The sequence below is a fragment of the Callorhinus ursinus genome, unplaced genomic scaffold, assembly GCF_003265705.2.
Source record: "Callorhinus ursinus isolate GAN/ISIS: 27379988/994484 unplaced genomic scaffold, GSC_fseal_2.0 scaffold3, whole genome shotgun sequence".
NCBI lineage: Eukaryota > Metazoa > Chordata > Mammalia > Carnivora > Otariidae > Callorhinus > Callorhinus ursinus.
Genome location: NW_027397065.1, coordinates 20104707 through 20176795, shown reverse-complemented (window position 1 = coordinate 20176795; position 72089 = coordinate 20104707). Strand labels below are relative to the sequence as shown.

Below are 72089 nucleotides of genomic sequence, written 5' to 3'. Positions count from 1 at the left end.
AACCAATAAATACAGCCCATACAAGACGTTTTAAGTCACTTTCTAAAAACTAGACTTTTCAACTCTCTGGGTTTAAAATTGATGGCCTCAATTCTCCACTTGCCTTGTAACCCTGATGGAGCTGATACAAGCATGATGCTCCTTGAAAGTAGAAGTGCTATGCTTAAATTAAGCCCCGTGATGGTGCAGAACAAGTCATATATTTAGGTGAAACAGTTTCTCGGGTGAATAAGATATCTTGACATGTCAATGGAATATGAAACTCAATTTCACAAGATTTTTCTAGTGCCAAAAGAGACTTAAGTAGAGCTATCATTTTTAGTCTTAACAGAAAGGATAGGTCTTCCACTATAGACTTCTACATTCCTTGCCTCTAAAATTTAATTTTATCAATTCCTTATAAAGGCTATCATTCTTTAAGTCTTCATGAAACCAAAATTACATTTCATCGTTGGTCCATTTTCTGTTTTCACTTTTAGAAACTTCCTCTCATTTCGAATTATTCCATTGTTCTTCCCTCCACCCCACTTAAGAATCTCTGTATGAACCAGACAGTTTTCACAGGGCTGTTTCATTAGAATAGGGGCTTCAAACTTTCTTTAAACTCTAAACTATAAAATCAAATAGGGAAAATATGGGCTTAAAACTTCCTTTAAACTATATTAAGAGAGATAATAAATAATTACACAATCAGTGAAATATAGAAGAGCACACCCAGATGAGTTAAAATTTAAGACCATTTTCCCCCAAAGCAGCATCAAAATCCAAAAGCGTTCTAAATCCGAGAGAGAGAGAGAGAGAAAAGAAAGCAACCAAAAAGCAGCTAAAAATAGTACTAAGTTGGAAAGCTAAGAGTTATTCAGAAATAAGAATTTTAAAATGAATTATTTTTATTGTAATTATTATGGAATCAGTTTTATTCTAGAATCATTATTTATTTCCTAAATGTCTTTTCATGAGGCATCAGATGGTATTTCAAATTTTTAAGTAACTTTTATTCCTGATCTTCTGCAACTCTTAAGTTTCTTTAGCTAAGTCTCATTCTTCCACTCATTACACCCAGACATTGGCTCAGTTGCCCAAACCAAACCTCAGATGTTCTCTACATATTTTTAATCAGAACAGGAATCAAACATACCTTCCCCAAAAGTGCTCACTAATGAACTTGCTGGTAATCAAATAAACATGTATGCCAGCTATTAGATATTCCTTAAGTAGGAACAAACCGACTAAATGTTACTTGAAGGAAGTATTGTTAGAAGTCTACAATCAACATAAAAGGTAGATATCCAGTAAAAAAGAGTAGAAATAACATATTATTTTAAGAAAAAAACAGGATTCCATTCATAAATCAGCAGATAATAAAGAACTTCACAACACTTTAGGACATTAACATTTTCGGCAAGCAGGCTATGGGGTAATTCCAAGTCACTGTGCATCAATGCATTTCCTTTTCTTTTGCACTCCTTTGGAAAATAAGTTCTTACAGATTCACAACATTTTAATTATGGGATGTGAATACTGATAATGTGATAATGAGAAAGAATAATAAAGGTTCCAGGGAAATTAAGGCGAGAAAACTTGACGGAGGTGATCCCAGTGGTGGTGTAGGGAAGCATCAGGTAGAAGAGGTGGTATTGCACTTCCTATAGCGCAATTAAAATTTGCTTTCTCATTGTTTTAGATTGCTGTTGCCCCTTCTAGACTGTGTGTTTATGGAGGAAGTATTTTGAGAGAGGAAAAGAAAACATTGAATACTATTCCTCTGGAACCCTATGACTTTTCATTGCCTGCTCTTGCACTGTATCACCAAAGCCTTTAGATCAGACCACCAGGGTACCCTGCAGCAGATGACATGTGGTGTTCAGTTTGATATTCAAACTTCATTACTATTTGTGATACATGTTGAGAAAATAGAGGCATACAGAAGAAACTCAGGTTGACTACATTATTTATTTACACCCTCGTTTCCCGATAACTTGTCCTTTCACAGCAGATCTGAGGTCTACTTCACCCCTTTCACTCCAGGGAGCCCTCGATGTGCTGGAATTGGTTGCATGTCATTGCTGATAGTGTAAGCTGAGGAACCTGCTCTGGGAATGTATGTTCTGTGAGCACAACGCCATGTGATTTTGTTGCACAGTGTTCCTGACTATTGTATGGTTTCGACAGGATAATTGTAAAGGCTCGTTCCCCCCCCTTTAACATTTTAAACTCCCAGCACAGTCGAGTTCCATTCTGTTGGAAGGCTCAGCACACAGAAAGAGAAACAGATTTCGTGAGGACAGTGAATATTGTCTTTATGATGAGAAATGATATCATCAAATTACTACTCTCAATTTACTGCTCATAGGGACTATGAACCCTTATGTTATCCTCCAATTGTCTATTTCGTTTATATGCTTTCCTTTTTTTATCATTCCTCAATAGATTATTATGTCATAAGCCTTAGTCACATTTTATAGATTATCTTTATAGCATCTAAAATGCTCAGCTTCCAAGGATAATGTCATATATCTCACAATGTGCATTTGTAAAGGTACAATGCTAAAGGCATATGCTAACATATTGGCAACTGTGCGTGCTACCACAAACTGCTGGGACTAGCTTGCACTTCCCCCTTGTACTTTGTCCTGTCTCAGTTATTTATGGCTAGTTCAGCACATCTTTACTTCTACCATCTGCTTAGTATCCCAGTTACAGAGCTCAGATTATTTTAATTAGACTTCTCATAGGTGATTCACTAGTTGCTTCAACAGTCAAAATTAATGCCAGAGCTAAACTCCGACAGATTTTGCCAACTTTGGTCCTCCATGACTGTTGCTTAGTTTTTTTCTGCTGCTTTTTAAAATAGAACATGTTTCTCCATTAAAGATAAATATGATCCCACTGCCATTCCTGGCATTATAGTATTCTGTCCTTTGGGTTGGATTATAATCATTATGTTATAAACTGTGCAAAATGACTAATGCTAAATAGCTATTCCCTGCCAACGATTTAAAGCCACGGATATGCTGAAAACAAACTGAAGCTTGTAGGTTTTTCCACAAAAAATATGCAAACTCAACATGAACTGCATTCATATGTAAACCACAGGAGAGTATAATCTTTATTTTAAATTTATGTGCACTACTTCTTATTTAAAATCAACTAATTAACATGGCCATACTTAAAAACAAAAGCAGATATTTATGTTGGATAGATCTCTGAGTTGTTAATTATAGTATTAGTGGAATTAATAGGGGCCAGGAAGAGAAAAGTGGTGAGGGTACAAGCAAAAATTAGAGGATTTAAACTAGATTATGCCATCAGTTGCAACAGGAGCTGTGTAAGATAGGAACATTTCAACCTGTGGTATTTTTTTCTTTCTTTTCTTTTTAATTGAGGTAGAACCCACAGAACATAAAATTAATTCTTTTAAAGTATACAATTAAGTGGCATTTATTACATTCACAACCTTGCACCATCTTCTCTGTCTAGTTCTAAAACATTTTAGTATCCACAAAAGAGTGCCCATACCCTTGAAGCAAGATATCATGCTTATCTTCCAGCAGCCCTGGCAATCATGAATCCATTTTCTTCCTCTTTGGATTTACCTATTCTCAATATTTCATACAAATGGAACCATAGCATGTGTAATCTTTGGTGTCTGGTGTTTTTCATTTAGCATAATGCTTTCAAGAGTCATCTTTATCCACATTGTAATATGCATCAGTATTTTTTCCATTTTTATGGCTGAGTAATATTCCACTGTACAGATACACTTCAGTTTGTTTACCTATTCATCTGTAAAGGGACATTTGTTCTACCTTTTGGCTATGAATATATATGTTGCTATGAATGTATGTGTATAAGTTTGTTTGAATACCTGTTTTCAGTTCTTTTGTGTATATTTCTAGGACTGGAATTGATGAGTTATATGGTAATTCTATGTTTAACCTTTTGAGGAACCAGAGTACTTCATTTTTTAAAATTCATTTATAAAACACACATTGTAATTCACAAGTCACTTTCACATATTTTATCTCAATCATCATAAAGATCAAAAGGCAGATATAGTTATCCATAACTTATAGAAACTAAGTCTTAAGTCCTAAGTAATTTAAGTAACATACATGGTGTTCAAAAATTTTAGCATGATTACTTCCAATGTTGACTCTATAATTCTGTTATTTTAAAATTTTAGGTGATCCACAAGATATATCTGGCATACCTCCTTTTAAATGTACACAGTAGCATCTCTAAGTTGTCTAGTCATAGCTCCAACAGCCCATCTCTTAACTGCTGTTTCCTATAATTTGGAAAAAAGGGAAAGGGCACCTAATATCTTCAGTCACCCATCTGTCTGGCTCACCCTTGGAGACCTTTCCACTTTGTAAATTCTTCTGACTCTTGCTGTGCTTTTTAAAATTCGTTTAATCTCAACCCATAAATTATGATTAGATGTTATGATTAAATTGGATGATGGGACAAAGGAAGGAGGTGGACAGACTTACATTATCCAAGTGATAAGAACTAGAATGGATTGAATCGATGGAAAACTAAAATTCTGAAACCTCACTATTAAGACAAGGTTTGTGGCAAGTTACATTTAGACATGTGAGTATTGAAAAGGGTGAGGATATAAAACGTGTGGCACAAAAACATGACTGAATAGAAAGTGTGAAGGGACACAGGGCAGATAATTCCTATAGCTGGCATGGTTTCTGTGTTTCTCTGTTTTTAACTCAAGTCATTTTCTGCTCTAACTGGATTTTTGGTCCTTCTCCCTGCTAAACACGTCACATTTCAGTTCTCCTCTGAGCCTTTAGGGGAGATTGAAAGTAGCAGTTAAAGTTGGTTATGCCCAATAGTCAAGGCAAATTTTGTTTACAAGATCTCCCTGTTATAGTGTTTGCATTGTCTAAATAACAGATAATAAAATCTATCAGCTGGAAACCTCCCCTTGTTGTAAATGAACAGACTATTTTAATCAGAACTTACTGCTGAACAGCCTTTCAAGGGCAATCCAGTTTTAATATTAAGAAAGCCATCCGGGGCGCTTGGGTGGCTCAGTTGTTAAGTGCCTGCCTTTGGCTCAGGTCATGATCCCAGGGTCCTGGGATCGAGCCCCACATCGGGCTCCCTGCTCCGCAGGAAGTCTGCTTCTCCCTCTCCCACTCCCCTTGCTTGTGTTCACTCTCTCGCTGTGTCTCTCTCTGTCAGATAAATAAATAAAAAATCTTAAAATAAAAAAGAAAGCCATCCAAAACCTTCAGATATAACCCATCTGTAAGTACTGAATTGATGATCATGCACTCAGAACTCTGGTAGCCTGGCTGTATAATGGATAAAAAAATTTAAAATCCATGTTTCTGGGAAATTAAAATCTATTTGTGGGGATAAGCTAACCCAAATTTTTAAAATGGGGAAATATTATTTTATGGTTTTGTAATAAGAGAGAAATTTGGAGGAAGTCATTTAGGCCTAGATACTCAAATACAGTTTCAATGAATAGCTAGACCTTGAATCGAGTCTCAGAAAGTTTTAAAAATGTGAAATTATTGAGGAGCTAGTAAAGACAACATGGATAACAGAGAAAGAGATGGCTGGGATTCATGTAAGTTAACAATTGGAAATAAAATGTTTGGGAATGTAGGAAACAAGTTTAAAGAAGGCTTTGCAAAATATATATATAGAGTAGTTGACTCACTGAGCAAGTCATTGTAGCTCAACGAAATGAGAATAAAATGAGATTGATTTTGCATATGCTGGTGATGAACACAGTTACAAAATTGTTTAGAAGAGATAACCAGGAAGCACTGAGATTATAACCTGCTGTAATCTAAGGGTAAAGAGATGAGAATCTAAATGAGGCAGTAGGAATAAAATGGAATACAAAGGGAAAGAAAGATACAGTTGACATTTAATATGAGTGATATTCTCCTTAGCTCTTTTCTATTCTTGACCTCATTAAGTGGTTTGTATGAGGATACATATTTCCATAGTAGAAATGAGGAAATTGAGAGGTTTTATGCTTTGCAGAAGTAGGATATAGAAGTGAGATTTTTACCTTGATCTATTTTACTCCAAGTTACATGCATTTCCTTCTGGGAGACTGAAAGTAGCTTTTCTTTCTATCGCTTACAGGAAAGCCAAACCATAAAATGAGGCTTGCACACTGATGATACCAGTGTTTGTCGTTATAATTGTAACCTCCTATCTGACCCAGGGAGGTACCATCTGTCACATATGTGTGTATCACAGACAACAGCCATAATTAAATTAACACAACTACATATTAACTTTGAAGCTGATAATGGCACTCCAGGTAATTTTGCTTTCTCTCTTTACATCGTACAATGTCTCCAACCTCCTATCATTGCCATCTTGCTTTTGTTGCCTTACAGAGAGTGGCCCCATTTTTCCACCAAGTGGAATGTATATCAATGCTCACAGCATCCTCAGCCCCTCTCCTGAGTTCTACAGCCCTACAGTGATCAACTTTCAAATGTTTTCAGTTGGTTCTCAAAATCCAAAGATAATATGCTAAATCTTCTCCAGTTTTGATATAACAAGAGAGTTTTTATTTCTTTGGTATCACCGTCTTCTTTCTCCCCTATACCAACCTTTCCTTTTTTGTTGTTGTTGCATTTGTGCATCATAAAAATGCACAAGAATACTTTCATTTTTTAGTGTTCAAGAATTTATCAGTTGCGTATAACACCCAGTGCTCATCATATCGTGTGCCCTCCTTAATGCCCATCACCCAGTTACCCCGTTCCCCCTCACCCACCTCCCCTACAGCAACCCTCAGTTTTTTTCCTATAGTTAAGTCTCCCATGGTTTTTCTCCCTCTCTGATGACTTCCCATTCAGCTTTCCCTCCCTTTCCCAATGGTCCTCTGCCCTGTTTCTTATATTCCACATGAGTGTAACCATATGATAATTGTCTTTTCCTGATTGACTTATTTCGTTCAGTTCTATCCATGTCGATGTAAATGGTAAGTATTCATCCAAAACTTTCATTTCTATCCAGAGTCACCTCTCTTCCATTTCAATATCTCTTCTTCCCATTCAGTCTTCTAAAAATATTTCCTTCAAGTCAGGCTGACTCCCATTGCATATTATTGTACTACAGTTTTATCACAGTATCAGTGATTTTTTAAAGGCTTCTGTTCTTAGAATACCCATATACACTTGCCTTTTTCTTGTAACAACTTAAAATATCTCTTTGAGGGAAAGACGGTATGCAAATGTGAAATGCTTTATGTAGTAATTTGAGATTAAGTGAGAAAAAAAGCCTCTAGCAGTATTGAACGTCATTTGAAAAAAAAACAACAAAACACATGTTTAACTAGCTCAAGCAATTTCAGTTTTCTTTAATTTTTTTCTTTGAGATCTTTTCTCCTCATATTAAACTATTCTGATAGACTCCAGCAATGAGAAGAAAAGAAAGATGTTAAATGCTATAGCCAATAGGATCTCCCCATTGTGGAAATGATTTTTGCTTTCAAGAATCAATACCAAAAATGTTCTTGTGAAAACCCTATGTTTTAGCTGTCACAAAGATGGTTTTCTCTGTTTTGTATTCTTTTTTGTTCAGATTTTTTCAGTGCTGTTCTAGTTGAAAGCTTGATATAATAGAGTTGCTTGTCATATAAAATTTGAGTGTAGAGCTAGAGAAAAACTAATTTTGTAGAAAAGCATCCTGAAAAGGTATACATTACTTAAATGAATATAGAAATACTGTAAGAAATTAATGCCTTTTTATCGGTATTTAAATCCTATCCTATATATTTTAAAGTTCAGAGTTCATTATCTAAAGTATTACCACTACTTTCTTGCAGATAATAATAACATTAGAATAAATTATAGTCACAGAATCTCAAGATCTAAAGGCAAATAAAAGTGAGATACAGAAGAATTTTTTTCAGAATTGAATTTCAGTGCTTTCTTGCGAGACACCATTAGTCAGAGTGATGCCATTTGAGAATCCTTATTAACTTCACAAAAATTATCAGAAAAAAAGGAATCATGCCAAATAGAAATGAATAAAAGATTTATATAAATTATTTTGGGCACTATTGTTGTTTTTAGGACTTAAGAGCATTCTTAGTCATTTTTCTCCATTGTACAGCCTCACCTATTGCCTTCCAGCCAGAAAACTTCATACACACTATTTCTTCCACAAGAAATGTTTTTAGTTTGACTTTTACTATTGCTTCAGACATCTGCTACTTCCTCCTTAGAGATGTCCTCACTCATTCTGCAGATTATTATTTGTCAATAGTTTTGTGCTCTGCTAGGCTATTAAAACACTGAGGACCAAGAGACTAAAAGTCAACTTCTAGTACCATATTGAACACACAGTACATTTTCAATAAACATTTGTTAAGAGAATTTAGGATATAACCAGCATATCACCATCATTGTCATCACCATTATTATCATCAGCAGCATTATTTGGCTTCATCTTGTCCCTATAATTATTCATGAATGGAAGGCTGTGGCTATCAATGCCCCATTGTTACCAATTTATATTAAGAATAGAGATTTTGGGGGGGCACCTGGGTGGCTCAGCCGATTAAGTGTCTGCCTTTGGCTCAGGTCATGATCCCAGGGTCCTGGGATTGAGCCCTGCATTGGGCTCCTTGCTCATCAGGGAGTCTGCTTCTCCCTCTCCCTGCCCCCCACTCCTGTTCTGTCTTGTGATCGCTCTCTCAAATAAATAAAAATCTTAAAAAAAAATAGAGATCTTTTTGTATTTGGCGTCTGAAGTGGGCCAAAGGAGGTGTCTTCATAGGTACCTTTCCCATGACCATCTTAATGTTCTTAACTTTTACAATCACAATTAAATGTGTTATGTTTTTAAAGACAGTACAAGCATTGAATATTGAATCTTCTAAGGGACACTGTTTCTAGATTGTCTGATCAATTTGTTTTATTATATTTTCCTATACAACAAGCCTGCATTTTTCCCTTCTCAGCATATATCTGCTTTCTCATTAGAATAAGAGACCAGTGGGGCACCTGGCTGGCTCAGTCAGTAGTGCATGCAATTCCTGATCCCAGGGTCCTGAATTCAAGCCCCAAGCTGGGCATAGAGAGAGGAAGAAGAAAGAAGAAGAAGAAGAAGAAGAAGGAGAAGGAGAAGGAGAAGGAGAAGAAGAAGAAGAAGAAGAAGAAGAAGAAGAAGAAGAAGAAGAAGAAGAAGAAGAAGAAGAAGAAGAAGAAGAAGAAGAAGGAAGAAGAAGAAGAAGAAAGAAGAAGAACAAAGAAGAAGAAGAAAAAGAAAGAAAGAAAATGAGTCGAGTGAGATTTTCAATGGAAACAATGAATAGTTTTTCTTTCATACAAAACAGAGGGAATGGGGTCAAAAAAGACCTGCTTGGAAAAATTTTTAAATATGCAGAGGATGCCATTTAGATCAGTCATCAAGCAGACATGCCTGCAAGAGGAAAGGCCAAGGACGCATTGAAGTGATTATCATGGAAGAAATGGCATTAGATTACTCTTGAAACTGTAGCCAAAGGTTGAAAGAGTTTGGGCCCTGAGGGTTCAGGAGTCTCCTTAGCAGAGGTCAATGTAGAGGAGATTATTCTTTCGTTCTATCATTCAGCAACTCTTTACTGACCATCTATCATTAGTCAGGTGTGGTTCTATTTGTGGGACACAGCTAATCATTACTGCTATAAGGATATAGGCTGTTCAAATATTCAATGCACAAGCCACTAAATACTACAAATTATAGTCATGAGCAACCCACTCACCTTCCAAAAAAAGATACCGATGCTGCTCTGGCTTGAATTCCTCATTTGGCCTACCCTGCACTGTTCTATTGAAGATGACATGAAAGCTACACCTCATGGGTCAGGGGCTTCCTCTTATTTAGCTTTCTATTCTCAGAGCTAAACACAAAGCTTGGCACATAAAGGGAGCTCAGTAAATGGGACATCATAAGAAATGAATTTTTCTAGCCCAGTTCAGTTAGTTTCTGTGTGACCTTGAAGAAATCACATCACTTTTTAGCCGCAGTTTCTCCATCTAACAGGTAGGAGTATGTCTATTTCATAGTGTTTTTTTTTTCTTTGAGGAATAAATAAATAAATAATAAATAAATAAAGGAAATCACTTAGTATAATTCTTGGAGTAGAGTAAGCACACAGAAAGAATTAACCATTTATTAGAAATAATTTTATTGCTACTTTCATAATTATTAATAGTTCTTATGTCAAAGGATGACTTTGAAGATAAAATTAAACTGTGAAAGTGATTCTTTTTTAACTCTAAATAATGATTGATTAAGAGGCAGTTTGACTCATGAATCACTGTTTTAGAACCTTTGCTTTGAAACATGTTGTTGGTACTTTAAAGGATATCATTCAATTGAATTCTTCTCATGGAATCTAAAACATCACTCGTAGTAAGTGAGGCCACTGAGCAGGCTCATTAATTCTGTCAGATGACTAAGAAACCATCTGGTGACTGCCACCTATAATTGACATGGCAGCAAATATAATCCACCATGATGATGGCCTCACAGGAGTTTCCAAGTTGATATATAATGTCTAATTTTAACTTGTATAGTAAAAAATTTAATCTCAACTTTTATCAATAGGTTTTACAACTGGGGAAAAAAAAAAGATGGACCAGCAATAGCAGATGGCACCTTTTATCATCTGTAAAGAGAGGAGAAATAATGTTGGCTACATGCTATTTAAGTACTTGTAGACCCCTTATGTAAATTTTGTCAGGATGGAAGCTGAGTCAATAACAATTTAATAAAATGTACAAAAATAGTAGTAACTACATTTTATATACCTTAATGTATGCCAGGCACACTATAAATCATTTAAACTATATTACATTGTTTAACTATTTAGGCAAGATTAGTCACCATAAATTATCATCTATATTACACAGATAAAGAAACTAAGAACTTTTGGCAAATTTGGGAAGGGGACTCCTCAAGGTCAAACACATGGTTAGTAAACCGGTGGATAAGATATTAAAAAAAAAAAAGGTATCAGTGATGTTCAAATCTCAGATCTTAATTATGACCCTGCATTAGCTCAAAATAGTAACTATACCTAAATATATGTTATTAAAAGACTACTTATAAGTAATCATTGAATTTTTTTCTTTTTAATAAATAATATTCCTAAAAATCTTGAGATATATTAACTACATAATGGCTATATAATCAACATATACCCTCTTTAATTTGTGACTTCAGTGATTTGTCAAATTTATCTGGTTTTCAATGTATTTTACTCTTTTATTGTCAAACTTTCTAACAAGATCAAACTCATGAAAACAACACGACAGTTCTGACAGGCATCTGTTTACTTCTCAGTTTGTTTCCTTGTTCTGATTCACTGGTCTGAAGAATTCTGGATTTAAGTAGCAAAGAGGGCAAATGTGAACAGCACACTAAACTCTCCATCTTATTAGAACTCTTAACATTACATACCCTCAGTGGCACTTTCTGGATGTAAATTAAAGTATTCCAGAATCATTGTCTTTTAAGACTCATTAATAGGGGAGGATGATTGTTACTCATGTTGAATATACCCAAGGGTAGATGAGCAATCAATGAGTTACCATCAGTGCACAATACTATCTCATTCATTAGTCCAATGAAATAGAGAAAAACAAAACAAAACAAAGATAGCTGATGGAGAAAAGAGATCAATGTCAGTTATGAAAAGTTATGTATGAGTAAAAATACTGACTTTTGTCAATTCAGAAGCATCTGAAAAGTAAGTTCATGTCTTCCATCATCACTATTTTTTTCTTTACATATTCCCAACACAGTGATAGACTTTGATTAAAACAATAAAAGTAACTGGATTTAAAGTTAAATGATTTTCCCTCAACTTTTAAGAAGAAAAAAATGGCATCAATATTGACTGGTACCATGGAATCTTATATAAAGAAAGTTGGTGAGATGTTCCAGAATTCGAGCCCATTCACCATCACTTGCATTTCATATAACTAAGTGGGTCCTATGTCATGAAAGCTGATGCTTAGAAAGAGTAAGCTTAAATTTATTTTACTCTACTATATTTATGGAAATTAAAAGCTGGATAAGTCCTTGGAAATTCTCCTTCCATGTACAGATCAGGGAACTGAGGCTCCAATAAGGTAAGATGACTTGCTTAAGTTAATAGAGGCAATACCTCTTCTTAAGTTCAGGTATTCTACTTCCTATGCTACCATTTCCCAAAGGGTGACCCCCCAAAAATTACCACACCAAGGGCTCTGAGAAGAAATGTTTCTAAGGAAATATAAATAAGGGTATTTCAATTCATGACTCACATTTGAAATTACCATGCACTATATATATAGACTACATATTTTTATATGTAGTTTTTAATAGGTAAAATGTTTCCATAGTGTATCAAAAATATATAAAATCATACAACCGTAAACATTTCCCTTTTATTCTTAACTCCATCTTCTTAGGTACTGACTTTCCCCTCCATGCCTGACCATAGGTGGTACTGCTGTTAGCTTCTTAGGTATTCTCTCAGAATGCCTTTATATCAGAGCAAATATGGACAGATATTTTTATTACAACCTTTTACACAATTGGTGGCACACAATTCAGATATTCTGTACTTTTCCCTTTTTCACTAAGCAATATGTATGACAGATTATATCAGTATACAAAGAGATTCCTCATTCTTTTGTAGAGCTATGTTACTTTTTCTATCATGGAAGTACTGGGTAATTATGTTATTTCCAGTCTTTGCTAGGACATACAATGGACCATAAATAACTTTATATACATTATCATTTGGTACATGTGTATGCCTAGATTAAACATCTAGAAGTAGACTATCTGAATTAAATGTATATGCACTTGTGATTCTTATTATCCACAGAGGTTGTACTAAAAATATAATGTGTGAAATTATCTGTCTTTCCACAGGTACAGAATTGACACAATTTAGAAACTTCTAATCATGTCATTTTTTTAAAAGAATTTATTCATTTATTTGAGAGAAAGAGACAGAGATAGTGAGAGAGAGCATGAGCTGGGAGGAGAGATAAAAGCAGGCCCCGTGCTGAGCAGGCAGCCCGATGTGGGCCTCAATCCCAGGATTTGGGATTGAGCTGAAGGTAGACGCTTAACTGACTGAGGTATCCAGGTGCCCATAATCATGTCATTTTTTAAAAAGGGTATTTGAGCATTATTTCAATATGCTTTTCTCTAATTAGAGTTAAGTTTAAGCAACCCCATATGTTTAAGAGTCATTTTGCTTTCCTTTTCTGTAAACTTACTAGTCAAATGTTACACTATTTCCAATTATTTTGTTATAAATTTGTAGTAGCTCTTTACATATTAGAGAGAATGGTACTTTGTATTTGATAGTAAATGAAATACTTTTCATAGTTTGTTATTTTTTTTAAAGATTTTATTTATTTATTTGACAGAGAGAGAGCACAAGCAGGGGGAGTGGGAGAGGGAGAAGCAGACTCCCCACTGAGCAGGGTACCCGATGTGGGGCTCAATCCCAGGACCCTGGGATCATGACCTGAGCTGAAGGCAGACGCTTAAATGACTGAGCCACCCAGGTGCCCCATAGTTTGTTATGTTTTGAATTTGCTTATAAATTTTTGTTATATGAACTTTTAAAATGTGGTCACACTGGGTGCCTGGGTGGCTCAGTTGGTTAAGCGACTGCCTTCGGCTCAGGTCATGATCCTGGAGTCCTGGGATTGAGTCCCACATCGGGCTCCCTGCTGAGCAGGGAGTCTGCTTCTCCCTCTGACCCTCTTCCCTCTTGTGCTCTCTATCTCTCATTCTCTCTCTCTCAAATAAATAAATAAAATCTTTTAAAAAAATGTGGTCACACTTATCATTTTTTAAATAGATGTGGGATTTAGAAACATAGAAAGAACTTCTTTATTAGATTAAATCCTTGATCCATTTGTAATTTGCCTTGGCCTAAAGTGTGAACCATATATTTATCTTGCTTTTTGTTCTTTTTTTTTTGTCTAGATGTCTATCCTCAATTTTTTTTGTCCAGATGTCTATCCTCAATTTCTTTCATTGATCTTTCATATAAATTTCTAATAATTAAATCAGTGTGGTACTAACACAGGGTTACAGAGACCAATGAAACAAAATAAACACCATGAATAAACCCAGTCACATAAGATAAGTTTGCATATGATTAACATGGCATCTCAGATCAGTAGGAAAAAAATGGCCTATTTATTATAGAGTGACAAATACAAATACAGCAAATTCCAAGTACTTGGAATTTTCCAAGTATACAATTTGACACCCTCAAATTTGATAGATTTAACAACTAGTTTACTTTTTTCTAAGTTTTTTTTTAAATTGTGTTGACTAGTACCTAAATAAAATACTTAATAATAGCAATGAGAGTGGGCACTTATCATTCATTTTTTTATAGTAATAGACATGTCTCCAGATGATTCCCCATCAAGCAAGATGGTGGCTTTGGGGTTGGGATTGATATATTTTATCAAGAAAGAAAGTATCTGTAGAACCATATTTTGCTCATTGTTTTTGTCCAAAATGTTGTTAAATTTTCAGTTACTATAGAAAATGATCTGTGATTTTTCTTATAAATATTAGTATTTTAGATTATACTTATATTGAAACATTCTTCAATTTTTGGAAAAAGTAACACCTACTCACGAAAACTACATTTTTAACAAACTGTCAGTTTCTGTATATTATTACATTAAGAATTTTCACATAACTAACCATAAATAAAATTGCTCTATAATTTTCTTTTTGATACGGTTATCATCAGGTATTTGTATTCAGGTTATAATCATTTTTACAGGATTTAGAAATATATCTTCTCTGTGATAGTTTAACTGTTTTGAGTAAGCTTTCAGTTGATATAGAAACTCAATTTGTTAAAATATTGTCTTTTTTGTTTTCTAATTAATAGCTGTTTACTGTAACAATTGGCGATCAGAATGCTTGAGCTTTTCAAAGTTCAAACCTATTTTGAAAGCATGGAATATATCTTTCTAAGTGGTATTATGAGAATATTCATGAGAACTCATTCCCTTTTACACATATTGTAAGTTAATTACTGAAGAAGAAGATGGGAGAAAAATATGTATTCACTTACTATTCATTATGATAGCAAAGGAAGAGGGAGTTTAAAAATTGCATGATAACATAAAAGAAAACAGTTCTGAACTTCATCTCTGAAAACAACTGAGTAGATATTTTTATCAAGTTGTCCAATCAGTGTGTTGAAAGTAAACTTATCATTAAAAAAAAAACCCGGTTTTTTTTTCCTTCAAGTTTTAACCAATCAGAGCATAAGTATATATGTCATATATGTCCCCTGCAGTTTGGGAACACAGTGAATGACTGACTTAACTTCTCATGAGAAATTTGTCACAGGCTGGCTAGCTGCTTTCACAGAGCATTCAGATCAGCCTTCCCTCTATGGTTTGGTCAAAGAATGAGTATGTTTCCTGTGAGAATGTTTTCCAGCTCTTCAGAAAGAGCTAGTATGGAATCTTCTTAAGAACAGAACAAGATGAGAGAAGCAGAAAACATACTCCCTTTCTCTATCTTCAGTCTTTCTGTATATGAGGGAAATGTGTGGCCTCAATTTCAAATATGTTCAGAGATTTGAGTAACAACTCACTATGTAGAAATTTTAATTTCTGGGTTGACACTCTGTTTTACCCGAGAATGATCAAAAATTTGGAAGCTGCACAAATTTTAATCCAAAAAGAGGGAAGTACTAGTTTCAATTAGCAAATTTAGAGGGAAAGTGAGTTTTATGATACTAAAAGAGACAGTGGATTATATGATTATACCCATAGATCCCAACTGTTTAATTTCCTGCTTACAATGTTTGACATCTTGCACAATTTTGTCCGTTTATCAGAAGCTGGACATTCAAAAACAAAATAAACATATAAAAAACAAAAACACCACATTTCATATATGTGATACTGTTTTTTTACATCACTGATGGGAATTTATTCTCCCATTAAGTAAGACCATGGGACTCTGAATTGTCTATTGACAAAAAAACACAAACCATTTAATATAAATATACATAAGTCTGACTTTTGGGTTTTACAAGTAGTCCTTCTAGAAGCAATTGACTAATATTTCCCTAGACATCAATCTCAAAGTATCCAAGTACTAGAAAATGCTATTGAATAATGTGTTCTTGCCCTCAAAATAGATTAATTTCCTGAACATGGTGTGGCAAATACTAATTTTGGGGCTACAAGAGATTATTGGTACTCTACACAGATTTAACTTCTTCAAATACAATCTTTATCAAGAAAGGGATGAAAATAACTATATACTTTATAGGATATAATGCTTATAAATCAGAATATGCTTTAGCTATTCCTATATAAAGCATGCTTTGGTAATGATGAATGAAAATCTCTATTCTGTGTTATTTTATGGAGGTGCTTCTGGCCACATAAGTATCCAAGAATGAGAAAACACATCTAACTCACTGGGTCTTTTGGCAAGGAAGACAGTGACCATTTTGCAGGGTGGGGAATAAGATGACTCGGCTGGTATAGCCATAATGACTGAGCACTTAGAATTCAGCAGACAACTGATACCGATGAAAATACTATTGTTACAATGCACAGCAAACACCTATATTGAAAATTTTGTTGATGGGGGTTTAGACGGAGCTGTTTCCCAAATTGTTTCATTTTTAAAAGATCAATAGTTTTGTTAAATCTAACACCGGATAGAGCAGGATATATAATCTCATCTATAATCATAGATGAGATTTTTTAATATTTCAAAACAATGAAACAAGGAATACTCTTATTCATGCTGTCATAGGGTAACCCATTCCACATATTTGTAAAACACTCAATATTATCAATCAGCATTTAATGGACATACTATCTGACTCAGAAAATGTACTACTTAGAATATATACTGTAGGGGCGCCTGGGTGGCTCAGATGGTTAAGCGTCTGCCTTCGGCTCAGGTCATGATCCCAGGGTCCTGGGATCGAGTCCCGCATCGGGCTCCCTGCTCCTTGGGAGGCTGCTTCTCCCTCTGCCTCTCTCTCTCTCTGTCTCTCATGAATAAATAAATAAAATCTTTAAAAAAAAAAAAGAATATATACTGTAGGTGCAATCGCACATCTTCATGAAAAGGAAGCTTAAGAATATCAACGCCAGCATTTTTATAAGAACAAAAGATTAGAAAAACCTAGATGTCATTTAGTAAAGCTGAATAAATTATGGCAATTGATAGAAGAGAATACTGTAATGTAGCCACGGGGTGGGGGGGGAAGAGACAGCTGGCTATGTAGTGTTACAGGACAAACTTTAAGATATTTCATTGAACCAAAATAAGGAGGAGAAAACTGAATTTAATATAGCACCATTTGTATGAAAATGACAAAACGGGATTGATACAGACTTCTCCCTATATAAGTATAGGATAGCCTCTCTCTGCAAGGAATCCCAAAGAGCTGTGCTCTGGTCAGAGTAACTCAGAGACTGGGAAAGAACTGGGAAGAAAGGGAGGGACAGGAAGCAAGGAAGTGAGTGGAACACATTCTGGAGCGAACTTCCATTTTGGTGAGAACAGAGATGGTGGTCCTCTGGGTAAACACCCAGAGAAGAGTCTTTAGTTAAGCATCTAGTTTTTGTTTAAAAAATAGACATACATTACACACAGCCTTAAATAGACATACATTCAGACTGATTACCTTCTCTTTTCAGCATTATTGAAGTAAAAATGTGAACTCTCAGCTATCTTTTGTATTAAGAAGAAAAAGGAAAACTGGCCAGTTTTTGTCTTCAACAGAGTTCTTTATCTATGTTCACTGCAATCTTGTCTTTTCTCACTTTGACAGAACACACATCTGGTACCTGGTGCGGTGCTTATTCACCAACAGTTCGGAAGAGAACTGGTTTATGGTTGGCACTGACACTGAACCCATCCTGAGGGCTCAACATGACAATTAAAGTTAATGTTCTCTGATTGTTCTTTTGTCTCCTGAAAGTTGACTAGATTGATATTTAAAGAAAATTAGTTTCTCAAGGGTGATGCATTAACCATCAGGATAATGATGATAAATGCAATTTTCTAAGGTTATTGAATTTGTCACTAGAGTGAGGGGGTAGTTCTCACCCACGTTATGTGTGTGTAGTGAGAGAGCTAGTGAGGAATGAATGAGTGTGTATGTGGGGGGGGGGACTTGGTTTGTCGTTGTTCTTAACTTCCCCCTCACCTCCCCCTCCCCCTTTCCCTGATATGGCTGCAGTGGCTGCTCCCTGGGCCATATGAAATGAGTGACAACAATGACATGGAGGTGGAAAGCTATGAAGAGCAACCTAGGTTTCAATCTGCAACTGCCAAACAGGCTCATCATAATGCACTGGAACAAAAACGTAGCGACTACATCAAAGACAGCTTTCAGAGTTTGTGGGACGCTGTTCCATCACTCCAAAGGACAGCAGACACCATGGGCCCAAATCCTAGACAAAGCCACAGAGTATATCCAGTATATGCAAAGGAAAAACTACACACACCAGCAAGATATTGAAGACCTCGAGGGGCAGAATGCTCTTCTGGAGCAGCAAGTCCGCGCACTGGAAAAGGCAAGATCAAGCGTCCAGCTGCAGACCAACTACCTCCCCTCAGACAATAGCCTCTACACCAATGCCAAGGGCAGCACCATCTCTGCCTTTAATGGAGGCTCACACTGCAGTTTGGAGTCAGAGCCCGAAGAGCCCCAAAGCAACAAGAAGCTCCAGATGGGGAACGCAGCAATACAAACTGTCCGTGTCCTCCATCGACTCACCCTACTTTCAAGTCATGCTCAGAACCCTCAGAAACATCTAAGGGACTCTTTTTTTTTCCCCCTCTCTCTCCCTTTTTATTTTTAATTTTATTTTTACATCGAAGCTCCTGGCCAACAGCTCTCATTTTCCTTCCCCATTTCCACCATTTTTTTTCAACGTTTGCCTTCAGGGATTCCTTGTTACTGTCGGGAATTTTTAAGCCCAAACACCCTAACTTGGCAGCTTTTTCTGTGGAGGACAAACAACTGGCTAGACCTCTGAGCACACTGTCCTGACCACCCACCAGCTCCTCCAGCCTTGCTGGGCACATGCCTGGAGGACTCCTGCCCGTTCCGTCTTTCCTCCCAGGCCACCCTCACCTCCATTCGATAGACTTTGTAAATCTGTGGACTTCTCTACTTTAAGAAGGTGACCGGTTTGAAGTAATCAGAATTAATCCCACCTTCTTTTTAATGATTTTTTTTTTCCTAAAAAGCTATTTATCAGTCTTATTGAAGGACCAGATCCTTGAAAAAGTTTGTGGTGGAAACGCAAGTGGGGACAGATTTGCAGCACAGAGACTTTGGCCTGTTTCACTTGTGCTTCTCTCAGCCAGCCTTAGGGAGGGCTGCGTGACATGTATGATGTTGGGGGGGGACAGTGGGCAGCAGTAAAGTGGTAGCTGCCAGGGGTGGGGTGGTGGTGTGGTAGTGGGTGGGATAAGAAGGAAGGATCTGGTCAGGTAGAGGTTCTGTATTGACAGCCAGTGATGATGCTTTAATATTTATTTCCTGCTACTGAATCTGAGTGAACTGTCCCTTTTTCTAATGACATCAGAATTGCAAAGCCACAGATTCATAAGGTAGTGCTCAAATCTTAAAAAAAAAAACAATTGTCACTAGTCATTAGTTCCTCTGATAAGATCCAATATTGGAAAGCTCTCTTTTTCAAAAGTTGTTTCCTTGCCATGCAAAACTGATTGCATGACTGACCTAAACTTTGAAGTGGTTATTTGCTTCTATTTAGAGGTGGATGGATAGCTTAGATTCTTAGTATATCACTCATCAGTATTTTCTTCATTTTCTCCATGGATAGAACATAAATCTTTTCACTGGCCAGTTTTGTATTGATCTCCACCTAATTCTTTGATCTACACCATCCATAGGTTTTTCTAAATCTTGGGAATGGCTAAATGTAATGTTTGTTGGATTGGATGGACTGAATTTACCACCAGCATTCAGAGTAAGATGCTCAGGTTTAGCATACATGGCCTGGCCTATTTTTGTGGGTTTGGGTTCTAATGACAGTTCACCTTTCAGATATTCCACACCGTTATTTTGGTCCACTAGGTTTATGTGGAACCGCTATGATGTTCTGCCTATTCACTGCTGGTGGTAAGGATGGAGAAAGGGTTTCCCCAGTTGTAGCCACTTGGTGTATCTTGGTGGAAGATGGTAGTCTCTGGTTTTCACGGATGATGAAACTTCCCTCGCTGGATGCTTATTATGGTAGGACAACTCCTGTCTTTTGGAAATAGAAACTGGTCCCCAGATTACTTGTTGTGTTGTGTTGTGATGTGATCTTCGTACAGGTTTGCCTACCCGACACTACCCCTTCCCCATCAGCCTCCCTGGTGTCTCTAGACCAGGTAAAGAAGTCTTACATCCAGGGCAGTAAGGAAAAGAGAGTCATTATTGGTGGAACTCCAGATCAATCTCCCTTGCTGGTTCTACCAGGTCTAACTGGGTGCTTTAGGCACAGTTCCCATTTAGTCCAGGAGAAGAATGGGCCTACTAGGAATGGCTTCTGTTCCTGGTTTGGGTATTGGGAAATGTCAGGTCTTGGTCACTTTCTTTTTTTGATAAGAGGATGTAAAACACCTTGGTACTCTGTTCCTCTCATCCCGGGATCCCAAACCAGTTTGCTGTTTTCCTAACAACTTTAAGAGATCTCCTTTTGTTGTCCCTTTCACTATTCCCAGGGTTTTTAGTTGAATTTAGCAGTGAGGATCAGGGAGAAATGGGTATCTGTCACATTGTGCTGCAACTGAGGTTTCAGTAAGTGTTAAGCCGCACAATAAGTTTCATAGTTTCTTTCTATAGATGCTCCTGAGATTCCTCCCTTGAAATGTAATTGCATGGAACATTAAAAATAAACTTCCAAAGATATTGGATATTATAGTATTATTGACATTACTTGTCTATAAAAGACCATATTCTAGGAAAGTCTAGAAAATTGAAGGTTATAACCTGGTGAAGGTAAACAGAGATAAGTGTGGAGCAGCCTCTCTGATTACTATCAAGAGAATGGCTATTGGGTTTCTTATCTCCTATAAATTAAAATATACCTTTTTATCCTGAACTCTTGAGACAGTTTCCTGATCAGGTGAATAGTACTGGCCTCAATATTTACATCACTGTACTAAAGACAGAAACAGCCTATTTATATTGTTAATTGTACTTAGGTGATCTTTTAACTTTTATCTTTTAATCCTTTAAAAATCATAATTTCTTACTATTTACCTCAAGTTCTCAATGCCTTAATGAAAGAATAGTTCTCCTATCCAGACATTTTTTCATCAAATAGAATGGTCAATCAGGTAGGCAGTCAATTAATTACCAAAAGTGTTAATTTTATCATGAGCCCTATTCACAGATCTCAAAGGAAATTATCCAGTATAAAAGTAGTATGCTTTGTTTCAAAATGTTTATCCTGGGCGCCTGGGTGGCTTACTTGGTTCAGTGGCTGCCTTCAGCTCAAGTCATGATCCCAGGGTCCTGGGATCGAGTCCCGCATTGGGCTCCTTGCTACACGGGGAGCCTGCTTCTCCCTCTGCCTGCCACTCCCCCTGCTTGTGCTTACTCTCTGTCTCTCTCTCCCTCTCTCTCTGACAAATAAATAAATAAAATCTCTTAAAAAATGTATATCTTTGAGGTAGCTGAAAACATTTTGCTATTTTGCAAATGAGCCAGGGTTCTTTTGTTGTTGTTGTTGTTCAAAGTCAGCTTTTCATCCTCTCATTTTTACCTACTTCAAGCAGAAGGTTTAGTATTATTTTACATAACACACCAGAAAGTTTAAGATAAATGTGATAGAGAGATGCAGAGGAGGCTGACATAGTTTCTAAAAGAAGAAACTATAAAGAAACTGGCTTCCATGTGGAGTTACTGAAATAACAAAAGATACTAGGTGTGAAAATAAAAAATACTGCAAATGTGTCAAGAAAATTTCAGTACTTTTTTTTTACACCTGAACTAGACAATTATAAAACTGAATTTAGGAAACACCAATATTAAAAAGGAATTTTAAAAGTAGCCCTATAAAATGGTCTAGATCAAATTTGGCAAATTTCACTTCATTCTCTTCATAATTTTAACTCAGTGCCTACCTAATCTTTTCCCTTTAACTTCCCTATTTCTAGATATCTTTAACCTGGCATATTGTATCATCATGACTAATTCTGTTCAAATGTTGAGCTCAGAAGACTCCAGAAAAGGGGAAGTGAATTAATATTTAATGATCATCTACTATGTACCAGAGATTGAACTCACCACTTTATATCTCCTCCTCCTTTATTATTATTGTTCACATTTTACAGTGATAACCATGACTCTCAGAGAGGTTAAGTAGTTACTCTTTGACCTCACAACTCAAAGTAGAAAATTTCAGATGAAAATCTAGTTCTATTTCCAAGACCATGCTTTTTTCATTAAACCATTCTATTTTCCATTATATCTGATCCTCAAATAACATCATTTACTTTCTTGTTCCTCAAAATTATTTTCTGGCCCTATTAACTGTTAAGTAATAAACAATTAAGTATTTGTGGAATTCACCTGTTGATAAGCATTGTATATTCATGATAGAATCTAAGATTAGTACACAGTTGTTTATTCCCATTTATTCACCTAACAAACATTTATTAAACATCTTTTAAATCACAGACATCATGTTGGGGACATAATAGGAAATCATATTAGCTCCATCCTACCATATTTCATTATGTACTATCAAAGCTAAATTTATCAACAAATAATGATAATAGTGAAGAAAGGCTTTAATTAAGAGATATAAGAAATGTTATTTGAGCACCACGAAAAGAAAAAAAATAATTATTAATTCTCAGTATATAGATGAGATGTCATGGAGAAGGTGACACTTGGGTTGAGTTTTGAAAGACGAATATGCATAGAATATAGGGAAAGGGTGATCCAGGGAGATGGGAAAATACGAGCCAAGTCACTAGAAACTAAATTACATGATGTATTCCAGAAACAGCAAATGACTTGTTGCTCCTAAGGCTGGAAAAGCATGAGAGAATGTGAAAGGGAAGAGACTGGAGAGATAAATTGTGAACAGATTATAAAGAGTGTCCTGTAACTGATGAATTATGATGACTTTAGATGAAGATTTTGAAGGATTTTAAGCAGAAGAATTTTATAATCATACCCATAGCTCCCTACTCTTATATATAGTAGCTCACATCCTAAGTGTTATGATACTTGAATCATCACATTGCAATGTTTTTACACTTACAATGAGTTAGCAAATATTTTCCTTCACAAAATAAATTAGTGAGGTGGTAAGGTTATCCTTTTAAGTCTTTCTCTCTCATTCATACATTTAGATGCTTTCCTTTTTTTCAGATTTTATTTATTTATTTGAGAGAGACAGAGATAGCAACAGAGATAGCAAGAAAGAGCACAAGTGGGGAGGAGAGGGAGAAGCAGGCTCCCACCGAGCAGGGAAGCTGGGAGCTCAATGTGGGGTTCAATCCCAGGACCCTGGGATCATGACCTGAGCCGAAGGCAGACGCTTTACCAACTGAGCCACCCAGGCGCCCCTCAGATATTCTTTCTTAAATGGAAGAATAAGAAATTAGAGTTAACTAGGTGTTGCACATGACTAGCAGTGTATTTGATCCAATCAACATTATTATTTGGAATCCTGAACAATGTGCCTCATATGTACATGACCAAACATTACTGTGGAGAAAACAAAAAAATAAAAGAACCAACCCAGTAGAATAGTGAAGATGGGAAACAGTAAATCAGAGGGGACCAAAGATTTTTATTAATAAATATAGTTTCCTAATCTCTACGTTTATTTGTGCCCTAACTGTGAAGTCCTTCTCCCTCTCCAAGGCAACAAGTGGATCCAGTTCTTCAGAGCTGGAGCAGGAAAGAAAGTTGCCAAGTCCTTGGCTATTGTTAGGGCATAGCAAGTACCATTTGACACTAGGGTCATGGAGCTACTTGGCAGTCACTCAAGCTCACAGATTGTCCAGTCTCCATCTGTAGATTTACCTTGAATATCCTACATTGCCTATATCCAGAATATGTATAAATTGTCCTTCCCATGACTTCAGAGAAGACAATCTTCTCTACTGTCAGTGGACAGCCATTATGGATCTGAGACATTGCTCAGTTCCCTCATTTAACCACCTCAGATGAACTGTGTGCCACCATCTACTCTGCTTCCATTTTGGAATAAAAATAGAATCTTGGACTCCTATCAATTAACTCATATGTTAGATGCGTCACATGGACCTGACTGAGGTGATGCTAGGCAAAATAAATTCAAAATCTTTTACTGAGTCAAGACAAAGTGAAACGCCCCTTTATCACCCTTCTTCCCAAACTCTACAACTATTTTTTTTTAAGATTTTATTTACTTATTTTGAGAGAGAGAGAATGAGAGAGAGAGCACATGACAGGGGGAAGGTCAGAGGGAGAAGCAGACTCCCTGCCGAGCAGGGAGCCTGATGCAGGACTCGATCCAAGGACTCCAGGATCATGACCTGAGCCGAAAGCAGTCGCTTAACCAACTGAGCCACCTAGGCGCCCTCTACAACTATTAAAATTACTTTTTATATGACCAGGAGGTCCTTTTTGCCTCTGAGCTTTCAAGTCCATAGCATGCATGATACAACTGTTCTGAATGTCATGGCCTGGATCCATTTTACAGTAGAGAGAATGAACTGTGGTAGTACTTGAAGGGGCATTTTCCTCTATTTTTAAATCCGTGTATATTTTATTAGCATTTTTACAAGTAAATAGATAGTAATTAGCACATAAAACTTTGGAGAGAAACTGTAAGGACCACTGGATATATTACAGAAATCAATTTTCTGATATAGTAAGTGATTGGCTGGTTATGGCACATTGATCTCTGGAAAGTTTCTCAAAAAAATGTGAAAGTTATTTACATTAGTGCTGTTTTAATGATGCTGCGAAAATAAAGGCATTCATTATGGAGCAATGAAGTGGAATTAACTTTTAAAGGGTAAATCCTTTTGTACCTTGATAAATAGGACTACATCATGGATGATTAGAGTTGAGAGGGACTATGGTGATCACAGGGGGCAGACTTTCAGCTCATAGGAGTGGCCACTGAGGTAGAGAGGACAGTGAAATGCTGAGGGGCGTGAACTATGAAACTGAACTATCAGACTATTTGATTTTATTCCAAACTAAATATATGTATAGCACAGAACAAGTGATTTAACCTCAATTTCTTTTCTCTATAATGGGGATTATTAATAATGGTGTGTAATTATTAAAGCAACTTTAGGGTTGCCAGATAAACTACAGGATACCAAATTACATTTGAGTTCAGATAAACAACAAATAATTTAAGTATGTCTCCAATATTGCATGGGGTATACCTATAATGAAAAAAAAAAGTTTATCTGAAATTCAGATATAATGGGCATCCAATATTTTTATTTGCTTAATCTGGCAACCTATGAGAATTTTGTGAAATAATGCATATAAAGTCCTTAAGGAAAAGTGCTAGGAATGCAACAATAGTGAATTCAATTAATACTATTTGTATTATTTTCCTTGTTATCTATCTGTTAAAATGAAGAATATAGTCTGGATTCATTGCTTTCCATAAGGCCACACTGCTATTCTATTACATTTTTTATAAATTATCTCCCACCTAGACTAAAATAGAGGCAAATTTCTATACAGCCAGCAACTTTGCTTGACCAGTAATCTGTACGAACCTAGGAAGTATAGAAACATCTTCCTATCAAACAGCTTGGAACAGAGTAATTAGAGCATTTATGCCCTATTTCCTCATTTTAGAAGATTATTCTAAATTCTAATGGTTCATTCCTTCCAGCACTATTTCATCTAATAGATTAATTATACAGAATTAGTATTGTGTTGAAATAGTAATATTTCCTGTTTGGGCTTTAAAGGGAAATTTAGCATGTAATCTTACTTAGCAAAAAATTATGTGAGGATAACGTATGTCAAAATACCTAGGATTGGAGATATAAATACAGATTACTAGAATAAGAAGAAGGTGAGTAGAAAGGACGGTAAAAAAAAAAAGAAACTGTTGAGAGGTGTGGATCAAGAAAGAGGTGTGGACTCTACCCTCCACTCTCCCCAACCTTGCAATGGCCATGAAAAAAATGGCCTGTGCGAGTCAAAAGGAAGAAGACTGACTGCTCTGTTTGGTCTCACTGTGGCATGAACTGAAGTTCTGGGAAATCTTACGTCCGGGGAAGACATGGGACTCCTGGCTAATGTGTCAATGTCATGAGGGAGAGGGAGAAGCTGTGCCATTTTATTTAACTTGAGTGCTTTAGTTACCCAAGGTACTTTAAATTACGGAAAAAAAGTACTAACTTTTGTGCAGAAGCTGGACTAAAACAAGTGGTCATTATATATTAAGTCCCTTTCCATTTCCTTTATTTTACATTATGAAGAGGAAACTCAGGGAAAACACTGTCCTATTAAATTAAATTTTTGTAATATTTCATCTAATATTTATAAACATGAACCATATTTGACACTCTCAGCTGTGTTTTTGTACATATTATTTCTCATAACCAAAAAATCCTTCTTATAGATTGTTTCTCCTGTTTCCAGATGAGAACATGAAGAATTGGCAATGTAACCAACCAGGTCAATATCACTCACTTGGTTAAGAACTGGCAGAGGCAGATTCAAACTCAGGACTGCCCCACTTCAAAGTCCATTCTTTTCCACTCTACCACCCAGTACTATCTTTATTTTGGCCAAGTGTTTTTAGCTTTTAAAAATTGTTTTAGCAAACTGATATGTGACCCAGAGAGAAGGAAGATTTTAATACTCCAGTAAAAGGCAAAACCATAACCCATGGATTTTCAATTACATGAACATACTACTTCCCATGATGTGGGATGTCTTCCTATGTGGTTGGCCTCACAGAAAGCCAATGAAAAGACAAGATAATGGCTAAATAGCCATTGCAATAACTTATTCCATAGAATTAAGCAACTAAGTTACATGTTAAGTAAGCAATATATACATACCACAAATTTCATACTGACTCATTTAGAAATATCTAAATAAAATGTAGCTACAAATATAAAAATAGGAAGAAAAAAGCAAGTGTTCTTATTGGACCATCTATTTGAAGAAGTCCTGGAATTTACATATAAAAATTGCTAGTAATTTTTTGCCCTTTTTACAGGTTTAATGATTTAAAAACTAGTAATTTTGTTATAATACAAAATATTTGGGTATTTATTTTAGCAACACTGATAACCTAATTTAATTTAAATTCATCAACTTATATTTCTACATTCATCATTATCATTCATACAATGAATATACAATTTTAATTAGAATTCAAAATATTTAAAGGATAACACTATCAAATAAATTTAAATGTAGAGATAGATATATATGAGACTATTTCTGGAGAAACTACTGACATACTCTTTAGAGTTGAACAATCGTACCAAATGGCCAGTTTTGCTGATAAGTCCTTTCCTATAAAATTAAGTATTTTATTGTCCTCAAATAATGGCAGAAGTGTTATGGTGCAGGTATAATCTTATCTCACTCAGCTCTAAAATTGCAGAGAATAAGGATAATAAAAGATTTGTTATAAGCTAGGAGATATTAATGTGATTTGATTAATTTACTGATATTAATTTACTTATCTAAGTCTCATATTTAAGGAAAGTAATGCTGATATAATATTTGTTCCACCTTCAAATTGAAATTATTTTTTAAACTACAGCTTGGTTTCACCAATGACTGATAAAAATGATCATATCCTGGTCCTTAAAAGGTTTTACTGAATGAAACTTTCTGCACACACCAACTGGACGGTTAAGCATTGCAAGAATACCTGGGTATTTCCCGTTACACCAATGAATGCAGTCCATCCATCACTGTCACAGCCACCTTTTTCCTTCAAATATGGGTGTGTGAAATCTGACTGTCTCTTCCTGGGGAAATTTTTCCACTGAAAGATGCATCACTTTAAAAGAAGGCATGGCAGTAATCTTCCAAGGGGGTTATCTTTATTCTTTCAAAGCTAGAAAGAGAGACTTCATGGAGGAAATGTTAACAAGCAAAACAAAGAGGTTACAAATATGATCACAAATCAATCACCCCTCACAACAAAAGGAACAAGCATGGAACATCAAATACAGACACCAGTTATAAAGCATTTTTGTTTAAAGGTGAAAGATATACCAATCTTAATATTTTCACAAGATTTCTGTCTACTACATGGAATAGAGCACACAGGTCTTTAGATGGCTGTCCCCATCCAACTGAGCTGGTACATGCAGTAGGAGAGCACTTCATTCGTTTCTCTATACTATTTAATCTACCATGAGCTCTCCTGATTCAGTTTCCCTGTAACTTTAAGTAATTTTAACTTTAAGAGAGTTGTAGGAAATAATTTAGGGGATGGCACAGAATATGTCTGTCCTTCATTTGATTGTTAATATTATATTTGGCATATGTCAGTGCGAAGAAAAGAGCTAAGAGCCTATTTAGCTGTGAATAATTCCACTACTGAGGTATTAAAATTGTCTGACTCCTTTCCTTCCCTTCCCTTTTCATCCTCTAAACCTTTGGTATTTTTGGAAAATTTCCTTCAAGAATGAATTGACCTGAATAAGCTAGAAGCTGGGAACAAGTTAAGCTGTAAAATAGTCTTTATGTACTTGATACCATCTTACTATTTCTTCCAAAAACTAAACAAAATTAATGCTATTCCCTTTTGTGTAACAATTCAATGATAAAATGAGATAACAGTGTATAAATAAATATAAGGGAGAACATATTATTTATATATTTTTTAAAGATTTTTTGTTTAGTTTGAGAGAGAGAGCAAGAGAGAGAGCATGAGCTGGGTCAGGGGCAGAGGGAGAAGCAGGCTCCCCACTGGGCAGGGAGCTGGATGCGGGGCTGGATCCTGGGACTCCAGGATCATGACCTGAGCCGAAAGCAGACACTTAAATGACTGAGCCACCGGGGCACCCCTATTATTTATATTTTTATTAAATGCTTTCTAAAACTTTCATTCTGGGGGTGCCTGGCTAGCTCAGTCAGAGGAGCACAGGACTCATGATCTCGGGGTCATGGGTTTGAGCCCACATTGGGTGTAGAGATAACTTAAATAAACTTATAATAAATAAACAAATAAACCCTTTGCTTTTAATTGTCAAATAAAATCTAGTAAGATTTGCATGTAAAATAACTCAAGTGGTTTGGGCACGTTTATTTTGTGAACTCAATGTAGCTTAATGGTGTCCTGATCTATCACTAGAGCTAAAGCCCTGATTTAAACATCCTTCCATGACTGTAAGAAATTATTGGAGATTAGTGAGCATCCGTAATTCCTGTCATCACCAGCCTCCACTCACCTTCATCAACACTTAAAGAGACCTCTTATCTTTACCTTTTTCCTTTCTAAGGTACTTCTGTGTCCTGTCACCATAGAAATAGAAAAGGAGTGGGTGTTAATAGTACTGTTTCTATAGAGACAGGAGGTATTGAATAGACTCCCTGGCTTTGTCCCTTGTCTCATGTTGTGAATTATTGGAAAGCCAAATGGATGTGCCTTCCATTGAGTGTTCTTTTACATAAAATTTTATAAAATGCTTTTATTTATTTTAACCTTTATACTTTTAATTCTAAAAGCATTGCTACATTTTTGTTTTTGTTTTTATTAGAGATCACCTGTCAAATTCAATGTTCTCTGGTGTGTTCTGCACTAAATTTCAAAGAATGTGTATTTTTATGAATGTATAATGAAACTATGAAATGTGTGTTAATGACAACTGTTTCCATACCAGTAAATCCCTTTACTCAGTTGCCACTTGCAACTACTTGCTGCCCTATAACTTGTCCAAATAAGCTAACATCTGGGTTTTGTTTTTCTAGAGGTTGTATTTTAGCTGCAAGCAGCACATTTAGGACCCTGGTCAGTGTGACTGGGTTCAAAGATCTCACTCAGATACAAAGCACAATTTGATCTACACTTGGAGGAATAACTTCGGGCTACAGATGCATCCATTAATAAGCAAGAAGGAAAGTGATGATAACCATGTACATGTAAGTGCTGTTTATACTCAGCATTCTATTATATCTTCCTTTCCTCCTTCCTTCCCTCCCTCCCTTCCTTTCCTTCTTCCTTTCTCATTCCTTCCTTCAATATCTCTCTTTATATACATCTCTCTCTCTCTCTCTCTCTATATATATATATATGTATATATACAGGGGACCCTTGAATAAAATAGGTTTGGACTGCACAGATTCAATTAATTATATGTGGACTTTTTTCAATACAGTATGGTACTGTAAATGTATTTTCTCTTCCTTAGAAAATAACACATATAACACATATTTTGTATGTCATAATTGACTGTTCATGTTACCAGTAAGGCTCCAGTCAACAGCCTAACAGTAGGCTATTAGTAGTTAAGTTTTTAGGGAGTCAAAAGTTATAAGACTTTTGACTGTGTGGGAGGTTCTCACCCCTAACCTCCATGTTGTTCAAGGGTCAACTGTATAATATAAATATATACATTAAAAAAAATTTAAACCCTATGGAGTAGGAAGGAATTCTTGACCTGATTTACACATAATTAAGACTCAAAGGGATTGAGCATATCCAACAAACACACAGTTAGTGAGTCATAGTCCCAACAGTTGTTCATTTATTAATTATTCAATATTTATTTAGGATTTATTACATGTCACTCTACTTCACGTTTGGAATGTATAATGAACAAAAGAGACAAGATGTCCTCATGGAGCATAAATTCTCACAGAGGGACACAGTAACAAGCAAAACACATAATAAATAAGTTACAAAGTATATTGGAAGAAGATAAATACAATGGGCAAGGAAGAAAGAACAGAGTGAAAGGGGCTTGAGTCCAAGGATGTAGGAGAGCAAGGAGCAGAATAAAATGGAAAGTCAAGGTAGTAGCCATAGAGAAATTGAGATCTGAGCCCACTTGAAAGAGACCTGGCTGACTCTAAAGCCCATCTGCTTTCTTTCATTACAGCCACTTCCCCAATAGGCATTGGTTCATTTCCAGTCAAAGTCTGATATTATTCATCTGAGGTCAAACTGATAATAATAGATAATGAAACAATTTAGAATCATAGACTGGGTGGTACTTTTCTAATTCAATGTTTAAAAACTATTGGGGGGGGGCACCTGGGCGGCTCAGTCGGTGAAGAGTCTGCCTTTGGCTCAGGTCATGATCCCAGGGTCCTGGGATCAAGCGCTACATGGGGCTCCCTGCTGAGCAGGGAGTCTACTTCTCCCTCTCCCTCTGCCTGCCACACCCCCGGCTTGTGCTCCTTCTGTCTCTCTGTCAAATAAATAAATACAATCTTCAAAAAAAAAAAAATAAATAAAAACTATTGGGGGATTAAAAAGCTTATCTGTAAACTTCATAGAGACATGGCAGGATTGTCTAACCTTTCTCAAATTCTGACATCAAAATTCAGTGTGACAACATAATCTTGAAAAATTATAGTTTCTCCTTGGGAGAATTTTGGGAAGAATCCGTTTTTCCCCAAGGCATTATGTAGCCTGGTCTCCAAAAACTCACTGCTTTTACCTCTCCTCTGAGTTTTGGTATTTCTCTGCACACACAATGATGGCAAACTCTCAGTTCCACCTTAGGGATTCTCTCTGTCCTCCCCGCCTCCTGAGGTTGAGTGCTATTCTGTATCCCAGTAGCACTGTGTCTGTTTTATTTTTTCTTGGCACTAAGTGTGTCGTGACTGAAATTGGGTATACTTGTCTCTCTTCTTCTTGTCTCAGATTGTCAGCTACTTAAAATGAAGGCCCATGCCCAAATTATTTATGATATATAATGTATCTATGTCAGTACTTGTGCACAATAAATGCTCAGTAGCACTTAATTATGAAAACATAAGATAAAATTTAAAAAGGAGCAAATGAGAATTTATCCAAAGGGTAACACCTGACCTAGATTTTGATATTGTTGACATCAATTCTTTTATCCTGATACCCCTAGCCTTATTCAGACATTGTTTTCATGTTTGGTCATTCCCAGAGTTAAGGTTACATTATAGCTTCCCTAGTGTTGTAATTTTATAACTCATGTGTATACAATTGCATAATATTGATTTGTCCATATCTACTGAAGGAAATAGCACTTTAGTAAAGGTTAAAATATAATTGAAATAACATTAATGACAAAATCACTTCCATGTACTTCTGAATATATTGTGTATGAAAGCCAAGCGTTCAGATTTTTGAATCACACTGTAGAAGGAGTAAACCAATTTCTTATAGTACTGCAATTATGGAAGTACTATTTTTTTAGCTTTTCTACTTTTTAAATACACATATAGTTTTGTATTATTGAGAAAGAACAGGTCTTAACAAACTGAGGGTTGCTGGAGTGGTGGGGGTGGGAGGGATGGGGTGGCTGGGTGATAGACATTGGGGAGGGTGTATGCTATGGTGAGCGCTGTGAATTGTGTAAGACTGTTGAATCACAGACCTGTACCTCTGAAACAAATAATACATTATATGTTAAAAAAAAAAAGAATACAGTAGGAAGGGAAAAATGAACAGGGGGTGAAATCGGAGGAGGAAATGAACCATGACAGAGTATGGACTCTGAGAAACAAACTGAGGGTTCTAGAGGGGAGGGAGGTGGGGGGATGGGTTAGCCTGGTGATGGGTATTAAAGAGGGCACGTTCTGCATGGAGCACTGGGTGTTATACGCAAACAATGAATCATGGAACACTACATCAAAAACTAATGATGTACTGTATGGTGATTAACATAATAAAATTTAAAAACTGTAAAAAAATAAAAAAAATTTAAGTTAAGCACCATACCCATTTTCAAAACAAAACTTCATACAGTGTTCATAGATTTAAGCTAACTGATGCTTTTATAACTTATACTTTAACAGAAGTCATCTAATCTGATGTGATTGGAACTTTGTGTAGTTGGTCAGGTAATTAAAAAAGAACAACAAACAACAAACCACCCAAACAAACATCAGTTAAAACAAGAGACATTTTTTTAAAATACACAATAATTATACATTAAATAAGGAATATAAAAGAACAATTATTAACTATTTTTTTTAAAGATTTTATTTGTTTATTTGACAGAGACACAGAGAGAGAGGGAACACAAGCAGGCGGAGTGGGAGAGGGAGAAGCAGGCTCCCTGGGGAGCCCGATGTGGGGCTCCATCCCAGGACCCTGGGATCATGACCTGAGCCGAAGGCAGACGCCTAACGACTGAGCCACCCAGGCACCCCATTTATTAACTATTTTTTAAAAAGGATAGAGGCATAGAAGCTTACTGGAAAGTATCTACTAGAAGCCAGCATTTCAGGCAGAATAGATGGATCTGCCAATATGTTTTTATTTTTTATTTATTTTTTTAAAGATCTTATTATTTTTTGACGAAGAGAGGGACAGCGAGGGAGGGAACACAAGCAAGGGGAGTGGGAGAGGGAGAAGCAGGCTTCTCACAGAGCAGGGAGCCCGATGCGGGGCTCCATCCCAGGACCCTGGGATCACGACCTGAGTGGAAGGCAGACGCTTAACTACTGAGCCACCCAGGCGCCCCTGCCAATATGTTTTTAGACAAAAGAGAGATTTCTATGACCATCAGTAAATCATAGAACAGAGAGGAGATAACTGTATTATATTAATGACTAACTACATTTTAAAACTAGGTAATTTTTAATTTGTAACCATATTATTTCTGGCATGAAATGTTTCAACGTTAAAACCCTAATGTGCTATAGCCACGGAATATGCTTACTGGTACAACATGTCTTCTTCATTGGTTTGGCCCAACCAGTGGTGCATTTTTGGCTCAGACTTCTTCTGAAATATACTTTCCCCACAATTTTCCTGGTAATTACAGCAGGAAGAGGGTGCACAGGAGGACGAAATAAAACCTGCCCAGTGCTATACCACACCTAGAGGTAGCAAAATTCTGTAGCAGTTGTTGCTGACTGTATTGGACACAAAGGATCTATACAACTTCTGGGAAATTAAGAATAAAAACAGAAAAATATAACAATAGATTTTTTTTTTACTTGAAGTATCAACTTTTTGCAGCCATGAACCTACTTCTCTGCAAAGCAAAAAGCCACCTCCAGATAAAACATAGCAGGCCCAAAACGCCATGCAACACAGAAAATAATAAACAAAACCCAAAACCAGGAGAAGAGGAATTTAGATGGAACAAGAACAAAAACAATTTGCTTAAAATAAAAACAATCAACTAGCTACATATTTCTCTATTCCCCGGGAATAGGAAAGTTATTTAGTGAAACAAAGTAAGGTTAACGGTGGAACCCTATCGCACTATATTTGTAGTTTCCCAACACACATTTTTATGTTTAAGTTTATGGCTTGTAAACTGTATGTCACTCTCACTATTTAAAATGTGCTTAGTTACTTTCAATTAATCCCCTTGTAGCTTTACAAAGCCTTAAGCTAAAGCAGTTTTCACTGATCACAAATGAGGTTCTCATCAGCACCCCAACATCCAGAATGGTGCCCAGAAGGACTTGAAGCTTACAGAAAGGTTTTGGGAAACAAGCATTTCACAAAGCTTATCAAAATATGGGTGGGACACACGTGTTTTCTAATGACTTCTATTTATTTTCTTCTAACAGACCTTATATAGAGTCAAGCTTAACCAATAAATAAACTTTAGTTTCCTTCTCTATAAAATGGGTAGAGTAATAGACACTCCAATATATGACTGAGGTTTAGTTTTTTTTCTGGACAAAAGTGTCCTAATTTGGATAATATATGGTAACTCTGTGATTAGGAGGAGAAAAAATAACCTTGCAAATGGCTTTAGTTTTCAAATATCCTCTTTCCATGGGAATTAAATAAATATGTATTGGTTATTTTTTCTATACTGAAATACTGCCAAGATCCAAACACAAATAACATTTCTTTACATATGTGTTACCTACGTAGTGTTTAAATGCTTAATAGGACCTAATATGTGCACAAGGTGAACTATAACATCACCTACCCACAAGGTGCTCTGTACCCTAATAGGCAGTCTGCCATTTGTCACTGTCATTTGGCAAGCAAGGTTTCCACAACTAGTAAGAGAAACAACACTTAGACATCTGGTCTGTTCTATTCAAACTGTACTACAAATACTTTTGACTATATTCACAACAGCAATAATAGATAGAGTTATATAGCACTTGTCTTGAGGATAAATTGCTTCAATTATTTTATTCTCAGAAACAATAAGAGTCACTCTGATGATATTAGGCAGTTACAAAAAACAACATCATTTTCACTCTTCAGGTTATTTCACCAATCATAGCGGACTTCTCACAATGCAATTTTACAAAGGTAGTCCTAAAGACTTAATGTTTTTCTTTTTGTAGAATATCTGGTCACTTTTGTTTGTACCTCATTTATGAGATACATGTCCTTTAATGAGATGTATATCCTAGCATTTTTCTCAAAAGGAAACTGCATGTGTGTGTATAGCAAATTTTTTATACTAATATTTTGAGTGGGTTAGTGTTATCTAACTTGCTCTATCCCCAAAAAATGTTTTGTGGAGATTCTTATCTTAAGTATTTCCTACAATAAAGCTAAACATCAACATAGGCCACAATGTATGTATTCCTGTGTCTTTGTTTCGTCAAAAAACAGAGGGTAGGTTTTAAAAAGCAGATGAATGACAAATGTTTCCAGTGGATTCCATAGGCCCAGTCTACAGCACTATACTGAACTGAAGCACCATAATATGCTAAATGGTTATGGAGACTTCACGTTTGCAGTGTGATGTGTGCAATATAAACTTTTTTTCATTTTAATATCCACTCCTATGACAAGCAAAACTGACATTTGCCGGTCTCTATTGCTCACAGAGATGAATACTCTAAATCAAAATGAACAAACACATGGTTTTACCACAGATTCTTTAGCTAAGATTGTCTATGTGATTTGCATTAATCATTTGAATTCAGTTTAATTTGTATTTTTTCTCTACTAACCAAGATATTAATATTCCCTTTAGCTTGAACTAGTTTTATATAGCTTTCTTCCTGACCCTAGGCCCTGACCTCTCTTTTTTTAGAGCATTTACCTTACCTTAGTAACTTGTAAATTCTCCTGCCCCCTTGAAATATAATCTCAAAAATATTTTTAAAAGCTATTTGCCAGTGTTCTTTGAGTAAGTCCAATTAGCAAATACAGGCTGCCTACCATCCCCCACTCCAGCTCTTAAAAATTCTCCAGTCTTTTTTTCAGTAGAGTTGAGCTCAGAATGAGTTCTAGCCTGTCTCCCTCTTGTAATATTCTTTTTCTTTTTTTTTTTAATTTTATTTATTTATTTGACAGAGAGAGACACAGCGAGAGCAGGAAGACAAGCAGGGGGAGTGGAAGAGGGAGAAGCGGGTTTCCCGTGGAGCAGGGAGCCCGATGCGGGGCTCCATCCCAGGACCCTGGATGACCTGAGCCAAAGGCAGACGCTTAACAACTGAGCTTCCCAGGTGCCCCACTTTTTAATATTCTTGAATAAAGTCTTCCTTGTCTAATTTTACTATCTGGGTTGATGTATTTCACATAATAATTCACATAACTAAAAATACAGGTCATTTATCTTTTAAGACTTCAGCAAGTTAGCCACCTCACTGTGTCTATCCCAAAGCAGACCTTCAGAAACCATTTGTTGAGAGGACAACTAAGCACTTCTATGTAGGGCCAATTTTGTAATGTAATGACCACGCTGAAGCATGTCAAATGAATTCTTCAAGTGTGTTCAATTAATAGCACTATTTAGGATGAGTTACTCTTTGGCCGGAACTGAAGATTTTTATATAAACAGAAGACTGATTTTGCAACAACTGTACTTATAACTTAATACAAATTGAAGAGTGTTTAATGAATTTGATTCTGTGACTAAACATTTTATTCACTGAATTGAAAATAAAGTGTCTCAATTCCTTGTTGTTCTTTCTTATGATTTCCAGTCAGTACAATGTTTACGCTTTATCTGGTGTGGTATTTGCTTTCATCTGAGGACTGTCAAGGGCCCGGTCCACTTCTCTTCATAAGCACAGAATTTGAAAACAAATCGTTAGACGACACCACCTTGAGTAGGTTGAAAACAAAGCACTCCTGTGCATGCATTCAATTGACTTCCAGCTCAGAACAAAAAAGTAGATCTCAGTAGCCGCTTTGTAAAAGCCTTCTATTTCAGTTTCTTTGTGTTCAGCTCTTTGCCATAGAATGAATCCACTTGGAATACTTCACAACAAATGGAGTCAGGAGAAGGAAGGCAAATGAGGATTCCTTTTATTCCAATGAAATAAAGCATCCATAATCCTCTTAAAGATAATTTTTGTAAATATGCCTATTTCCTCAAAGTAGCACTGCTTTCCTTATACATTTATTTGATTATAATTTAACTAATGAATATGATCATGATTATTTCTGGCCCTGAAGTTTCTCTGATTGGGCTGGAACAGCATTTTACTTCATGTTGAGAAATAATTGGCTCCAAAAATGAAACAAAAAGAGAAAATGCTTTTTAGGTTAATATATCCACTTGGTAAACATTTTCTGAAACGAGATGAGAAGTCATTGAAACACTTCTAATTACCTTCTTTTAAAGTAGGTATTTTGGTGAGACCTCATGTCATCATTTTTATTTAATTATGAAGGCCTTTTAACCTTTGTTTTATGGTAGTATTATAATTTGATGTCTTTAAAATTTGAATGAATCTTCCTTTACACTGACAGATACTTGTGTAGTAGGGACAAAATGTATTTCAACAAAGGCAGTATTCCCCTTTGAGAATCCTATTGTTTGCTTATACAAAATACAATCCTATGTTCCCTTCTGAAAAGCAGAGTTTGAGTGAGATTGGGGGATGAATCTGCATAATATCTAAAAGTACTGCAACTCCCTGGTTGAAGATTATTACGTCAAACAATTTTTCCTCCACAGACTGGGCTTCCACATGTGCAAAAGATGCCTGTGCTACAGAAAAAGTGGCTAGTAAGGAACATTTGTGGAAAAAGATCTAAAGCAATGATCTACTATTATTTTTACCTTTTTTCTTCAGGTGAAGTTTTCTTCAACATCATATTCTGGCATTTAGGGAAATAAATGAGGAACAGTTTATGATTGGGCTGAGCAGTCGAGAGGGAAGAGTAGCATGCTATTTGAGGTCAGTATGGCTTCAAAGTTAAAGGTGCTAAGCCAGATCACGACAGATTTTGAACAGGAAACATTTCATGGAGATTTGGGAAACACAGAAGGAGAGGACTGCATTTCCAATCTTGGTGCAAGGAGAGCTCTTGCACACTAATAAGTGGCTACTAGATGGAGTGGCAGCCCTGACTCAAAGCCAGAAAGAATGAGAGAACATGGAAGATCATAGAGTTCAAAAAGGTATGTTTGTGTGTAAACATATTAATTAAAAGTTCTTTCATTTTGTCAACTTATATAAGGCAAGTGGTATCATAATCACTCGTTTATCAAACAGAATTTATGAAAACTGAAGCACTAACAGAGAAAGGTAGATGAGGGGGAAAAATTACAAGTAATAGGGCTGGAATGAGGTCTGCATGAAAACCAATAATCTAGAAGTCTAAAAAATCAATATCTTAAAATTCCAACCTTGAAAGGAGGAAAAATTCATCAAATCTAGACAATGCTATTAACTTGTCCTAGCCCCAAGAGGTTCATTACAACTGATCTCAACTATTCTTCCTCAAATGACTTAGTAAGCCTTAAAGATTAACCTGTCTTTCAACCAGAAGATTTTGATTGACCTTTTGGTTGGATTTTGTCTGTAGAGGATCTTGAAAAGTCCACAGATATGGAAAGTCCTTGAAACTGATCAGTACAACCCAGTACCAACTTATTAATTATTCAAAGTTGTTTTGCAGTTAGGATTTTTGGCAAGGAAAGTCAGTCATTCAATAAAGCTGTGAAGGTTTTGTCAATATAAATAAAGAATGTCCCCAAAAGTGTGCTGGGATTCCAACCTAAGTCTTAGACAATTTTTCCTAATTATAGTAAAGATAGTAGAAAGAAGAGCCTATATTTAATTCAACATATTTATATTCTAATTAGCTCCCTTGAGATATTAATCTTCAGATGGTGTGATATCATGTATTATCAACACGAGGAGTCAAGATATTTTAATATTCCAGTATAGAATTTCTCAACCAGTACTGGGTTTGGAACTGGAAGAATACATATTTATTTTATCTAACTTTCCAAACCCTGAATCCATATAAATACAAGCTAGAATTATACCGTTGCTTTCATATATGGTGCAATAGTGTTGCTTTTGAGTTCCCCTGGAGAGAATGAGAAAACAGTAAATACCCATTATTACACAAATATTTGTAATTAGCATCAATAATTTACTGCACATCAGTGGATCCCTCTGAAGTGCTTGAAAGTTTTATTTTGTTGTTATTGTTTTTAATTTAGTCGACTGTGTTCCTTTTTATCTTTTCTAGACTATTTACATGAATAGCAGGTTTTAACTATAGGCACCTAGCAAAAATATTTCTGAAAGAGGAAAGACAAAGGAATAAGACAGTTTTTTAAAAGATTTTATTTATTTGACAGAGAGAGTGAAAGAGCACAAGCACGGGGAACAGCAGAGGGAGAGGGAGAAGCAGGCTCCCCACTGAGCAGGAAGCCCAATGTGGGGCTTGATCCCAGGACCGTTGGGATCATTACCTGAGCCGAAGGCAGACACTTAGCCAACTGAGCCACTCAGGCACCCCAGGAATAAGACATTTTTAAATTATCTATCTGGACCAGAATAATCAAATTTCTCTGTGATACTCTAGCCTACCTTTAAAAGATCATCAGTGGAGGATCTACATCTTCAAAAAATAATTCATTGTAGTGTTACAAACGCTCACACTTGACTATCACCACAAATGGAATTATTACAAAAATGATGGCTCTTTGATCCATGAAACATCTCTTTATTGACATATTAACAAATATTTATTGAGCATCATCTGCCAGGTATTATATCCCTATTGACTTTTATTTTAGTAGAGAATACAGAACAACAAAAAAAGCAATGCTTAGGGGGTTGGTGCAAACTATCTCACCTACATATGATAAAAATGATTGGGTGAAAAGCTCTCGGTTTTTCCCCATTAAGAATGATATTTGCTGTGGGTTCTTCATAGATGGCTTTTATGATATTGAGGTATGTACCCTCTATACCTACACTGTGGAGAGTTTTAATCAAGAAAGGATGCTGTACTTTCTCAAATGCTTTTTCTACATCTATTGAGAGGGTCATATGGTTCTTGTCCTTTCTTTTATTTATGTAGTGTATCTCATTGATTGATTTGCAGATGTTGAACCAACCTTGTAGCCCAGGAGTAAATCCCACTTGTTCATGGTGAATAATCCTTGGCTGGAATTTTGGTGAGAATTTTTACATCCATGTTCATCAGGGATAGTGGTCTATAATTCTCCTTTTTTGGTGGGTCTTTGTCTGGTTTTGGGATCAAGGTAATGCTGGCCTCACAAAAAGAGTTTGGAAGTCTTCCTTCCATTTCAATTTTCTGAAACAGCTTGAGAAGAATAGGTTTTAATTCTTCTTTAAATGTTTGGTAGAATTCCCCTGGGAAGCCATCTGGCCCTGGGTTCTTGTTTGTTGGGAGATTTTTGATTACTGCTTCAATTTCCTTAGCGGTTATAGGTCTGTTCAGGTTTTCTATTTCTTCCTGGTTCAGTTTTGGTAGTTTATACGTCTCCAGGAATGTATCCATTTCTTCCAGATTGTCTAATTTGTTGGCATATAGTTGCTCATAATATGTTTTATAATTGTTTGTATTTCTTCGGTATTGGCTGTTTGTATTTCTTCAGTGTTGGCTGTAATCTCTCCTCTTTCATTCATGATGTTGTTTATTTGGGTCATTCCTCTTTTCTTTTTGATAAGTCTGGCCAGGGGTTTATCAATCTTATTAATTCTTTCCAAGAAGCAGCTCCTAGTTTTGTTGATCTGTTCTACTGTTCTTTTGGTTTCCATTTCATTGATTTCTGCTCTAATCTTTATTATTTCTCTTTTCCTGCTGGGGTTAGGCTTTATTTGCTGTTCTTTCTCCAGCTCCTCTAGGTGTATGGTTAGGGTGTGTATTTGAGACCTTTCTTGTTTCTTGAGAAAGGCTTGTAGTGCTATATACGTCCCTGTTAGGACTGCCTTTGCTGCATCCCAAAGGCTTTGAACAGTAGTGTTTTCATTTTCATTTGTTTCCATGAATTTTTTAAATTCTTCTTTAATTTCCTGGTTGACCCATTCATTCTTTAGTAGGATCCTCTTTAGCCTCCATGTATTTGAGTTCTTTCCAACCTTTCTCTTCTGATTGAGTTCCAGTTTCAAAACGTTGTGGTCTGAATAGATGCAGGGAATGATCCCAATCTTTTGGCACCAGTTGAGACCCGATTTGTGACTCAGATGTGATCTATTCTGGAGAATGTGCCACGTGTACTTGAGAAGAATGTGTATTCTGTTGCTTTGGGATGGAATGCTCTGAATATATCTGTGAAGTCCATTTGGTCCAGTGCGTCAAAGCCCTTATTTCCTTGTTGATCTTCTGCTTAAATGATCTGTCCATTGCAGTGAGGGGGTGTTAAAGTCCCCTACTATTATCGAATTATTGTCGATGTGTTTCTTTGATTTTGTTATTAATTGGCTTAAATAATTGGCTGCTCCCATGTTAGGGACATAAATATTTACAATTGTTAGATCTTCTTGTTGGAGCTTTTCCCCTAAGGTCGGAAACACGGCAGGGATGTCCACTATCACCACTGCTGTTCAACATGGTAATAGAAGTCCTAGCCTCAGCAATCAGACAACAAAAAGAAATAAAAGGCATCCAAATTGGCAAAGAAGTCAAACTCTCACTCTTTGCAGATGACATGATATTTTATGTGGAAAACACAAAAGATTACCCCAAAATTGCTAGAACTCATACAGGAATTCAGTAAAGTGGCAGGATATAAAATCAATGCACAGAATTCAGTTGCATTTCTATACACCAACAATGAGACAGAAGAAAGAGACATTAAGTCGTCAATCCCATTTACAATTGCACCCAAAACCATAAAATACCTTGGAATAAATCTAACCAAAGAGGCAAAGGATCCATACTCAGAAAACTATAGAACACTCATGAAAGAAATTGAGGAAGACACAAAGAAATGGAAAAATGTTCCATGCTCATGGATTGGAAAAACAAATATTATGAAAATCTCTATGCTTCCTAGAGCAATCTACATATTCAATGCAATCCCTATCAAAATACCATAAACTTTTTTCACAGAACTGGAACAAATAATCCTAAAATTTGTATGGAACCAGAAAAGACCCCAAATAGAGAAAGGAATGTTGAAAAAGAAAATCAAAGCTGGTAGCATCACAGTTCCAGACTTTAAGTCCTATTACAAAGCTGAAATCATCAAGACAGTATGGTACTGGCATAAAAACAGACACATAGATCAATGGAACAGAATAGAGAGCCCAGAAATGGACCCTTATCTCTATGGTCATCTAATCTTTGACAATGCAGGGAAGAATATCCAATGGAGAAAAGACAATCTCTTCAACAAATGGTGTTGGGAAAATTGGACAGCCACATGCAGAAGAATGAAACTGGACCATTTCCTTACACCACACACAAAAATAGACTCAAAATGGATGAAAGACCTAAAGGTCAAAATTCTTAAGGAGAACACAGGCAGCAACCTCTGTGACCTCAGTGGCAGCAACTTCTTGCTAGACACATCTCCAAAGGCAAGGGAAACAAAGGGAAAAATTAACTATTGGGACGTCATCAGGATAAAAAGCTTTTCCACCACAAAGGAAAATAGTCAACAAAACCAAAAGACAACCAACAGAATGGGAAAAGATACTTGCAAATGACATATCAGATAAAGGGCTACTATCCAAGATCTACAAAGAATTTATCAAACTCAATACCCAAGGAACAAATAATCCAATCAAGAAATGGGCAGAAGATATGAACAGACATTTCTGCAAAGAAGATATCCAAATGGCCAACAGACAAAGATACCACCTCACACCAGTCAGAATGGCTAAAATTAACAAATCAGGAAATTAACAGATGTTGGCAAAGATTCAGAGAAAGGGGAACCCTCCTACACTGTTGGTGGGAATGCAAGCTGGTACACCACTCTGGAAAACAGTAAGGAGGCTCCTCAAAAAGTTGAAAATAGAGCTATGACCCAGCAAATGCACTGAGTACCCCAAAGATAGAAATGTAGTGATCTGAAGGAATACTTGCATCCCAGTGTTTATAGCAGCAATGACCACAATAGCCAAACTATGGAAAGAGCCCAGAGGTCCATCAACAGATGAATGGATAAAGAAAATGTGGTATAAATATAATGGAATATTACGCAGGCATCAAAGAAAAAAATTAAATCTTGCCATTTGCAACGACATGGATGGATCTAGAGGGTACTATGCTAAGCAAAATAAGTCAATCAGATAAAGACAATTATCATATGACCTCACTGATATGCAGAATTTAAAAAACAATGCAGAGGATCATAGGAGAAGAGAGGAAAAAATGAAACAAGTCAAAACCAGAGAGGGAGATAAACCATAAGAGACTCTTTCTTGGGAAACAAACAGAAGGTTGCTGGAGGGGAGGGGGTTGGAGGGATGGGGTGGCTAGGTAATGGATTTGGGTAGGGTATGTGTTGTGGTGAGCGCTGGGGTGTTGTGTAAGACTGATGAATCATAGACCTGTACCCCTGAAACAAATAATATATGTTAATTTAAAAAATTTTAAAAAATTTAAAAATAATAATTTAAAAAAAATGATTGGGTGATAGAGGCAGGGGAGGGGTAAAGAGGTTCATTTGCTTTTCTTATTCAGAATGTGTTAAAAAACAAAATTCAACTGACTGAATTTTAAAGATCTTTTTGGGTTTGTTTATTTAATGATTCATGAATTGGGCAGTATTCTGTGGAGCAGATATAAAGAAAACACATGAGGAACTGTACAAAATGAAAGACTTTTATAGGCAGAAGGGAGTGGGACAAGGAAGTTATACTAGTAAAAAGTGGATTAGTTGTGGCAAGGTCAATTTCCTTTAGGGGGCTGCAGGGCTCTATCAAGCAGATTACCTCGCTACAGCCAACCAGGTGATTCCTGATTGACTGGTTTGATTCCATTTCTGAGAGATGAAAACTGTAATTAAGTTAGGGCCCCGTTTGGTGATGTGGGGCTTAACGTAAGTGACTCTATTTTGGGCGTGTTATCTTGTTTGTAACAGATGAGATAAGCTAGAAATAATTTGAATTGAAATTGGTGCCCAATCAGATATTTGGACAACTTTCATTTCATCAACTGCTGCATAATTGAACGGAGTATAAATATGATACGATTTTCATTGTATCATTCATGAAAGTGGTGGGGTCCCAGGGATCATCACATTCTCCCTTTGTCTCTTTGCATGTATCATTGTAAAATTATTAAGTGATTTAGCGCATCACCAAATCACAAAGTAATCTATATAGTGTTGTCTTTCAAATTATGATTTATTGTTAAGTTCAATAATGGGAAATTGGTCAGCCTGGTAGGATGATTTGAAGGTAGAGGTCTCGAGCTAGGGTCTGTTACTTTCTAGTTATACAGCTTGGAGCAATTCATTTCACCCCTTGTATCTCTCCTTAAAAATGAAAAATGGTACAAATGCCTACTTTAATGACATGATTTATTTGAAAGCACTGTATAAAGTATAAGGGATGAACAGAACTTAATTACAATTATTGTCAAATTTATATAATGGATATGATTTAGGTACGCTTTCTCAACTGAATACGAAAATAAATATTTTGGCATTGTGTAACATTTCAGAGGAGCATATGGAGAGAATTTTTAAAGAAATCAATGCTATGGAATTTGAAAATAGGAAAATTAGATTTTCCTATTCTTTTTCGAGGATACTCTTCAGCAATGCTTATAAAGGAGACAGAAGAAACTCATTTTTAAATACTTAAGAATATTGGCAATATATAAAAGATGTATTGGAAATAAAATCCTGCATAAAGACTTTAAGATGAAAATGCTGTTTTAGGTAGTTAAAAAATGTTAGGACACGGGAAGGACAAGAATAAACTGAATATATTAGCATATTAACACTTAATAGAGTATGAAAAAATATTTGAAATTTATTGACTTGTGGCAAATATCTGAAAATATTGAAAGGGCACAAGAGGCTGCTGATATTATTTATTCAAGTTTAATACAGTTTGCAACTTTGAGAGAGGTTGCAATACACAGAAAGCAAGGAACGTCATACTGAGATGAAAGTGAATTATGTTTATTCTAATTTAATTCTTGACACAGGGCGCCTGGGTGGCTCAGTTGGTTATGCGACTGCCTTCGGCTCAGGTCATGATCCCGGAGTCCCAGGATCGAGTCCCGCATTGGGCTCCCTGCTCGGCAGGGAGTCTGCTTCTCCCTCTGACCCTCTTCCCTCTCGTGCTCTCTATCTCTCATTCTCTCTCTCTCAAATAAATAAATAAAATCTTTTAAAAATAATTCCTGACACAGTGTTTAAGTATAATAAATGATTTGAGAACAAAAATAGACATTGTGCAATATTTTAGTGGACAGTTGAATTAAAAAAGTTGCCATCCTTGTGTAAGTTTTGGCTGTAGTTCTTAGAGAAATAGAAAATCTAAATAGTCTGGAAAGAACCTAGATAACTTTTTTACTTTAGACAAAATTAGGCAGTCATCCAGAAAAACAGTTGCTCATAGATATACAGATGTAAGCTCTGCACTTTCATTTTTCAGCAACTAGTGCTATAAAATAATTTAGACTAGCTTAGCAGAGTTTGTAATAGGACATTATCTTCGAGAGTTGCATCATCTTTAAGCACTCTAAAATTAGACTGATATGGGTAGATCCACAGAGCTCAAGGAGAAGAGCTGTGGAGTACATATTGTGATCTGAGGGAAGATTTGGGAAATCCTAAATGAGTCAGAAATGGTGCCAGGGATAAAGTAAGCAGATGATCCAAGACTACATAATAAATTACATAAAGACTCATGGGACATGCAGTGGAAAAAAAACTTTTTTTAAAAGCCAGGAAACAAGAATTATTGCTTTGTGTTGCTTTTGATTAGTCAGTTCATGGCTGTCTAAATGCCATCACTGAAAGAGTCAATTTGCCAGAGAAACATGAACATAAACTTGTACCCAGGTCTTCATGCTTTCTGTCAAGTGACTCTGACTTTCCTCCTCAGTACTGACTGGACCAGGAATTTGCAACTGACACAAAGTCAGCCATTTAGAGGCTAGAATTCTGTGATGAACTTAAGATTTACTAACTCCTGAGTTTATGAAAAAAAGGACATGGACTTTAATAAGCCATTCAAAAGTTGGGCTTAGGGGGTTCATGCCTTCTCTCAATGAAATGATTTTGACCTCTACTGGTGACATAAATGAAACAGAGCAAAGAAAATGAAAGCTATGAGGTAATAAACACTCAGCCACCTAAGAATGATGAGACTATGTGCATCCTATCATCAACAATGACAAGTTTTTCGCCAAAAAAAAGATAATAAACATAGAAGTTTCACTTTGATTTTTAACTCTAAAGCTTTGTGTAATGTTCCACAATGTTTCCTTTAATATGATAATATCCCGCATAATTACAAATTCAAACAGAAAATGAGGAGGTTTATAAAAAGAAAGGAAGAATAACAATTTAAGTATAATTGTTCTCTATTTAAGGAGATTCAAGAAAATCATCTTTAAATAAACATTTGACTATTTGTGCATTTCCCTAATCCTTGCTTTGTTTGGAATAAAGCATACACTTGATAAATTTCTAATTGTTAAATATATTGAGCAAAAATGGTTGGAAAAATGTTTCGTAATTTGGAGTCACTGTTTACCATAATTCTGTGCTGTGAACTAAAAAAAAAAATCTAAAATTGTCAAATTTGTTTTGCTAACTGTATCAGGAGACCTACAGATCATTTCTAAGGGATAGTTAAAAAAACAATATATAAAAAGAGACTACCTGATTGCATCTTAAAATTGGTCAATACACAGAAACAGTATGGACAAAAACACATATACAATCACATCCTTCTATCTGGTTTCCAGACAACCCAAACAAATACAACAATGTTTTGATTCTCCCAGTTTTTAACATTTTCAACTTTCAGAAGCATGTCTTAAGAAATACACTTTGCTTTTAAAACTACTGCCTGAAATGTCCATCACACCCAGTGTCAGATTTGGTTTAAAATTCTCCATTTATTTTTGAAGAAATTTTCTATTATTTTAAATGTATTTACTCAAAGCCTATCATTTTTAAAATTACTCACCACACACAGTAATTTATATAGTCAAAGATAAAATAGAAATAAGATAAATAAGAATAACTAAAAGGAATTCTTAAATCTTGTTACAGACTCAGATGTACAAAAAAGACACAAATTACTTTTACAGGTTTATCACACTTTCCATAGTACAAATCTATTCCAGGGATCATTAGGAATACAGTCTCCCCATTGGACTCTTTTTCTTTTTCTAAAAGATTTTATTTATTTATTTGATAGAGAGAGACATAGCGAGAGAGGGAACACAAGCAGGGGGCGTGGGAGAGGGAGAAGCAGGCTTCCAGTGGAGCAGGGAGCCCGATGTGGAGCTCGATCCCAGGACCCTGGGATCATGACCGGAGCCGAAGGCAGATGCTTAACAACTGAGCCACTCAGGTGCCCCTCCCCATTGGACTCTTAACAGCAAGAATATGAAAAATCACCTATGTGACTGCTCACGATTTTTCACTGGGCCATTTTTTTACTTGAGGATCCTGGTAGTCCCTAAGCTCACACACTTCTGTGACCAATCCTCTCTGATATAAGTCACCCCAGGTTCAATGTCTTTTCCTTCAGTAGTACTGTTACTTCCTGTTTACTGTTGATGCATACACATGCCTATAAATCCAATTTCCACTCTACACTGTCCTGAGATCTTCAGTTTGACCGTTGTAAGACTTTAATGTCTTATTCATTTTGTATTATCTATTATCTACCACTTCACTTCTTACTGATGTAGTTCCCTTGTATATGTGGAATATATAAATATTCCTTATTTAGTGACTATTCAATATTTGGCTAGTTAATATTACTTGCTTGTTTTGGGCATATATAAAAGATAAAATATCACATAAAGTTTAAGGGCATGAGCTTTATAATTAAAAAGAATCTTCATTTGAAATCTATTTCTGTTACTTACTACCTGTACGATATTGGAGAAATGTAAATTTCTGTTTCCTTTGTAAGTCTTTGTTTCTTCTGACGTAAAAATGAGAATGAAGTATTAAATATTTCTTAAAGTCATTGTGAGAATTAAATCTAATACATGTGGAGAATTTAACATGTGAGACAAGAATTATCAAAATGAAAAAAATCATTATATACAATTATAACACTCTTGTTATGGTTATGCTAAAATAGGGTTTACCTCTATGACTACTAGTTTAATATTTTAATTTTTGCTTCACTCAGGGTATGCTAAAGTTATCCTGCAGTAATAAATAAATAACTTCAAAAAGCTCAAGCAATCAAAAACAATTTAAAAAGATTAATTTTTCAGACATGTTCATGTCCATTTCAGACAAGCAAGGGCTCTGCTTTATGTCATCATGTTCTAAGTCTGGTCCTAATGCTGACACAGTAGTCACTATCTAAAATACACAGCTAGGGCGCCTGGGTGGCTCAGATGGTTAAGCGTCTGCCTTTGGCTCAGGTCATGATCCCAGGGTCCTGGGATCGAGTCCCGCATTGGGCTCCTTGCTCCTTGGGAGCCTGCTTCTCCCTCTGCTTCTCTCTCTCTCTCTCCCTCTCTCTCTCCCCCTGTCTCTCATGAATAAATAAAAAAACCTTTAAAAAAAATAAAATACACAGCTCACTACTGCAGGAGGAAAGAACAGGAAACATTTTAAGTACCAAAGCACTTCAAACTTACTGTTTAAATATGGTATGCTTCACTTCTCACATATCATTGGCTGTAGCAATTCACATTTAAAGTTAGCAGGGGAGTTGAATCCTCCCATTCACCTAGGAAGTGAGAGAAAAGGAAATAGTTGATGGATAATGCAAACACCCACCACATTTACTGTTTCATTTCTCCCAGTAATTGCATTAAGAAACAAGTTTCAAAAACTCATCACAAGGAGTCCTCTTTTCTCACAGAGGGAAACACTTTATTGGCTTTACTTTTGAAACATTCCTGGATAGCATTCTTGCTACATAGTGAGATTGGATAGGATTCCCAAAGCCTTATAGAATCGGACCTTCCAGAAGATAGCAAGAAGGACTTGTTTCAGCTCACAATTCGATTCAAGAAATCTTCTTAGTTGGGGTATGTACCAGTCACTTGTGAAGTTCTATTTTGTTTTGTTTCATTTTGATATACATACTTAGGTAGGCTTTAGAGCAGAACTAATAAATAAGAATATCAGGAATTGTACCAGGTTGTCAAGGTGAAAGTACTGCCTTATTCAAAGGTATGAATCAATTAATTTTATTTTATTTTTAAATCATTTTTATGAGATTCTTGGACATATGCAAATGAAACATGAATGAAAAATGAGACAATTTTCCTAAAATCACAAGTGCATCTCATGCATGCACATGCACACATACACAAATATATACATATATACTATCACATGTATATAAGAATACATGTAAAGTTTAAACTCCAATATAAATGTGTGTATATTTCTTTAGCTATTCATAATATACTTTATGCTAATTATAAAACTTGGAGAAGACGATATTACTTCTTATTGTAGGATAGAAGATATTACTAAACTATTACTTATTTTTTAGTCATCTTTATCATAAGAGGTACATATTTTTCTATAGTAGCATTTTGGAAGCATTTAGTATGTGCTAACTGAATATGTTTTATGATGATTTTTTCATTGATTTTCATTAATTTTTTCATTATTTTCATGATTTAGGATGAATCATTCATGATCTAGGAAGGTCACCCCAGCACTTATAACCTTACTGTATGGTCATATAATAATTTTTAAAAAAATTTGTGCCTTCAAGCATTGTTAATGTCTTATAAGGTTCAGGGTGTCAGATTATCTCAACCAGGAATGATGTGCAGTCATCCTTATTGGATTTAGGCAAAGGTATATTCAGGCAGATAAAGATCAGGATGAGTCTCCCTACTGGTAGTGGTCAAAACAGGTAGTAGCCAAAATATTAGATAGGTTTGTTGATTAACATTGATAAAGTCAGAGACTGCTTTAAGCACTATGTATAGTTTCAGTCAGGTAACTGTATAATACCTCTAAGAGAATTAGTAAATCCCTAATACTTTATGTAAAGTCCAAAGAGGCATTTCTGTATCAATAAAGGGCAGTTCTACTATTAGTAATAGTAATATACAACCTATATCAGGAACATTTGGCTTGAAAATTGAAGTAAAACAGTGGCAGTGCCATGCATTACAAACATTAAAATTAAAGACAATCTGAAATTTTATAGATATCACCAGAATTCTTCAAAATAATCTTGCAAGGTTGGCTATCTCATAAAGTTAAAAAATCAACAAATGCAGTCTCATCGTATGACTTAACTTTCGTACGGTTTTCTGGTAAACAGAGGCCAGGATCTGATCCCAGGTTTGTCTGTCATCAAAGACAAATTTTTTCCACTTGCTCTAAGGCTAAACAGAGAGACTCTAGTCCCACTACCTATGCCCAGTTATTTATCACTTGCATGCCAAAACATGGTCCAGGGACGTACTAATAATAAGTGGAGTGTTTACTATGCTGATGTTAAGAAAGAAGACATGTTATTTCTCCCCACTCCTTCACCCCACTCTTAAAACTACTAATTTCTACTAAGGGCAGAATTAACAATGTAGCCAAATGATACTCATTTCTGATCACACCCCATAGTTCTTTTTTAACTCTGTTCCCTGAATGTTTCTGTATCTAAAGAGGTACTTCTTGGGGCGCCTGGGTGGCTCAGTCGTTAAGCGTCTACCTTCAACTCAGGTCATGATCCCAGGATCCTGGGATCGAGCCCTGCATCGGGCTCCCTGCTTGGCAGAAAGCCTGTTTCTCCCTTTCCCAATTCCCCCTGCTTGTGTTCCCTCTCTCGCTATGTCTCTGTCAAATAAATAAATAAAATCTTAAAAAATAAATAAATAAATAGGTACTTCTTCAGCTACCTGTTTTGGAGTGGAGAGGAGAACACAGGTAAGGGAGAGTAAATTGGTGGGCCCCCAGACCCATTTCAAAAAGAACAGTTCTAGTTTTCTCTCTCATATATTAGGGTTCTCCGTTAACTTTTTTTTTTTAAACAAGAAATAACAAGGAAAAGAAAACCACTGAAATTATGTATTACATCTTAATATCGTCCAATGTTACTACAATTGTATACATTATACACTTGAGGCCCGTAGAGATTAAATATTTTGCTCCAGATCACAGATCTGGCAAAAATCAGACTCCAGAGCCTGTGGTCTCAAACATGGAACACTTAGAATATTTCTTGGCATTATATAAGTACTGCATCAACATTTTATTGCTGTCCTGTTATTCAACTATGCCATACAGAGGATGTTTTCTACTTCAGTGAAGACATGAAAGGTAAAAATGATTTCAATTAAAAATCTGTGAAGTGAATAACTACCTAAGACAGGTCCATCTGCCCTTCTTATTGCAAATGAGGATGAAGAGAGTAAGACCGATTCCTTTCATAATTTATTGTAAAATAAATTTTGTTATTTGATAAAATTAACATATTTACCATGAAAAAAAGGAACGTAAACTAGAGCAAAAATACAGAGAAACTAATAGATTAGTAGGTAGTAAATAAATTAAAAAATAAAATGAGCGCAAATATATGTATAGCAAAATCGTACCAAAATTTTAAGGAACAATTAATTCACCTCTTGTGAAGTTCTTTGAGAAAATAAAAAGGAGCATAAGCTACGCAGCTTATTTTATGATGTTACCGTACCTCAATTTCAAAATCAAATGGATTAGTTTGTATAGGTTACATTACACTTTGGTGTCACAGAAAAAAAAATCAAAGCAATTGGTTTACACGACCATACAGGTTCATGTCCTGAGTATGCTAGATTCTACTAAAGATTAGCTGGAAATTCAATCATAAGGACAGTATGAGACAAATGCATCAAATGAAGTATCCTACTACTACTTAGAAAAAAGCAAAGATCATATTTGCATAAGGAAACAGATTTATCTTAAAAAGAACACAACGTTCAAAAGGTAGGGTAATAGCTCACTAATAATATTGTAAATTAACACCACAGCTACAGCAGGAGTGTCCATGATATAAGAGAACGATAAAATAAAAAGACACATTAAAATGTTTAGATAACCTGTGGTGGAGAGGGTATTAAGAATAGGTAGGTAATGAAAATATATTTTCATGGATGTAGTTATTTTGCAGCTCGCTTTAGTCAGTAATATACGACTGTGTTTCCATGTCAACCAATATTCATGTATGACTACTTTCCAATTACTAAATAGTATTTCATTGTATTGAGCTCCTAATACATATAGTGACACACAATTGATGAAAACATATTTCCTTTTTATTAGTAGAAACAATGTTACAACATACATTCTTTTAGCTATAGATTTGCATACACATTCAATGTTACGAAAAGCAGCTTCTTAACTGTTGAAATAACACTAAAATGCATAAAGGCAAACAATAAACTTTATGTTTTGGCCAGAGGCTGAACCGTGGCTTGAGTCTGAATCCTTGAAATTGTATTTGACCTTCCTGGTTCATGATAGTATGGATCTAGGTTCAGCTGGGCCATTTCTGTCACAGTGCTACAGAAGAGTGTACGATTCTTACCTACTCACGAAGTGGTAAAATCTTGAAAAATTTGGAATATTTTGTGTACAAAGATAATTTTAGCATAAAACTTCTATATCAGGGGCACCCGGGTGCCTCATTCGGTTAAGTGTCTCCCTGTGCCTCAGGTCATGATCCCGGGGTCCTGGGATCGAGCCCCACATCGGGCCCCTTGCTGAGTGGGTGGTCTGCTTCTCCCTCTCCCTCTCCCTCTGTCTGCTGCTCCCTGTGCTTGTGCTCACTCTCTGTCAAATAAATAAATAAAATCTTGAAAAAAAAACAAAAACAAAAACAAAAATCCTATATCAAATAGTTTATTCCTCTGTGTCTTTACCTGTGGTATAACTATCTCCCTCCCTCTCTCCTTCTCTCTCTCTCTTAAACAAATCTGACTTTAGGCTAAATTTAAATGACTAGTATCTCCCAATCTTGTTCACTAATAAGGACAGCTACCCTAAACTCATTAACTTATCACCAGATACTCCTAGCCTTTTTAAACCTCTTCTTTTCCTTTGTGTTGTTTCATATTTCATATATATTTCATTTTCACTTGCCACCTGCCCCCCAAAGAATTACTAAATATAAAATGAACTGTTTTGAAAAGGCTGAATGTGAACTTCATAAGCAACTTCAGAATATGTGACCTAACATCTAGTTGATGATGTGCCTTTTGGGCTAGAAAAAAATTAAACTTGGTTCCTCCCTCTAGATTCTACATGCTCATTTGACCACTCTCCCTCAGATACCCAGCCCATACTCCAGCTTCACTTTTTTGTGTGGTTATTCAGGTATAGACTGTTGCAAAGTTGCTAGGGCTTTTTGGAGGGGTGTTTGTTTTTGCAAAGGACAAGAAAACAGGATAAAATTTAATGTATCAACAGTTTTTCTTTGGGCAATACAACAAATGAAAAAGGGAAGCATGGCATAACCATTACTTTTTGAAGATCAAACTTGCAACATGCACAATATAAGCAAGAAATCTATCTTTCAGTTCAATTGCCACATCATCAATACACAAAGTCAGAATAAAGAAAACAACACTGGATAAATTGATGGTGATAAAACATTTAGTATTTTCATCATCCAATGTCTTAAAAATGTCACATCACTTTTTTTTCATTTTATAATAGAGTACATATTATTGTAACATAGATACCAAATAGTTATAACCTCTCTGTTAGTATAATTGTCATTTACTCTTACTTGATGCAAGACATTTTAAAGACTTTTTGAAGGACATTTAAGGCAATGCATTTTCCTTAGTCTTCTATAAGCTCTTCACATTTCCACAAATGCTTTATGTCAGCTATTGAATTTTATGTTAATGTTTGCAAATTTCATTTTATTCTCCTTTATTTGGATGAAATTGGTTTAACAATTTCATTTACTTCTATGATGCAAATATGAGATTGTCTTATTTTGGAATATATCTGGTCAATTAGCTGCTATATGGATAACTAAGACAACTTTATTTGATTTTGGATTTCTATGTAAATATATAATTGCTTGTCAGTGCCTTCAATTGACTCTCAGAAACTATTTTTGAACTTGATATATTTGTTGTCAAGCCTCTAACTGGCCCTTCACAAGATCTACTGTAATTGAACTATTATTGACTCTCATCATGGCATATATTTTTCCCTTCAGGTACATAAGCTAATTCAAGTGTAGCTATGATCATTTTTTTTTTTTTACTTACTTCTGTACATCTGCCTAATCGCTAAGGTTCTTCTCTTTTATCCCCTCTATTAACATGAAAATAAAATAAATAAAATGACTCTATCCCTCTAACACACATATAATGCATTTATTACATAAACAAAATTTTAAAACAGCTTCTAGAAACATGAATATTTTAAATCATGTGAAAATGCATCTGTGTTTTTAGCTTTTTTTGAAAAACATTTGATGGCCCCTATATTTGAATTTGTAGACTCTATTGGCATTTGGCAATACTGTTATTTGAGAAAAGGTAAATGTACTTACTCATCTTTCTCTTTATTTCCTTCCTCATCTGATTCCAAGTTCCTTCTTAGCTTTAAATTTTATATTCTTGCTAATTTGAGAAATTACCTCAACCTCAAAGCTTTGCAAAGAGTATCACTTTTATCACAAAAGAAATGGCTCCCCAAAGCCTAACTCCTCTATAATACTTTTCTTACGCTTTGGATCCCAATTCCTTCTACCATTAGGACCTTATTCAATTATTTACAGTGATTCCTGCATATTTAATTTCTCCATCTCTAGTAGCTCTTTGCTTGGATTATTATCAACCTTTAAAGAACAGCAACAACAACAAAAGCAAAACAAAGTGCAATTTCCCCTTGATCTTATTAACCACTTGGACTACGACACTTTTTGTCATCTTTTCACTCAAAAGTTCAAAATAAAAGCTCAAACTCAGGGTCTTCTTTCCATCAAATCTTCTTTCACACTAAAAACTTTAATAAGACTCCTCTCTCCAAGGTTGGCACTCAGGTGTTAAAAAGGACTCTATAATATCTGCCCTTCGAGAAAGACCCTGACTTCCTGTATTTTCACCTCAGCTGTGCCATTTCCTCGCCTCGGTGTTATTTATAAAACAGACAAAATACAGTGCTAACATCATAAGACTCTTGTGATGTTTGAAGTGGGTTAATGTGTAAATAAAGCACTTAGAATAATGCCAAAGGTCTGGGTGAAAATGTGAAATTGTTAGCTATGATGATTATGGAGAACTTTTTCATCTTCCTCTCTCTGCAGTCATCACCCCTGGACGGTTCACATGCTTGGCTTCTTCTTCCAACCTCAGCTCTACTACCATGTGCTTAGTAGGGCCTTCCCAAATCACTCTGCTACAGTGTTCTTGCCTGCTGCTGAGCCATTCTCTTTATACCACCATAACATTATGCTCTTTTATACTGTTATTTTTATTATTGCTTATTATTCATTTTCTAAATATACTATTTATTTTATTATTTAATGTCTGTCTTAAGAGAAATAAGCCCAATAGAAACAGGATCCATGAAAGCAACCATGAGGTTAATGACTCTATCTCTACCATACAGTTGGTTTGCCAAGTTATCTATTGATTTTGTAAATATTACCATCCTTATTATATGAAATAGCAGCTGTCTTCAAATTGTTCCCAACTTTCATAATGACACAGTGAGAAGCCATATCCACACTCCAGCAAACTGTACTGGTGAAAGTGAAAATTTGTAAAAGACTAATAAATTACCATTTAAAGTACTGAGAAGTAAGAAAAAAACAAAAGCAAACAAAAACAGAAAACAAACACCTGGAAGTTATCCCAAGGACAAACGAAATGAAAAAAAAAAAAATGCTGAAAGAAATCTACCAAATCTCTATAAAACCGTGTGAGGGGCTGTGGCACTTGGGCCTTGCCCATCTCCCTCCTTGCCTCATCCTCCTGCTCAGAATGTCAGAAGCTCCGCTCCAGACAGGTCTAGATGAAACCTGGAGCTTCCTTTCCTCTTAGGTCCCAGTCAAGGAACACAGTTTTTATCAGCTGCCACCATTTGTCATATTACCACCCCCTTCAAGTTTTAAGTTGCAAAGGCTGAAATACGGATCAACGTGGCCATGAGGTCTGAGGCTCACTTCCTCTACCCAGCCCCCACTCACAGTGCAAAGAACTTACCCCAGGAGTAATAGGCCAGACATACTGAGGATCTGATTGCCTTTTCCCTGTCTTGCTTACAGAGCAGAAGTTCCACATAAGCAGATACAAACTGAGAACACCAGAGGCTACCATTCTTACCCAGCACCTTATTTGCTATAAGAAGCCAGCTACTGGACCCTTACAGAACTCTGGAGCAGTAGTGCAGAGATTCTGACAAGAGGATAAAGGTAATATGTAAGAAGGAAGAGGTCGAAAGCTTCCCTGAAAGTAACTGACTTTATATGAAATGGTATGAGGAGTTGAAGCTAAGTAGTTATGATTTAAAACAGCAGAGATTTTGAAGGTAAGCAGTTAAGAGGAGGAGGCTGGCAGCTCATTGAGAAGAAGCTAGATCATATGCCAGCTAGTTTAATAGAGTACACCAAGGAAAAAGAAAGCTAAAGAAATCACTCTTGGGGTCAGAATAAATCTCAAAAGACTGGCCTCATAAACTATTCCTGCAAAGAAAGCTATCTTTTTAAAGATTTTATTTATTTATTTACTTATTTGAGAATAAGAGAGAGAGAGAGAAGCACACACACTAGGGGCACACAAGCAGGGGAGAGAGGCATGGGGGGGTAGGGGGAGGGAGAGGGACAGGCAGACTCCATTGAGTTCAGGACCCCCATGCAGGGCTTGATCTCATGACCCAGAGATCATGACCTGAGCTGAAATCAAGAGGGAGGCTCAACCAACTGAGCCTCGCAGGAAAGCTAAATTTAACTAGATTAGACTGAGGGGTAATTTACTCCCCAGGCTATTTTTGAAAACAATAGAGCAATCGGCCTCAAATTAGTGGAGATGGAGTTTGAGATGATGCTAAATAAGGCAAGCACCTTAACAGAAATCAGAGAATAAATCCTGCTAAAAACCACGTCATTTTAGAATGGCTGTCTAGATATCCAAAACTGAGCCTTTTGAGAAACATCAGAGGCTTCATATAGCAGAGGAAATAGATGTGACTGAAATAGTCTAGCCAAGTCATTAAATAAGCAAACAAAAACAAAAACAAAAACAAAAACAAAAAACCCTGGAGGATGAGAGGGACTCAGTATCCAGAGCTTCTTTAAATACCTAAAAAGTGCAGTTTTCACAAAAAATTACAAGACATCCAAAGATATAGGAAAGTGTGACCCATATATGGAAAAAAAAAATGCAAGCAACACGAACTTCCTGTGAGAGGGTCTAGATGTGAGATTTAACCAAGATTTCAAAGAAGCCGTTATTAGGATGTTCAATGGTCAAAAATCTAAAGAAACAATACATAAGGAAGTAAGTGTAGCTGTGTTAACTGTGCTTTATCAAATAGAGAGTATCAATAAGGAAACAAAAATTATGAAAATTAACAAAATGGAACTTTTGGGATTGAAACATTCAGTGATTGAAACTTCTGGGGTTAAAAAAGTCTCTAGGGAAGATCCACAGAAGATGTTGATAGAAGAAAGAATCAGTAAAGTTGAAGGCAATTTGATAGGGAATGCAATTTGAAGAACAGCAAGAAAAAAGAATGAAGAAAATCAACATAACCTTAGAGAAATGTGGGGCAACATTAAAGCACAGGAACATATGCGTGATTAGAGTACTAAGAGGAAAAGGAAAAGAACCAGAAAGTTCCAGAAAATAATGGCTGAAAATTTCACACTTTGATTAAAAAACATTGATCTATACATCCATGGAGCTCAACAAATTCCAAGTAGGGTAGATACAGAGATCCACACCCAGACATATCTCAGTAAGAATGAAATACAAAGACAAAGACAAATTTTAAAACAAGAGAAAAATGACTACTGGCCTACAAAAAATCCTAAGAAGATTAAAAGCTGGTATCTTCATAGAAACAATGGAGGCTTGAAAGCGGTGAAATGACATTTTAAGTGCTGAAAAAAAATATCAACAAAAATCTCCTTTTCCCAGCTTTATGGAGATAAAATTGACATATAACATTGTATAAATATAAAGGGTACAAAGTGATGATTTGATATACATATATATTGCAAAATGTTACCACAATAAGGTTAGTTAATCCATCCATCACCTCACATAGTTACCATTCTATTGTACATGAGAGGTGAGAACATTTAAGAGTTACTCTTGGCAACGTTCAAATAAACAATACAGTACCACCAGCTGTAATCACCATGCTGCATATTAGATCCCCAGAACTGACTAATCATATAACTGGGAGTTTGACCCCTTTGACCAACATTTCCTTATTCTTCCAGCTCTAAGCCTCAGTCAACCACTAGTCCACATATGAGATCAGACAGAATTTGCCTTTCCCTGATTTATTTCACTTAGCAGAATGCCTTGAAGATTCCCTCAAGTTGCAAATTGCAGGATTTTCTTCCTTTTTTATGACTGGATGATATTCCAATATATTAGATATTTTATATTTCACTTTATATTAGATAGTGTATATCACCTCTCTTTATTCATTCATCCATTGTGGAACACTTAGGTTGTTTCCATATCTTTACTCTTATCAATATGCTGCAATGAGTAAGGGAGTGCAGATATTTCTCTTATCTCTTCAAGATCCCATTATCATTGCTTTTGGATATATACCCAGAAGTGCAGTTGCTGAATCATGTGATAGTTCTATTTCTAATCCTTTTAGGAAGTTCCATACTGTTTTCCATAATGGTTATTCCAATTTTCATTCCCACCAACAGTAGACAAGGGTTCCCTTTTCTCCACATCCTCATCAACACTTGTTATCTTTTGCCCTTTGGATAACAGCCATTCTAACAATGCAGTATAACTCCTTGGGGTTTTGATTTGCATCTCCCTGATGACTAGTGATCTGGAGCATCTTTTTATGTACCTGTTGAGCATTTGTATGTCTCCTTTGGAAAGTATCTATTCAGGTCCTTGGCCTATTTTTAAATTGGATTAATAGTTGGTTGTTGATATCTAATTATATGAGTTGCTCATATATTTGGGCTGTTAACCCCTTATCAGATATATGGTTTAGAAATATTTACAAATACAAATACCTCCCATTCCATACTCTGCCGTTTCATTTTGTTTCTTTTGCTATTCAGAAGTTATTTAATGTGATGTAGTCCCACTTGTTTATTTTTGTTTTTGTTGCTTGTGCCTTTGGTGTAAAACAAGGACCTCATATCCAGAAAAACTATCTTTAAAAATGAAGACAAAATTAGCTTTTTCAGAATACACAGAAATAAAGAAAGAAACTGGAAAAGTATATTGCTAACAGACCAACCTGTCTTATAAGAAATATAAAGGAAATTCTTCAGGCTAAAAGCAAGTGACCCCAGGCAGCAATTTAAATATGTGTATGCTTACATGTGCACACACACACACACACACACACAGCCTCAGTGAAGATTTTTACATAATAAAAGAAAGCATAGCATCAGTATTTTTCCTTTTTTCTTACCTTATTTAAAAACAATTACATAAATGTTTATGCACATATGTTTATGGATTGTTGGGCCTATAATATATAGAGTTACAACATATGTGATGATAAAAACACAAAGGATGTGGGTGGAAACAAATATGTACCGGACTGAGGATATGGCAGATGGTAACTTGAGTCAAGAGAAACAAATGAAGAGAACCAAAAATGGAACAAAAGGACACTAATACACAATCACCATAAATACATACTTGCTCTTCTTTCTTCTCTCAGTTCTTCAGTAGACATCAAATTACATAAAGTGATAATTATAACAATTTATTTTTGGAGCTATATCTATGGGTGTTTGTATGGAATATAGGAGATATAGCTAATTTGGAGGATTCACTAACACCTTATATCTCACTGGAATAAACTATGTATCTGAAAATAATTTCTTATAAGTGAAGATATATACTGTAAGCCCAAGAGCAATGAATAAGAAAGTAACTCAAAATATTTAGTGAAATGTCATTAAAGGGACTAATATTTTACTCTTTAAAATATTTACTTTATGAAAAAGAAAATACAAAGGAGGGAAAAGAAAGAAAAGCAGCATGAAACATACAGAAAACAAAAAGTAAAATGGCAAAAGTAAATTAAGCTATCTCAATATAACTAAATGGAATCAACAAAATTGATAAATCTTTTGCTATACCAAAGAAGCAAAGAAAGGAGACTCAAATTACTAAAATGAGGAATGAGGGGACATTTCTATTGACCTTATAGAAATAAAAAGGATTTTAAGGAAATAATATAAACAAATGAAGACCAAAAATTAGATAACTCATAGAAAATGCATAAATTCCTAAAAGACACAAACCACAAAGAAGAAACAGACAATGTGAATACACTTTTAAAAATTGCAGAGATTGAATTTTTAATAAAAAACTCCCATGAAGAAAAGTCCAAGTTCATATGGCTTTCTTGGTGAATTCTACCAAGCATTTTAAGAAGAACTGATACCAGTTCTTCATAAAACCTTCCAAAATACAGAAAAGGAAGAAACACTTCTCAACTTGTTTAGTGAGGCCAGTATTAAACTGATACCAAATGAGACAAAGACATCAAAAGAAAACTACAAAACATTATCTCATAAACATAGAACCAAAAATCTTTAATAAAATACTAGTTACCTAAGCCCAGCACCACACACAACCTGACAGAGGATATTTATTAAAAACTAAACCAACATTATACTTAATGGTGAAAGAATGAATCTTAAACCCTAAGATCAGGAACAAGACTGAATGTCTGCTCTCACTACTTCTGTTCAACATTGTATTGGAGATTCATTCCTGGATAATTAGGTTTAAAATGAAATAATATATATCCTGATTGGAAAAGAGATAAAACTACCTCCATGATCTTGTAGATAGAAAATCTTAAATATTCCATTAAAAAACTAATAGAATTAATAAATGAGTTCAGTAAGGTTGCACGACCCAAGATCAATATATAAAAATCAATTATTTTTCTCTATATTTCTCTGGCAGTGAAAAATCTGAAAATGAAATTTACAATTCCCTTTGTAATAGCATAAAAAATAAATACTGAAGAATAAATTTAACCAAAGAAATGGCAAACATAATACTATGAAATCTATAAAACACTCTTGAAAGAAATTAAAGATATAAATATAAATATATGTAAAGATATTCCATCTTCATGGACTATAAGACTTAATTTTGTGAAGATGCCAATACTCCCAAATTGGTCTTCAGCTTTAACACAATCTCTATCAAAATCCCAGCTGGTTTCTTTGTGGAAACTGACAAACCCTTACATTCATATCAAAATTCAGGCCACCAAAATATCTAAATAATTTTGAAAAAAACAAAGTTGGAGGACTTGCTGTCCCAATTTCAAGACTTACTACTATGCCACAGTAATTATGTTTGGTACTGGCATAAAAATAGATACATAGATCAGTGGAATAGAAATAAGCCCTCACATTTATGGTCAGTTGCTTTTCAACAAGGATACCAAAATAATTAAGCTGGGGGACACCTGGGTGGCTCAGTCAGTTAAATGGCCAACTCTTGATTTTGGCTCAGGTATTGATCCCAGGGTCATGAGATTGAGCCCTGTGTCAGGCTATGAGCAGGGCGGGGGAGCCTGCTTAAGAGTCTCTCTCTCTCTCTCTCTGCCTCTCTGCCCCTCTGCCCCTTCCTCCCCAACCCCACTCACTCTCTCTCTCTCTAATATACTACTACTAATAATAATTGATTTTATCAATAATTAAGCAGCGACATAATTAATGCTCCAACAAATGATGCTAGGACCCTGGATATTCATATACAAAAGTTTACACTTGACTGGGTCAAAGACCTAAATGTGAGTCCTGAAGCCATAAACTCCTAGAAGGTGGAACTCTTAGGGATAGACCTTTATGACTTCAGATTTGACAAATCATTCTTATATGTGACACCAAAACACAAGCAACAAAAGAAAAAAATTGATAAACTGTACTTCATCAAAAATTAAAACTTTTGTGCTTCAAAGAACACTTACAAGAAAATGAAAAGACAAACCACAGAATGGAAGAAAATATACAAATCATATGTCTGATAAGAGACTTGTATCTAGTATATATAAAGAATACTTAGGGATGCCTGGGTGACCCAGTCAGTTAAGTGTCTGCCTTCGGCTCAGGTCATGATCTCAGACTCCTGGGATCGAGTCCCACATCGGGCTCCCTGCTCAGCAGTGAGTCTGCTTCTCCTTCTCCCTCTGCCTGCCACTCCCCCTGCTTGTGCTCTCTCTCTCTCTCTCTTACAAATAAATAAATAAAATTTAAAAAAAAAGAATACTTAACAACTCAACAATGAAAAGACAAATAACCCAATTTAAAATGGGCAAAAAATCTAAATAGAGATTTCTTCAAAGCAGGTATAAAAACATGCCAGTAAGGACTTTAAAGACAGTATCATCAGTCATAAGACAAATGGAAATTAAAATTACCATGAGGTAACCCTTCACATCCACTGAAATGACTATAACTAAAAAGACAGATACTAATAAGTGTTGACAGGATATGCATAAATTGAAATTTTCATATACTGTGGTGGAAATAAAAAATGATGCAACTATTGTGGGGGGGAAAATAAACCACTTTGGAAAACTCTGGCAGTTCTTCCAAACATTAAACATAGAGCTACCATAAGACCCAGGAATTCCACTGATAGGGATATATCCAGGAGAAATGAAAATATATCCACAGAAAAACTTCACCAGTGTTCATGGCAGATTATTCATGTTAGCCAAAAAAATAGAAATAACTCAAATGTATACCAACTGAAGAATAGATAAATAATTTGTGGTATATCCATGCAATGACATAATACTTAGGAATAAAAATCGATGAAGTACTGATATGTGCTACAGCACAGATAAACCTGGAAAACATTGTTGAGTGAAAGAAATCATTCATTAAAGACCACATGTTGAATGATTCCATCATATGAAGTGTCCAGAATGGGCAAATCTATAGTGTCAGTGGGTAGATTAATGGTTACCTAGGATTAGGGTGTTTGGGAAAATGGACAGCAATTGCTAATACATGAAGAGTTTCTTTTTGGGATGATAAAATGTTCTAAAATTGATTATATGCATGGTTGCACAAATCTGTAAATATATTAAATTATTGAATGGTATCCTTTAAATGGGTGAATTATGTGAATTATATCTCAACACAGCTGTCATAAAAAAAAAATAAAAGGCAGTATCTCCATGTTTCTGAACCATTTAATAAGCCAGGAAAGATTTTAAAACATCCAGAAAGAAAGTGAGCTTGAGAAAAAAATTAAATTGCTCTAGTACTATGCATGTCTAAGGCGTCCTACTGATTGGCTTCACTTTTCTTCTCAGCTAAACTTCTTTAAAAAATACAACTTTTGCTCCATGCCATCTTGTCTTTCTAACTTCCCTCTTTCTTCTCTTCTGTCATCAACTGGGTTTGAAGCATCCATCTTGACCTTGAATCTTCCCTCCCTTCCTGTTCCTTTATTCAATCATCTACAATGACCTGCTTATTCCTTCATTTACTCCTCTTCTGGCCTTGCTGACAGTTACCTAATTGACTTACATGATGGAATGATAAAGGTAGTAGTAATTCTGTGAAAAATGCCATCGTTTTATAAAATACACCATATCGTGTAAATTAATTATACTCCATCTTAGCTGTGTTTTGCTTGTATTTGAAATCCTTTAATATTCCACCAAAATATGAACATGGTATTTCTCATATAAATATTTTTTTTTCTTTTTCCTCTCATATAAATATTCTTAATGTGTTCTTACATGGCTGCAATTTTCATTGTTTGGAAAGTAGCTATCATGGAGAAAAAAAATCACACTTGGACTTTAAAATATATGTATATCATATGGATATATTTCAAGCTGATCCTACATTTGGAATGTACAAAATCTATAGTTAATGATCAAAATGTAATTAAAAATTTTAAAACTATAAGTGTATGCTAAGGAAAATTTAGTAACCAATCCTCTGATTCACTAATCTTTATCTTCTCAAATTATTATCTCTTCCAGAACTACTCATTGTTTCACTCTTGAAAGATTCTTAAGGGAGACTTTTTTTTTTAATGTCTTTTTCCTCTTAGAAACAGAAAGATACATCTTATAGAAATTAAATTGAAGTATAAAATATTAAAGTGTGTTTTAAGAACTTGGATCTCCAGTGTGGATTTGATTTCTCAGTCTCATAAAATTCCATAAAAGGAAAGCATATAATGCTATAATTTACAATTCATATTTCTAGGCCTCTTTTTAGGAGACAGACCAGAAGGCAAACATCTTCAGGTTAGCATTGCCATGAACACCACAGCTCAAGTTCCATAAATTAGAAAGAGACTAGATGGTCAAAAAAGTTGAATATCTGACCCCCAAATTTTTCTTAATTAAATGTTTATGAACATACACTTTCAAAGAAATTATTGAGATAAAAACAGTGTTAGGTGAATGTTTCTGACATGTTTAAAAACATGATGAATAATAATTCAAGTTTTACCCAATATGATTGAAACATGGTATGGTATGCTGGATAGTTATACCTGAACATTAAAAGGAATATATAATAACTTCCTGAATTTATTTTTGGTATGAGTATACCATATAATTTTTATATTTATTCCTATTATCTATATTCAGTCCTTTTTTATGTAAGCTTTTTTTTGACACACAATGAATAATAAGAGTTTGCCTCTTCAGACTTACCCATATGAGTATTACCATCTATCTCTGAACAGTTTATGGGTGTTATTACCACTCCAGTATATGTATCTTTCTCTTTGATACTAAACAACAATGACTACAAAGCATCATTTAATTTGTTAAGCACTTATAAAAATGTCTTCCCCTAAAAAACACATTCGGTTACTAGCAATTATTCACAGGAAAACAAATATAATTTCAGGATGATTTGATGTGATGTTTAATGAAAAGGTTTTATCAAATAAAAAGTGTCAGGGAAGCCTACTCTAAGTCTTGTTTCAAACTAGCTCTGTTACAATGACAAGTTATTTCCAATCTTTTGCCATTTCATTTTGCTATCTGTAAAATGAAGTTGGACAACATCATTTCTAAGGATCCCTTCCAGCTCCAAAATTGTTTGTGCTTTTTTTATGATTTGTAATTAATTTATAAATTGAATGCAAGGTACTGCAGTAAACTATCAGTATAATAAATTATGGCATATGATTTCAGAATGGCTAAACATTTGAACATTTGGAATTTATCCTATGGATGTAATACAACTCTATTCATTTGCTGAAACTCAATATAAAAGAATATGAATATACAAGGAATGGGTTAACTAATAACCTGGTGTGATATAATGGGTAGACATTGTAAATTCATTATATGTTCAAAGGCTTCACTTGCCAGCCTGTTAGCAAATATATGAACTATGATAAATCAGCCTAAGGGTAAGCCTTGATCTTGTCTCCCATTGTAAATTAGTTTATCAACAACTCAAACTAATATAGTAATGTCAGTGAAAAATAAATAACAGTCTATGCATTAAGTTTTGTTAGGAAACAAAATGAGATGCTTTCTAATGCTGACATCATGCTTGATTTCAATGACAGACAAAATAAACTGAAGGAATGTGTAATGAATAAGTGAAAATATAATGGTTTATATGTTCATATTTTGGGTTTCAGTTAGCTTTATCACTGGACATAAATCCACTTTAATCTCAGAATCTCAGATTTCAAAACTCACCTTTCATGAAGTGAGAGTCAAATAAAAGCAACTGAAAAAAAAAACATATGGGAGAGAGCACGAAGGCACTAGAAAGAATGAAATAAGAGAAAAAGTCAAAAGTGAGCAATATGATGAAAAAAATGCTGGCGTGTTTGCAGAAATGAAGTGTGTGTATCTTTAATTTACATGTTTATATTAAATTAGAATAACTATGTTGCCACAAAGGTAACTAAAGCAGTCTCTGGTAGGTTGCGGAGAAAAGACACCCAGAAATAGAGTTCACAGAGAGAGTTTATTGTAAGAGTCACGCTCAGAGACAGAAAAGCAAGAGCAACTATCTGCATTCAGTGTGAATCCCAGTGGTTCACAGAGTAGGATGTATTCATAACCCATGGATAACCAAAGGACTATCTCGGCATTATTCAAAATAAAACCTGAGTTTAAGTGGTCCATCATTGCTGTGGTCACCTGCTATTCACATTTCTCAAGAGACAATGCCATCTTATCTACTTTCAAAAGAAACAATAACAAGGTAGCCAATGCTTTTATAGTACTTATTGTAGTTTACTATATAACATGTGCAGTTCTAAGAATTTTACATTACTATGTTCATTTAATCACAGCACCGGTTGTATGAGGTAGGTATTGTAATTATTCTACCATACTGATGAAGAAACTGGCTGATTAACTTGCTCAAGGTCACAGAAGGGGAGCCAGAATATAAATTCAGACATGTGGCTCCAGAATCTATGCCCTCGACTTCTATGCTCTATTGACACTTGATGCTTAGTCTATATATGCAGTGTCTTCTCCTACGCAACACAGCATGGTGGTTAAGAGGGCAGGCTCTGTATTTGTATGCTGGCCTTAGCCCTCAGGTCATCTATTCATTTGCTGTGTGTACATAAATGTTGTAACATCTCTATGTGCTTCAGTTTTCTAGTCTTTAAAAATGAGAAATGATAGTATTTAAAGAGCTGGAGGAAGAATTGAATGCAATAGTGTTTACAAAGAACTTGCATGCCCAACTCCTTCAGTAAATGTTAGCCTGTGCCTGGTATGTAGCATTCCTTTTGCTTAACGTATCTTTTATGCATGAGATAAAGCAACTTCATGACAAAAGACCTATTGGTGGCTGCTTTCCTTAGAAGTGAACTATGAACATACCAGGTGTTTAGAGCTCCATGAGTGCCTTTTCAGGGATGCACTGCTGATAATCCAATCCAACAAGCCTGGACGACAAGTCCAGGACTTTTGAATGACTTATGTAGCTTACAAGGCAGAACCAGGACTATGTCTTTTGATCCTCTGCCCATCCCCATCTTCTTTCCTCTGACTTCTATTTGTAATATAAAGTAGGCTATTATTATTTTAAAACTTGGAAAGGAGAAAAAATAAAATAGCATTTGCAGATCTTAGCAAGTATCTTCAATAAAGCTGGAGGGGTGATAGTATATCACTTCCAGCACTGGAAGGTAGATGATGGAGTAAGAGAGAACCAGTCTCATATTCATTTTTGGCTTTGTTTTTCATCATCCCATAATGGTTACAGGACTTTGAAGCTTAGTTAGCACCCTGGAGAATGGAGAATGGTTGAGAAGTACGCAATAACAGGGAGGCCTAGAAACAATCTAAGAAAATCTTCAAGTCCCAAGCTTACCTGTAAAATAAAATCAAGCTCCTAGGTCCACTGAGTCTAACTAGAAAATGTAATGAGGTGAGGGGGAAGCCGATTATGTGCTTAGACTCTCAGCCCATCTAAACCAAATCAACTGCTGCAAGGACTAGTCAACTATCCCCTTCTCTAGAACATTTGCTCAATGTCTCAGTCGAAAGAGCCTTGAGAATCGATCAGGATCTTCAGTAGGGTATACCCTGACCAGAATTAGGCATTTTTTGTCTATTTATTACTTATCTATTTGAATGGTGGGTTTTATCTATCCAACTACAGTATTTCTTTGTTGTAATGATTCCGTTCTTTCAAAATATCTTTTTTAAATTTAAATTCAATTAGCCAATTTATAGGACATCATTAGTTTCAGATGTGGCATTCAACAATTTATCAGTTGCAAATAACACCCCGTGCTCATCACATCACATGCCTTCCATAATGCCCATCTTTCGAAATACCTTTATGGTATCTAACAGATTGTATTTTACAAAGATGGCCACAATGCTATATCTTATGTCTTCTACAATGCGATCTTGTCAACCTTCTTCCCACCCTACAAGAAACTGAGGACTACTTCTCCTTCCTCTTGAGTCTGGGAAGGCCCTGTGCCTGCTGTGATGGATAGAACAAGCAGAAGTGATGCTGGTCCCCGTTTCTGCGTCCTGCCTCTTGGAAACCACCTACACTGTGAGAATTATGGTTTCCCTGAGAATCCATATTGTGAGAATACTGGAAAAGCTCTGGAATGTAAGATAAGAATATAAGAAAGAGAGAGAAAGAGAACAATGGGCCAAAGAGAACTCAAGTGCCAGATATGTGTGTTGGGAAATAATATTAGTATTTTCATAGTTCTGCTCAGTCAGCGCTTTATGAGCAAAGACTACTGTGGGTAGAGGAGGTGATAACAACCCTAAAGGAAAACGGTTTTTATCTCTCTCCTCGCTCCTCTCCCCAGAGAGAGTTTTGTTTGTCTCTCTCACTGTCTGCAAAGGGAAGGAAGGGTTGGTACGCCAGCTATTTGTATAAGCTCCAGTAATTCCTAATTTCAGTTTCCTCTCCTTTAGGAGGATCCCCTTCATACACAGATTACATCTTACCTTCACGTGTCACCCAGTAGGGAACTAGGATATGGTGAGCTAGTGCTAGCAGCATTGTGTGAGGGAATCATCAGTCTCTTCGCTGAACTGGAAACGTCATGGTTGCCTGTAAGGATCAATAAATGAAGATCTAAAAACATAACAATGTGAAGTTATTTTGGAAATGGATCCTCCAGACCTAGCTGCCCCAACTGCCACTCCCTGAATCAGAGACAAACTGCCCAGCTGAGCCATTCCCCACTTTCTGACCCACAAAATCATGAACAAAACAAAATCGTTATTTTAAACCACTGAATTTTGGAGTAGTGTTATACACAGGAATAAATAACTGGAAAACAGTGGGTGGTTTGTCTAAATGTTACCTTTTATGTATTGTCTTATTGTCAAAACATTCCTTTTCACCATTTATTTTAAAATATTGCATGTTTTTGTATACTCATGACCAGATTTACATATAAGAGAAATTTTGTATTGCAATTGGCTACTCCACTTCACTTGTTTTTTATTTTTTATTATATTCCAATTTTTCTTTCAACAGATACTTTTTGATAGTTAGGTAAAGTTGCCCTTCTTCTCTCTCTTTGAATTTCATACCTTCCTTGGGGCGCCAGGGTGGCTCAGTCGGTTAAGTGTCTGCCTTCGGCTTGGGTCATGATCCCAGGGTCCTGGGATCGAGCCCCATATCGGGCTCCCTGCCCGGTGGGAAGGCTGCTTCTCCCTCTCCCACTCCCCTTGCTTGTGTTACTGCTCTCTCTCTCTTTAAAAATAAATAAATAAATTTCATACCTTCCATTTTACGTTATACATGCATGTGTGAATGTCTATACATATGAATGTATAAAAGTACATATTCATTTATTCACATGTTTATTTATGAGTATGTTTGTTTGCTTATTAATAGAGTAATGCCTATGTTTTGCCATCCCCAAGTGAATGCAAAGAGGTTACATATAGTATTATGACATGTGTTTATAGTTCAGGAAAATAAGGCCATCTCTGAGTAATAGAACCAGATGCACACATATTTACACAAAATATAACTGGGCATGTGAATCTACTAATAGAACCCAGAAAATAATTGGAATAACATAAATGTCAGTTGCCATCTTTTCCCCATAGGACATCTATCTTATTCTGGTTACCTGACCAATACACCATGATCATATTGCTATTCCACTATTAAATCATTGGTATAGATTAAAAATAAAAATGAAAAATTATAAGCCTCATCAGGGAGTTTAGCAATGTTGGATTCTTGTCCTGACTCTACTTGCCTAGCCTAGAGACTCTGAGCAGACCATAAGAAAGTCATTTCAAAGTTTCATCACCTAAAAACTAGGAGAAAGGTTTATACAGGAATAAAGTTCTAGCATTCATGAATTTACTTCCTGAGGGTGGACTGAGAGAAAAACAGAATGAACAAGAGCTGTAAGCAGAAGTAGATTCCTGAGGAAGGGACAGAGAAGAACCAAGTGGGGAAAGACCGGGAAAGTGTGATATTTCATAGCTTCATATTTCATATTTCAAACTAGAGCTGACCTTGGGAAAGATTCATATTCAAAACAGATAATCCCCTTTTCAGAAATCCAACATTTTGCCTCAGTGAGTGAAAATAGTATAAAATACCTGATGATTACCAGGGTTTTAAAGGATAATTTTAAATTAAAAAAGATATTTTGAAAGGGGATGGTAATAAATTCGAAATGGAAATGACGTTATAATATGGGAAGACCTGCTTTCAGATGTTCTTAACCTTGAATTCATGAATCCATGAACTTCAGGTTGTCCATTAATCTCCTGAAACTGCATGCAAAATCGTGTGATGTGTCATTTCTTTTGGAGAAGCTTTCGTATCTTTCATCAGATTCTTGAGTAGCCTGACTCAGGAATGAAGACTCTCTACAGGTTTCTTTGAAATAATTTAAAGTCGGTGAACATAAACATGATAAACTTGGGGGAGGCTTTAAAAATGGACGACATCCCTTTAACCTCCATTTCCTCATGCTAAAGATCAAAATAGGCACCTCTAAAGCACAAACATCCTTTAAAATATCAATTATATAAGCAGGTTTTTGAACTAACCAAATGGGAGTCATTGGCCCAACCCTAATTGTATGTCACCTTTGCCTCTCCTAGGAAGAGTCAGGGGTTTTAATGCAGTATCATCCCCATTTCTATACCAGTTGAAACAGCAATAGAGAAAAGCCACTATTTGTGGCGATGGTATCCCAATGAAAGTATTACTTTAGTATAGACAAGAAGTAATCTTAGAAAGATTTACCTCTGTTTTTTGATATAGCGATAGGACTATTGAATTTTGTTGACAAATTTGCTGACATCAGTTACTGTTAAAATGAACAAAGTGAGGGGCTGCTGAAAATTTTTGATAGAAAAAATTAGTTTAAAATTTATTTTCCACACAAAATATGAACACTGAACCCTGATTTCAATGATTAGATACACAAGTTTAATGAATGTGAGGATGCTTTTTAAAAGGGCAAATTTCTCCAGTAAAAATTAGTAAGTTATTCCCAGCAGATGCTGAATAAAGTCCAATTTGTTACTGGTCTCTTCACAAAAATAACAAGCAGGCTTTTTGCAAGGCGTATAGGAGATAACTATAGTATGTGCATACATTAGTTAACACATTGTCAGTAAAGACACTGATCCTACTAAGAGCCCAGCCAACTGATAGCAAGGATAGAGAATTACTTGGATATTTTAATAAGACCATGTTGTTAGGTTTAATATTTCTTGTCCAGGCTAAATGGAACAAAGACACCTGGGTACAGAGAATAGTAGACTTTTATTACTTGATTAGAATAAATAGATTTTTTGCCTCATCTGTTCTTTTATATTGTGATCAAAATTTTGCTGGTGGGAACATTTCATTTGCCTCATTTTCTTTCATAATTTCAGAACAAAACCAGAGTTGTTTTGTACGTAATGTTTTCTTATAAAGTAATAATATTACTCCATCAGCACTC

General features: G+C 35.6%; 1 protein-coding gene across 1 annotated transcript; it reads left to right on the top strand.

Moving 5' to 3' along the window:
* The first annotated feature begins 18286 nt into the window (after nucleotides 1-18286).
* LOC112819873 (uncharacterized) lies at nucleotides 18287-38135 on the top strand. The gene is given in 6 exon segments (XM_073887391.1): nucleotides 18287-18448; nucleotides 18450-18813; nucleotides 20132-20290; nucleotides 20374-20430; nucleotides 37076-37201; nucleotides 38056-38135. Coding segments are annotated over 6 exon segments (948 nt in total).
* Nucleotides 38136-72089: the final 33954 nt, after the last annotated feature.